The sequence below is a fragment of the Heterodontus francisci genome, chromosome 20 (genome assembly GCF_036365525.1).
Source record: "Heterodontus francisci isolate sHetFra1 chromosome 20, sHetFra1.hap1, whole genome shotgun sequence".
Classification (NCBI taxonomy): Eukaryota; Metazoa; Chordata; class Chondrichthyes; order Heterodontiformes; family Heterodontidae; genus Heterodontus; species Heterodontus francisci.
Genome location: NC_090390.1, coordinates 33,760,617 through 33,832,705, shown reverse-complemented (window position 1 = coordinate 33,832,705; position 72,089 = coordinate 33,760,617). Strand labels below are relative to the sequence as shown.

The 72,089-nt window shown below is 43.9% G+C and overlaps 1 protein-coding gene across 1 annotated transcript; it reads right to left on the bottom strand.

Annotated features, from left to right (window-relative positions):
* Window positions 1-38,062: 38,062 nt before the first annotated feature.
* On the bottom strand, window positions 38,063-65,298 carry LOC137380916 (5-hydroxytryptamine receptor 7). Its single transcript, XM_068053325.1, has 2 exons — window positions 64,751-65,298; window positions 38,063-38,816 (listed from the first exon to the last, which is right to left on the bottom strand). Exons 1-2 carry the CDS (start codon window positions 65,296-65,298, stop codon window positions 38,063-38,065), a joined length of 1,302 nt encoding a protein of 433 aa, XP_067909426.1.
* Window positions 65,299-72,089: the final 6,791 nt, after the last annotated feature.

Here is a 72,089-nt window from a genome sequence, read left to right as displayed (position 1 = left end):
AGAGGGATATGGGCCCCGGAAGTGCAGAAGGTGTTAGTTTAGGCAGGCATCAAGATCAGCGCAGGCTTGGAGGGCCGAATGGCCTGTTCCTGTGCTGCACTGTTCTTTGTTCTTTGTTCTTTGACATGGCTGCTAGACTGGGTCTGCGGCAAGTGGTGGGGTAACCAACACGAGGGAAGAACATACTCGACCTCGTCCTCACCAATCTGCCTGCCGCAGATGCATCTGTCCATGACAGTATTGGTAGGAGTGACCACCGCACAGTACTTGTGGAGACGAAGTCCTGCCTTCACATTGACGATACCATCCATCGTGTTGTGTGGTACTATCACCGTGCTGAATGGGATAGATTTCGAACAGATCCAGCAATGCAAAACTGGGCATCCATGAGGCGCTGTGGGCCATCAGCAGCAGCAGAATTGTACTCAACCACAATCTGTAACCTCATGGCCTGGCATATCCCCCACTCTACCATTACCATCAAGCCAGGAGACCAACTGTGGTTCAATGAAGAGTGCAGGAGGGCCTGCCAGGAACAGCACCAGGCATACCTCAAAATGAGGTGTCAACCTGGTGAAGCGACAACCCAGGACTACTTGCATGCCAAACTGCGTAAGCAGCATGCGATAGACAGAGCTAAGTGATCCCATAACCAACGGATCAGATCTAAGCTCTGCAGTCCTGCCACATCCAGCCGAGAATGGTGGTGGACAATTAAACAACTAACTGGAGGAGATGGCTCCACAAATATCCTCATCCTCAATGATGGGGGAGCCCAGCACATCAGTGCCAAAGATAAGGCTGAAGCATTTGAAACAATCTTCAGCCAGAAGTGCCGAGTTGATGATCCATCTCGGCCTCCTCCTGAAGTCCCCAGCATCACAGATACCAGACTTCAGCCAATTCGATTCACTCCACGTGATATCAAGAAACGACTGAAGGCACTGGATACAGCAAAAGCTATGGGCCCTGACAATATTCCGGCAATAGTACTGAAGACCTGTGCTCCAGAACTTGCCGCGCCCCTAGCCAAGCTGTTCCAGTACAGCTATAACACTGGCATCTACCCTGCAACGTGGAAAATTGCCCAGGTATGTCCTGTACACAAAAAGCAGGACAAATCCAACCCAGCCAACTATCGCCCCATTAGCCTACTCTCAATCATCAGTAAAGTGATGGAAGGTGTCATCAACAGTGCCATCAAGCGGCACTTGCTGAGCAACAACCTGCTCAGTGACGCTCAGTTTGGGTTCCGCCAGGGCCACTCAGCTCCTAACCTCATTACAGCCTTGGTTCAAACATGGACAAAACAGCTGAACTCAAGAGGTGAGGTGAGAGTGACTGCCCTTGACATCAAGGCAGCATTTGACCGAGTATGGCATCAAGGAGTCCTAGCAAAACTGAGGTTAATGGGAATAAGGGGGAAAACCCTCCGCTGGCTGGAGTCACACCTAGCACAAAGGAAGATGTTTGTGGTTGTTGGAGGCCAATCATCTGAGCTCCAGGACATCACTGCAGGAGTACCTCAGGGTAGTGTCCTAGGCCCAACCATCTTCAGCTGCTTCATCAATGACCTTCCTTCAATCATAAGGTCAGAAGTGGGGATGTTCGCTGATGATTGCACAATGTTCAGCACCATTCGTGACTCCTCAGATACTGAAGCAGTCCGTGTAGAAATGCAGCAAGACGTGGACAATATCCAGGCTTGGGCTGATAAGTGGCCAGTAACATTCGTGCCACACAAGTGCCAGGCAATGACTATCTCCAACAAGAGAGAATCTAACCATCTCCCCTTGACATTCAACAGCATTACCATCGCTGAATCCCCCACTATCAACATCCTGGGGCTACCATTGACCAGAAACTGAACTGGAGTAGCCATATAAATATCGTGGCTACAAGGGCAGGTCAGAGGCTAGGAATCCTGAGGCGAGTAACTCACCTCCTGACTCCCCAAAGCCTGTCCACCATCTACAAGGCACAAGTCAGAAGTGTTATGGAATACTCTCCACTTGCCTGGATGGGTGCAGCTCCAACAACACTCAAGAAACTCGACACCATCCAAGACAAAGCAGCCCGCTTGATTGGCACACTATCCACAAACATTCACTCCCTTCACCACCGACGCACAGTGGCAGCAGTGTGTACCATCTACAAGATGCACTGCAGCAATGCACCAAGGCTCCTTAGACAGCACCTTCCAAACCCGCGACCTCTACCAACTAGAAGAACAAGGGCAGCACATACATGGGAACACCACCACCTGCAAGTTCCCCTCCAAGTCATACACCATCCTGACTTGGAACTATATCGCTGTTCCTTCACTGTCGCTGGGTCAAAATCCTGGAACTCCCTTCCTAACAGCACTGTGGGTGTACCACATGGACTGCAGCGGTTCAAGAAGGCAGCTCACTACCACCTTCTCAAGGGCAATTAGGGATGGGCAATAAATGCTGGCCTGGCCAGCGACGCCCACATCCCATGAATGAATTTTTTAAAAAATGATGGTGCACTCTGCAGCCCAGTCTTTTAGGCCTGGAGCTGCTTGAGGTCATCCTCCAAGGCCATATGCAGTCTTCTCCACTACAAGTCAGCAGCTTTCCACCAGCCATACTGCAGCACTAGGGTAGCACTGTGTAGGGGCACGAGGACAGGCAACACAGAAGACACAGGGTGATTAGTTTAAACTTGTATGCTATATGGCATGATTTCATTTATAAAATTAATTTTGCATTGTGGACAGTAAGGGTTTCAGTTCACTTGCTCCTTACAATGATTCTTAGACCCTGGAATTACAAGAACAAAATACACGTGACAAAACAGGTTTTGGCTCAACCTAAATTTGTTAGTTTATTAGACCAACAAAACCATAGTCCTTTATGATTTGACTGAAACTTACAATCTCCCACATGGCTGTTTGTTACCGATGTTGATTGTAGGCCTGGATCTGGAGATGACCGGTCCCCATTCTTCTTCACCTGACTGCAGTGCCCACGTTCCGATGTTGTCCTTTCGTATAGTGTTCCAGTCACGCTGGCCCACACCTGGGCCTCAGGCTGTAGTATCAGTTACCAGCCTGCTGAGCTGCCTGGCTTTTCACACACCTTTATCTTGGTCTTTTCTGTCTCCTGGGCTATGTAGAATTGCAAGGTCAGAGACAACTCCTCATCTCCTCCCCTGCTGTCTACATAACATAAAGATTATGCGATTTCCATCACGGTGATGGGTGCTTAGTTCATGGCATTGTTCAGGTGTTAATGTGTCTTCAACACAGAAGTCCTCGAGATGGCCAACATCCCCAGCTTATACACACTACTGAGTCAGCGGCACTTGAGATGGCTTGGCCATGTGAGCCGCATGGAAGATGGCAGGATCCCCAAAGACACATTGTACAGTGAGCTCGCCACTGGTATCAGACCCACCGGCTGCCCATGTCTCCGCTTTAAAGACGTCTGTAAACGCGACATGAAGTCCTGTGACATTGATCACAAGTCGTGGGAGTCAGTTGCCAGCGTTCGCCAGAGCTGGCGGGCAGCCATAAAGGCGGGGCTAAAGTGTGGCGAGTCGAAGAGACTTAGCAGTTGGCAGGAAAAAAGACAGAAGCGCAAGGGGAGAGCCAACTGTGTAATAGCCCCGACAAACAAATTTTTCTGCAGCACCTGTGGAAGAGCCTGTCACTCTAGAATTGGCCTTTATAGCCACTCCAGGCGCTGCTCCACACACCACTGACCACCTCCAGGCGCTTACCCATTGTCTCTCGAGATAAGGAGGTCAAAGAAGAAGAAGAATGTGTCTTCCATTCTTGCCAGGAGTTGATAATTTCAGTTAAATTATTCCTCCTGTGCATCAAGGTTAACTGTTTCATGCCCTTCAGGACCAGCAGACACACTGATGATTAGTGACGGAGGGAAGGGAAGGTATGAGAATGTTGATGAATGGGGAAGTGGTGTTGCAGTTACTGGTATCGCACTCATATTAGGTCTTAACAGATGGCCTGGGCAAAAAGGGGCTGTCTCGGTTGTCTCCTTCTTTCCCCTTCCTCTTCTTCCTTCACCTTCCTCGTGTTTCTCCTCTTCAGCTGTTGGCCATATAGTTGATGGCAAGGGCTGTCCCTTCATGATGGTGAGGTTGTGCAGCATGTAGCAGACCACCATGAAACTTGACACCCACTCTGTCAAGTACTGCAGGGCTCCTCCAGAGCTGTCCACATATTGGAAGCATTGTTTCAGCATGCCAGTGGCCTGCTGTGTCACATTTCATGTTGCAGCATGGTTTTCATTGTAAGAATGCTGCCCTCATATGCGTGGGCTGCACACCGGAACATAGGAATATAGAAACAGGAGTAGGCCATTCAGCCCGTTGAGACTGCTCCGCCATTCAATTAGATCATGGTCGATCATCTACCTCAAAGCCACTTTCCCAATCTATCCCCATATACCACCAGAGTCAAAAGTCAGGTCGTCAGCCGAAACCCCTTGTCGCCTATTAGCCACTCTTTGATTTGCTGTGGTGGTTCAAATGTAGTTGGCACAGTGGATTGCCCCAAATGAAAGCATCACCACTACTGCCAGAATACCAGGCATTGACCTACATAATACACTGTATATGTTTACCAGCAGGATGTTGAGGGAATGAAATCACTTTTAGTTCTGGTATAGGGCAGAGTTAACATGCGGCACCCGCAAAATGATATGCGTGCAGTCAATGGCACCCTTCAAGGGAAAGTTTGCAATACTAGTGAAGCTATTTTCTCATTCTACCTGCTGCTGTCTGGTAAGAGAGAATGAAATGTAGTTAGTTCTCTTTGAATTAAGAGCCTCAGTGATCTCCCTTATGCAACAGTGGAATGCAAACTGTGGGATGTTGCAAATATCTCCAGCTCCAGCCTGGAAGAAGCCAGACGCATAATGGTCACCTTCACAGCCACTGACAATGCGGTTCTCGCCCTGCTCTGAGGTTGCAATTGTGGCTGCAACAGGTGGCAGATTTCAGTGAGGACGTCCCTACTGAAACGTTGATGTCTGGCACATTGTTCTTGCTGAGGTTCAGATAGGAACACACTGTGCGGATACGACCTCCTGCTGAGAGCCCTCCTCCCCGTCCTCCCCCCTCCTCCATCTCCATCTACTAACAGGTTGTCCTGCCCTTTGTGACCTGCTCTGATTCTCCCAGTCATGCTGTATTCCAAGGGGAATGCCTACTAGTCTGGGAACAAGTGGTTTGTAGGCAAGTGTAGAAGTCAACAGAAAGTCCCTCAGCACCTGCCACACCACTCCCTGTAGAATTTTGCAACTTGAAGCAACTATAGAAAGCATCAAATGCTTGTGTAATCCAAGCAACAGCCAAAAGAAAACAACCAGCAACTAACATTTTCAGTAATTGATGATCCCTTTAAATAGCTCTGGTGGGGGTCTTTGCTACTGCTGAACACACGTTCAGCTGTGTGAGGTTCAGAGACTGTGTCCACTGGAGCATTGAGCTCCAAAATGCATATCAGCATTGCATGCTGATTAACATCATGATTTGCCAGCTCTGCAGACTTCTGGCGAATGTTAGCTCTAAACATGCTAACATCCTCACCAAGGTGGCTCTCAATTCAGAGGACAAACTACATTTCATTCTCTCTTGCCAGAGACCAGCAGGCAGACTGAGCGCAATTCGTGGCAGGAATGTGCCTACACGCATCAGACACAATTTTGCTCCCAAAAAGGCCCAAACACCAGGCACAACCGAGTCTAATGTCTGCTTGCTGAGTCTTCAGGGGAGCAGTTATCAGAAAGCAAAAATATATTGTATTCTAGGTATATATATTTTGATAGAATATTTAATGAGTGGTCCTATAACTTCTAATAGAGTTAGTGCTCAGATATAAAGAAGGAAAACGTTGTTTAGGTCAGCTTTCAGGTACAGGAATGGCAATGAGTGATCACCCCATGCCCAGTCCCATTGAATCAGGCAGCAGGCAAACCTTGTGCTGCTTCCTCATCTAAATGATTTCAGTGTGCAGCCCAACATGGAAGGTGCAGCTGACTGGCTGCATGCTCAACAGGGGGCCCAGCAGTGTGTGTGGCTTACATGTATTTCAGCTAGCCTGCACCTCTTAAAGAGGAGCTGCAGTCATTGAACAGAAGTTGTTGCAGACTGCAGAAGACCTAGAGAGAAAGAAAAACACAGGAAATGGATCAACAGGCAAGAAAGAAGGTTCCCACATTTTTTGATATGGCGCTGGAGGCATTAGTCCACATGGTGGAAAGTAGGAGGGGCACAATGTTCTTGCAGGGGGCAGGAGACCCTCAAGGCAAACCCTGAGAAGGGAATAAGAGCAGATGGCCAGGGTGGTCAATTCCTGGAGTCTGGCCCCAAGAAGCTGGCTGCAGTGCTGCAAGAAGTTCAATGACCCTAACGCAGGTGGCCAAGGTCAGTGAATGCATCTTCACATGACATCTCCTACCCACCACACCTACCACCAACCTCTCACACTGTTCAATGCACTGCACCCCCATCAGCAGCACTCCCTAACAATCAGGACTCAGACTAACATTCAGGCACTCCACCTCACTTGCACACACCTTCCAATGCTGCCAGCCTCACACCCTCTTTTCACTGCATCCACTTATTTCTAACTATTCAGCAATGGCAGACACATCACGCAAACACATTGCAACGTATTCACTGACATCCTTGCCTCTCTCTTGTAGGACAGGGTGGCCAATAACAGGAGGGAGCAGATCAGAAACAGATGGGGTCAGGCCTGCATCACCTGAGTCCTCTCGAAGAAATGGTTCTGCACATCATGGGGCTGCCTGGAATGGAGGCAGTTGCATCTGGTGACGCTGAGAACATTCTGAATGGCAGTATGTTGCGGCCTTATGCCCCTTGTCAAATCCCACCTCACCTTCATTCTGCTATCTGGAATGAAGTGCAAGCTGCAGTTGTTGTCACCATGGACATCCTGCTTTCCATCCACCCCACTTCCCTCAATCCAATCCTCTCTTACTGATTTTCTGCTTTCAGACACCTAAGAACTACACCTGCCCAGCCACAGCAGCTGAAAAAGGAGGAGAGAGAGAAACACTACTGCACTAATGAAGAGGTCCTGTCACTTGACCTGACATCCGCAACCAGCAGTTCAGATACTGGCATTGCATGTACCTTGGAGGCTAGTATATTGTTGGGATCAGCATGTGGCAAGTCACAGGAGTGGGCTGCTGCCAGGCTGGGGGAAAGAATGATTCATTTACCAGCACACCAAATGGCGAGGTTACAGACCAGTCTTGCTGCAGTGGACACAGATGAGGACCTCAATGGGGCAGTATGCAGGAGAGCACTGATGGACATGCACACTGAGATGCTGGCCTGCCAGACAGACTCCTGTCGCTGTCAAGGAGCACGGAGGGGTCCGGTTCCAAGTAGGCAGAGGGTTTAATGCAGAGCTTGTCCTCTCTGCGGCTCCCTGTTGTGCTGCTGACCCAGAGGCACTGCAACTGTTGCCTCCATACCTGTTACTGCCAGTGTGTGGACAGGTCACCAATTTCTCTACCCTCCTTATGAAAAGAAAGACAGCAAATCTTGTATTTATATGGTGCCCTTCATGATCACAGAACATCCCAAAGCGCATTCCTGCCAATGAAATAGTTTTGAAGTAATCACTGTTGTAATGCAAGAAAAATGGCAGGTAATTTGTGTGCAGCAAGATCCCATATATAGCAATGTGATAATGACCAGATAATCTGTTTTTGTGTTGCTGATTGGGAGATAAATATTGGCCAGGACACTGGGAATAACTCCACTGCTCTTCTTCAAAAGGATCTTTTACATCCACCTGAGAGGGCAGATGGGGCCTCAGTTTAACATCTCATCCAAGTGATGGCACTAAGTGTCAGCCTTGATTTTTGTGCTCAAATCCTGGAATGAGGATGCAGCAACACTCCCTGCCAAATCCATGAACTCATCACATCACCTCCAACAACATTCCAGGGTACTTCCAGACACCTTGCAATATCAGAAGTACTTAAAAATCACCTTACCTGCAAGCTGGGTGTCTGGCCCAATAAGTAATGTTACTGTTGGGCCCCTGTTGCAGTTGAACTCTGATCCTCGTTGAGTGGCATGCAAATTCATACAATTGATCTGCATGGTCCAAATTTGGGCAACTGGTGTCACATCAGCCAGTAGGGTTGTGTGACATCGGGATAGCACCAGTTCATCTGTTTCCAATGCATGCTATGGACATCCACGTAGGCTCCCTTCTCAGGATGGTGCATTGTGTGGGCCATACCAGAAACAGCTGTTGGCACAGCACACACATGCACAGAGGAAACCACTCACTCACAAGAGGGGAATCTGCTCACTCACTGGAGTGGGTTCAGCCCACCCACTGGAGGGGGATCCGTGCACTCACTGGAGGGGAATCCGCTCACTCACAGGTGGGGAATCTGCCCGCTCACAGGAGAGGGATCTGCACACTCACTGGAAGGGGTTCTTCACACCTACTGGAGGGGGAGTCACACACTCGCTGGAGGGGGAGGGGGGGTCTGTGCATCCACTGGAGGGGAATCCGCTCACTCCCTGGAGAGGGTTCCACACGCCCACTGGAGTTACTTCCAGTGCCATTATGGAGGGGAAATTTGTGTCCCCGGAATTAGAATGTCCTCGCTAACATCTCTTCCTTCTCACTGTGTGTGTGTAGTCATCTTAGCGAGAAGTTAACTTTTTAAAAAAGTATTTCCTTTTACTCTTTTTGTTCCTCACTATCTGCCATGTATCTCTGCTAGAAGATAATCAGTGTGTTTAAGATTCTTTATCTCTCCCTCTGGAGAAACAGCTCAACTCTCAGACCATTTGGCCAAGAACTGGGACTTACCATGTGGAAATAAATTATGAACCCATGATTTACCTCTCCATGGTGACATATGTTGGTACTTCAACAGTGTACCTTCCCAGAAGTTGACCAACTATTTTTCATGATCCCTGGGAGAGTCCCTCACTGTGTAGTAGCCTGAAGCCAAATCAAAACTGATAATCCAGGACTCCATACAGAGAAAACATGAGAAGATAGGATGCAACTGTGATCTAAGGCAATATATGATATATTAATATTAATCCCAGTTGCACCAATTTGGTGAGAATAAATATGAATACTGCACCAGATGTAATTAAATAGTCTGCTTACTGCAGTGGGTGAAGGACATTGAATAGCTTCCAAATAATTGAGTCACAAGTGACTTGACAGATTTCTTTCACAAATGGAATCATTGTTATTTCCACCAATTTCCTGCACTGTATTTTATTTCTGCAACATATTTGCTCCAGTTTTATGTTATTTTGTTAAAAATGTAAAATAACCTGACCATTTAATTGTGGGGTTTTGTCCCGGTAATGTGGTGTCTGTTTCTTGCATGGCATGGAATACTACAAAGTAGTACCATGGTTACCATGGTGATAGGTGGGTTGCTCACAGATGCCGACAGCATGAGGGTGCTCGATTGCTATGTTGTGCTTACTTGGTAGCATAAGGGTGCTTTTTTGGGGTATTGATGTCACAGGAAGCCGTTATTCGGTGTGAGTTGCTATGGTTACAGATGGCACTCGCTGCCCCCGAATGCTGCATTACAGTTGTGTGAATGTTTTCCAAATGCCAGCAGTTCGTGGGAAGCTCCATTTGCATTATTATCTCCTGTACAGTATGTCCAATTCACTGCATATGCTACATATCTGTCAGATTATCGCTATTCATTAAACATTTTTGAATTGACATTATTAAATTACAATTGAAAAGATTTGCAATTGCAAGTGATAGGTTTTATTTATAGAAAAGATCTGAAAAGTTAACATTGAGATATGAATTTGGAGCACAGATAACAGAGATTGATTCTCAAATAAATCCCCAAAACGTACCCTGGCATTCTGTAGCAACAATTTAGCAGAAATAGAGACACCAGGGCGTAGCAGCAGAGAGGAGAGACATTGGGCACTAATTTCATCACCAAAGCCTCACTGGAGGCAGTACCATGGAGACTTAGCACTGTTTTCCTGTGGTGGGCTGTGCCGCCCGCTGCTTCTGGTATGTCCCATATGTCCTCTTGGGACGGGAGCCCGTGCAGGCATCCCCAGCATGAGTTGGTAGCTGTGATGGAGCACTATCCTGATGCCTAACTGGCTAATGCAATGCCAGGATACCAAATTTGGATCACGCAGGTCCAGGCAACGAATTAGCGTATTGCTTTGTAAACAACAAGTGCTAAACTTGCAAGATGGGCCCCACACTAGCATTATTTAGAGGGGCCAAGCTGCCTTATTGCAGGTAAGGTAAGTTTAAGGACTTCTGTTATTGCAAGGTGTCTGGAAGTACCCTGGAGTGTTTTTGGAGGTTGTTGTGGTGAGTTTCTGCATTTTCCAGAGAGTGTTGCTGCATCCTCACAGGAATAACAGAGGAGTAGGTGACCTGTCCATACAAAGGTTGCAACAGGTATGGCAGTGCCTCTGGGTCTGCAACAGACCAAGGAGTTGGAGCAGTGACTGTGGCGAGGGGAAGCTCTTTACCATGCCTTCTGCTAAGTTGGAGCCAGACTCTTCCATGCTCCTTGACAGTGACAGGAGGCTGTTTGGCAGGCCTCCAAATGAACTCAACTCCTCGGTGTGGATGCCCATCAGCATTTTCCTGTATTCCTTTGCACTGAGGTCCTCATCTGAGTTCTCTGCACCAGAACTCGTCTGTGACTGCATCCTCCAGGGAGCTGGCAAACAAGCCATCCTTTACCACTGGCCTGCTGCTGCCTACTCATGCCTGCATAACTCACCATGTGCTGATCCGAACTCTATTCCAGCCTCCATAGTATGTGCTTTGCCTGTATCTGAGTTGGTGGCTGCAAGTGTCAGTTCAAGTGACAGGACCTCTTCATTAGTGCTGTGCTATTGCTCTCTCTTTTCCTCCTGGGGCTGCTGTGCCTGGGCAGATGGCAGTTCTTGGGTGTCTGACAGTGGGAAATCAGAAGGTGAAGGTTGCTATGAGGGAAGAGGGTGGGTTGGAAAGCAAGAGGTCCATGGTCACATCATTTGCTCAATATGCCAGATAGCAGGATGAGGGTGAGCTGGGAGTTGAGAAGGGACATAAGGCAGGAACAAATCACCATCTGTAATGTACTCAGCGATGCTGGATGACGTGGGCTCTGTCATGATGCTGCGAACCATCTCATCTATAATGCTCAGGGAATGCAGGTGTCCTTGTCCCCCACCACTCTGCTCCCCTCTATTGTGTGTTACCCCATCCTGCTAGAGACAGGGCAGAATATCAGTGATTATGTAGCACTGAGTTTAGGTGATGTGCCTGCCATAGCTGAATAGCTGGAGGTATATGAAGACAGTGAAAGATGGATGTAAGGCTGGCAGCATTGGCGGGTGTGTGAGGGTGAGGTGGCGTATCTGGATGTGAGGGTGTGATGCGATCCTGAGTGCTAGAGAATCATGGGCTCTTGTGTACTGAGTGGCATGAGAGTTTGATGTTGGGGTGATTAGCAGATGTCATGTGAAGATGTATTCACTGGCCTTGAGCACCTACATGAGGTCATTAGACTTCTTGTGGCACTGCTGCTAGTCCTGGAGTCCAGATGTGAGGAATTGACCTCCCTGACCACCTGGTCCTCCTGAGGGTGGTCCTTGAGGACCTCCTGTCTCCCAACAGAACCACTGCATCTCTCCTCCTGCCCATCTCCACCACAAATGCCTCCCATGCTGCATTTGTCACCCTGGACCCCTCTCTCTGCTCTGGTGTTCCAGTTTCCATGTTTTAAATCCCAGCAGTATTACTCTGCAGTTTACCTTTAAGAGGGACAGACTGCCTTTAAGAAGAACAGGCTGGCTTCACCATGTGCTCTGAGCACAACACTTTTCCGTCCCTTGTTAAGCGCAGAGGCAGCCAGCAGCGAGGAACCCATTTAGTCCTACACTACAATCATGGTAAAGAGGTGGGAGCACCAAATTTATGTGCTGGCCACCTTGAATAGAACCAGTTTGGATAGGCAGTGAATCATGAGCCCCATGCCTCAAAATATAGAGTAGATGAATTTTTACCCCAAGGTGCTTTGAAAACTAGGAGGGACAAAGAGCCACAGAACAAAGAATATTGTTGAAAGAGCAGGCATTAAATTGAGGAAGACAAAGCTGACTAGCACAATATTGAAATATACATGTATTAATGTGAGGAGTGTTACAAATAAAGTTGACAAGTTACAGGCACATGCTGCCCCATGGGGTTACAATATAATGGCAATAACGGAGAGCTGGATTGAATATGGGCAGGAGTTGGGATGAAGCATTTATGGCTTCAATGCATTCAGGAGGGATTGAGAAGAATAAAAGATGTAGGGGTTGGCGGGTGGCATTATTGATCAAAGATGATATTAGAGTTCTGCAGTGGACCGATATACTGGCGGGTTCAACAACTGAATCTATTTAGTTAGAGTTAAGGAACAGAAAAGGAGGTGTTACACTGCTGCGTGTTTATTATAGAATCCTAAACTTGAGAAGGAGATACAAGAGCAAACTTGTAGGTTAATTTCAGAGGAATGTAAAAATAATAGATTAGTAATAGTAGGGTACTTCAATTACCCTAATACAGACTGTGGGGCAAACAGAGGAAACAGCAAGGAGGGTGAAATGGGTAGAGGAGAACTTCAAATCAGTGTGTTTCCAGCCCAACGAGGAAGGAAGCTGGATCTGACTCTGAGGAATGAAATAGGGCAAGTGGAGCATGTTGGAAAAACATCTGAGTAAGAGTCATCATAATATAATTAGGTTTAAAGCAGTTATAGAAAGGGACAAAAAAATCCAAAGTGAAAATAGTCAACTGGAGGAGACAACTTCAGTGATTTGAAAAAAGGATCTAGCACAGGTGGACTAGAAACATAGACTTGCCTGGAAAACAGTTAGTGAGCAATGGCCAGCCTTCAAGGTGGAGATGCTTCAGGAACAAATCAGTGGTGGGTAAACTACCAGAGACAATCAAGGATAAAATTAATTCTCACTTGGAGAAGCATGGTTTAATAAGGGACAGCCAGCATGGATTTGTTAAAGGCAAATTGTGTCTGACTACTCTGATTGAGTTCTTTGATGCAGTAATCGAGAGGATTGATGAAGGTAGTGCAGTATATATGGACTTTCAAAAGAAGCTTATTTGGTAAAATAGAAGCACATGACATTAAAAGGATGGCGCTAACTTGGGTAATAAAGTGATTACATGTTGGGAAGCAGAGAGTCATGGGGAACAAATGTTTTTCTGTCAGGAGAGAAGTATGCATTGGGGCCCCACAGGGTTCGGTATTAGGAACATTTCTTCTCTTGCTTATATCAATGACCTGGGCTGGGTATGGGAAATACAATTTGAAGTTTGTGGATGATACAAAACTTGGCAACACACTAAATAGCAAGCAGGATAGTAGCAGACTTCAGGAGGACATAGACGAACTGGTGAAATGGTTAGACACAGGGCAGATGCAATATAATGTGAATAAGTGGGGAAGTTATGTACTTTGGGGAAAACTTTGGAGAGGCAGTATAATTTAAATGGTATTATTTTGAGGCAGCTGCAAAAGCAGAGGGACCTTGGATGGGGGGTACATTTTCACAAATCTTTGAAGGTGGCAGGGCAAATTGATAAGGCAGTTAAGAAAGTGTGATACTTAGCTTTTTAAATAGGGTCATTGAACACAAAAATAAGGAAGTCATGCTAAATCTTTACAAATCACTGGTTAGGCCTAAGCTGGAGTATTACAAAGAACAGCAAAGAACAAACAACAGTACAGCACAGGAACAGGCCATTCGGCCCTCCAAGCCTGCACCGATCTTGATGCCTGCCTAAACTAAAACCTTCTGCACTTCCGGGGACTGTATCCCTCTATTCCCATCCTATCCATGTATTTGTCAAGATGCCTCTTAAACGTCGCTATCGTACCTACTTCCACCACCTCCCCTGGCAGCAAGTTCCAGGCACTCACCACCCTCTGTGTAAAGAACTTGCCTCGCACATCCCCTCTAAACTTTGCCCCTCTCACCTTAAAGCTATATCCCCTAGTAACTGACTCTTCCACCCTGGGAAAAAGCTTCTGACTATCCATTCTGTCCATGCCGCTCATAACTTTGTAAACCTCTATCATGTCGCCCCTCCACCTCCGTCGTTCCAGTGAAAACAATCCGAGTTTATCCAATCTCTCCTCATAGCTAATGCCCTCCAGACCAGGCAACATCCTGGTAAACCTCTTCTGTACCCTCTCCAAAGCCTTCTGGTAGTGTGGCGACTTTTGGCGACAATTTGAGGTCTGCACTTAGGAGGAATGCCAAGGCCCTGGAATGGGTACAGACGAGGTTTACCAGGATGATTCCAGGGATGAAGGAGTTCAGTTATGTAGAGAAATTGGAGAATCTGGGATTGTTAAGCGGAGACCTATTAGAAGTATTCAAAATGATCAGGGGCTTTGATAGAGCGAGTAGGAAGAATTTGTTTCCTCTGGCAAGTGGGTCAGTAACCAGAGATCATAAATTTAAAATAAATGGCAAAAGAACATGACAGAAATGAGGAGAAATTTCTTCCCACAGAGGGTTGTTAAGATCTGGAATGCATTGCCTGAAAGTACAGTGGAATCAAATTCCATAGAAACTTTGAAGAGGCAATTTGATATGTACTTGGAGAGGGCTAATTTGCAGCAATGAAACTGAGAAGGTAGGGTGTAGAATTTAATTGGACGGCTGTTTTAAAGAACCGGCACAGACACGATGGGTCAAATGGCCTCCTTCTGTGCGGTAAGATTCTATAATTCAATGATTCTATAAGTAAGGTGCCTTAACTTAAGCCCCATTAAGGCACAAATCCAACTTTTGGGCCCAGGGCACCCACGAGTGTAGGAATAATTAACTGGACATTACAAATCCCACTAATGTGGGCTAGCAGGCGGGGGGCCCATGGAATTGCGATGGGAGGCAGGGGTGGGGGCAGACGGACCATTGCCTACCCATCACACCGCAATTTAGTTGGAGGCAGGATAGGCCGAAGACAGCCCTCCTGTCCAGATGCCAATTGAGGCCCTTAAGAGGCCTATTATCAACGACTTAAAGGCCTCTTTCCCGCCGCTGGCATTAAGCTTGCACCGGGTGGGGGGGGGAGGGTGGTCTCCGCCACATGGGGAAGTTGGCCAGCAAAACGAGGCGACCTCCCTATAGGCTTGGTGGTGGGGGGGTGGGGGAGGGGGGGGCCTCCACCATGGGCAATCTGTGGCCCACGGCCCCCGCCAGCAAACAACCCATCTCCCTGGACCCCCTCCACCTGTACTCAACGCATGCCCTCCCTCCCACGCCCATCAACGGGGCCAGCCGGACAGGCTCCGGTGCCCCCGCCTCCCTTACCAGTGCTGGGTCTGGATCCAAGGCCTGGTGCAGTACCGGCAGTAGCCACCTCTCCCAGTGGAGCTGCCAGTACTACTGAGCTGCCAGCCCAGTGATTGGCATTAAAGGAGCAGGGATCTCGGTGCCGGGCTGTTAATTGGCTATTTCGCCGGGAGCCCCACTGGCTCCACTAAATTCAGCCCAACATTGCTGAATTTACCTTTGCATGTCTAGGGTTTGGAATATGATACTGTATTGTCCTAAATCAAACCACTTCAAATAACATGAATTAAAAAGATAGGCGAGTCATAGAGTCATTTACGGCACAGAGGGAGACCATTCGGCCCATTGAATCCATGCCAGCTCTCCATGAAGCTATGCAGTCAGTCCCACTCCCCGGCTCAATCCCCACAGCCCTACAAGTCCATTTCTCTCAAGTGGCCATCCAACTTCCTCTTGAAGTCATTGATCATCTCTGCTTCCACCACCCTTGTGGACAGCATTACCACCTGCTGCATAAAAAAGTGCTTCCTCATATTCCCGCTGCATCTTTTGCCCAAAACATTCAATCTGTCTCCCCTAGTCCTTGTACCATTTGTTAATGGGAACAGTTTTTCCTTGCCTAATTTATCTAGCCTGTCTTAACCTTGTATACTTCTATTAAATCTCCAACAATCTCATTTGATCTAAGGAGAGCAAACCCAGCTTTTCCAACCTAACTAAACTAAAGTTCTAAAAACTAAACTAAGTCTAAACTAAAGTAACTAAAATTCTCCATCCTTGGAACCATTCTGGTAAATCTTCTCTGCACCCTCTCAAGGACTTTCACATCCTTCCTAAAGTGTGGTGATCAGAACTGGACGCAATACTCCAGTTGGGGCCTAACCAGATCTTTGTAAAGGTTCAGTATGAGCTCCTTGCTTTTGTATTCAATGCCACTATTTATGAAGCCCAAGATCCCATATGCTTTCTGAAGGGGGAGGCGGTGGTGTAATGGTAATTTCACTAGACTAGTAACCCAGAGCCCCAAGCTAATGCTCTGGGGACATGGGTTTGAATCCCACCATGGCAGGTGGTGGAATTTGAATTCAATTAATAAATCTGGAATTAAAAAGCAGGCCTAATGATGATCATGAAACCACTGTCGATTGTTGTAAAAACCCATCTGGTTCACTATGTCCTTTAAGGAAGGAAATCTACTGTCCTTACCTGGTCTGGCCTACATGTGGCTCCAGACCCACAGCAATGTGGTAGACTCTTAAATGGCTGAGCAAGCCACTCAGTTGTATCAAACCACTACAAAGTCTAAGAGAAGGAATGAAACAACACGAACCACATGGCATCGACCTAGGTACCGGAAATGGCAAACCCAGCCCTGTCAAACCTGCAAGGTCCTCCTTACTAACAACTGGGGGCTTGTGCCAAAATTGGGAGAGCTGTCCCACACACTAGTTAAGCAGTAGCCTGACATAGTCATACTCACGGAATCATACCTTGCAGATAATGTCCCAGACACCACCACCACCATCGTTGGGTATGTCCTGTCCCACCGGTAGGACAGACCCACCAGCGGTAGCGGCACAGTGGTATACAATCAGGAGGGAGTTGTCCTGGGACTCCTCAACATTGACTCTGGATCCCATGAAGTCTCACGGCATTAGGTCAAACAAACGTCCTGCTAATTACCACCTACTGCCACCACCCCCACCCCTCAGCGAATGAATCAGTGCTTCTCCATGTTGAACACCATTTGGAAGAAGCACTGAGGGTAGCAAGGACACAGAATGTACTCTGGGTGGGGGACTTCAACGTCCACCACCAAGAGTGGTTCAGTAGCACAACTACTGACCAAGCTGACTGAGTCCTAAAGGACACTGCTGCTAGACTGGGTCTATGGCACGTGGTGAAGGAACCAACAAGAGGGAAAGACCTATTTGACCTCATCCTCACCAATCCACCTGTCGCAGATGCATCTGTCCATGACAGTATTTGTCAGAGTGACCACCGAACAGTCCTTGTGGAGATGACGTCCCGTCTTCACACTGAGGGTATCCACCATTGTGTTGTGTACCACTGTGCTAAATGGGATAAATTTCAAACAGATCTAGCAATACAAAACGAGGCATCCATGAGGCACTGTGGGCCATCAGCAGCAGAATAATTGTGTTCAACCACAATCTGTAACCTCAGGGCCCGGCATAGGCTGTCATGGGCGGCACAGTGGCGCAGTGGTTAGCACCGCAGCCTCACAGCTCCAGTGACCCGGGTTCAATTCTGGGTACTGCCTGTGTGAAGTTTGCAAGTTCTCCCTGTGTCTGCATGGGTTTCCTCCGGGTGCTCCGGTTTCCTCCCACAGCCAAAAAGACTTGCAGGTTGATAGGTAAATTGGCCATTATAAATTGCCCCTAGTATAGGTAGGTGGTAGGGGAATATAGGGACAGGTGAGGATGTGGTAGGAATATGGGATTAGTGTAGGATTAGTAAAAATGGGTGGTTAAAGGTCGGCACAGACTCGGTGGGCCGAAGGGCCTGTTTCAGTGCTGTATCTCTAAATCTAAATCTAAAAATCTAAATATCCCCCACTCAACCGTTACCATCAAGCAGGAGGACCAACCTTGGTTCAATGAAGAATGCAGGAGGGCATGCCAGGAGCAGCATCAGGCATACCTCAAAATGAGGTGTCAACCTGGTGAAGCTACAACACAGGACGAATTGCATGCCAAGCAGCATAAACAGTATGCGATAGACAGAGCTAAGTGATCCCACAACCAACGAATCAGATCCAAGTTCTGCAGTCCTGCCACATCTAGTCGTGAATGGTGGTGGACAATTAAACAACTGACAGGAGAAGGAGGCTCGACAAACATCCCCATCCTCTATGATGGGAGAGTCCAGCACAATCAGTGCAAAAGACAAGGCTGAAGCACTTGCATCCCATCTTCAGCCAGAAGTGCCGATAGGATGATCCATCTCAGCCTCCTCCTGATGTACTCAGCATCACAGATGCCAGTCTTCAGCCAGATTCACTCCATGTGATATCAAGAAATGGCTGAAGGCACTGGATACTGCAAAGGCTATGGGCCCTGACAACATTCCGGCAATAGTACTGAAGACTTGTGCTCCAGAACTAGCCGCGTCCCGAGTAAAGCTGTTCCAGTACAGCTATAACACTGGCATCTACCCAGCAATGTGGAAAATTGCCTAAGTATGTCCTGTACACAAAAAGCAGGTCAAATCCAATCTGGCCAATTACCACCCTATCAGTCTACTCTCGATCATCTGCAAAGTGATGGAAAGGGTTGTCAACAGTGCTATCAAGTGGCACTTGCTCAGCAATAACCTGCTCACTGATGCACAGTTTTCAGTCCGCCAGAGTCACTAAGCTCCTGACCTCATTACAGCCTTTGTCCAAATATGGACAAAATAGCTGAACCCCAAAGGTGAGGTGAGAGTGACTGCCCTTGACATCAAAGCAGCATTTGACTGAGTATGGTGTCAAGGAGCCTTAGTAAAACTGGAGTCAATGGGAATCAGGGGGAAAACTCTCCACTGGTTGGAGTCATACCTGGCACAAAGGAAGATGGTTGTGGTTGTTGGAGGTCAATCATCTCAGTCCCAGGACATCACTGTGGCGCAGTGGTTAGCACCGCAGCCTCACAGCTCCAGCGACCCGGGTTCAATTCTGGGTACTGCCTGTGTGGAGTTTGCAAGTTCTCCCTGTGTCTGCGTGGGTTTTCTCCGGGTGCTCCGGTTTCCTCCCACAAGCCAAAAGACTTGCAGGTTGATAGGTTAATTGGCCATTATAAATTGCCCCTAGTGTAGGTAGGTGGTAGGGAAATATAGGGACAGGTGGGGATGTAGTAGGAATATGGAATTAGTGTGGGATTAGAATAAATGGGTGGTTGATGGTCGGCACAGACTCGGTGGGCCGAAGGGCCTGTTTCAGTGCTGTATCTCTAAACTAAACTAAACAAAACTAAACTGCAGGAGTTTCTCAGGGCAGTATCCAAGGTCCTACAATCTTCAGCTGCTTCATCAATGACCTTCCCTCCATCATAAGGTCAGAAGTGGGGATGTTCGCTGATGATTGCACAATGTTCAGCACCATTCGTGACCCCTCAGATGCTGAACCAGCCCATGTTCATATGCAGCAAGACCTGGACAACATCCAGTCTTGGGCTGATATGTGGGCAAGTAACCTTCGCGCCACACAAGTGCCAGGCAATGACGATCTCAAACAAGAGAGAATCTAACCATCTCCCCTTGATGTTCAATGGCATTACCATCGCTGAATTCCCCACTATCAACATTCTGGGGTCACCATTGGCCAGAAACTGAACTGGATCAGCCACATAAATGCTGAGGCTACAAGAGCAGATCAAAGGCTGGGAATTCTGTGGCGAGTAACTCACCTCCTGACTCCCCAATGCCTATCCATCATCTACAAGGCACAAGTCAGAAATGTGATGAACTACTCTCCACTTGCCTGGATGGGTGCACCCCCAACAACACTCAAGAAGCTCGACACCATCCAGGACGAAGCAGCTCACCTGATCGTCTCCCCATGCACAACGTTCAACATTCACCCCTCCACCATAGATGCACAGTTGCAGCAGTGTGTACTATCTACAAGATGCACTGCAGCAACTCACCAACGCTCCTTCGACAGCACCTTCCAAACCTAAAACCACCTAGAAGGACAAGGGCAGCAGATGCGTCGGAACACCACCATCTGCAGGTTCCTCTCCAAGCCACACACCATCCTGGCTCGGAACTCTATCGATGTTCCTTTATTATCGCTGGGTCAAGATCCTGGAACTCCCTTCCTAACAGCACTGTAGGTGTACCTACACCCCAAGGACTGCAGCAGTTCAAGATAGCAGTGCACCACCACCTTCCCAACGGCAATTAGGGATGGGTAATAAATGTTGGCCTAGCCAGCGATGCCCAAATCCCATGAACGAATAAAAAAAACTATTCTCTCAATATGTCCTGCTACCTTCAAAGATCAATGCACATGCATCCCTAGGTCCCTCTGTTCCTGCACAATCTTTAGAACTATGCCATTATGTATATATTGCCTCTCCCTATTCCTCTGCCAAAATGCATCACCTCACTCTTGTTAGTATTAAATTCCATCTGTCACCTCTCTGCCCATTTTGCTCGTCTATGTCCTGTTGCAGGTGGTCATATCATCCTCACTGTCAACAAACTTAGTACAGAGCAAGTTTGGTTGAAAACCATTTAACTCTTAGCTAACCAGAAATCAAGAAATGAGTAGCAACATAACAAATCTTTAACATTCCTTTATTTTCCTTACTCTGAGTGTGCAATGATAACACTGTTTCTGGAATGATAATCAGAACAAGCATAGTGACTTGGCTTCAGAGACATGACTGCACAGCTGTAGCTGGTTTCTATATAATATGGCACAATCACAGCCTTAGCATTACAATATCACAGCCTTAGCTGTGTTCAGTTTAATATGGGCTTTCTCAGTTCAGCTTCATACATTCCAGGACTACACTATGGAGGGTATTTTATGCTGGTGGCAGGGGTCTCAACATTGGAGGAAACAGGTGCCGAGAACCCCACACCGCTTCTTTTCTGGTAGGTCCACCAAATTTAGTGACAATCAGGCACTTAAGTGGACAGCAGTGGGCCTTCCATAGGATTTAGGGCCCTGTCGCCAGAAGTCCCAGCCTTGGAGAGCTGCTGGCCAATCAGAGGCCGTCAGCTGCAGCGCCACTGTGGAGGCGGTGGCTGCTGTTGTAGTTGCACCTACCGGAGGCCTAGGAGCGTACCTGGAACCGGGTCTCAGGTAAGTCAGGGCAGGAAGGGTCTACCGGGGTGGGGACTGGCAGCAAGGGCACGGGGTGGCATTGAGCGGGCCTCAGTCCCTCCACCCCCCTTCTTGATGCCGGGTCCCTCGTTCAGGCACTAAGTGCCGTTTTTTTGTATTGTGTTTCCCGTGTGGTGACAGGGCTGCCCGCCGCACGGGTAATTGCGGCTGTGGTAGGAAGAGGCCCTTAATTGGGGGTTCATTACCCAGTTAAGAACCTCAATTGGTGGCGGGTGGGAAGTCCGTTCACAGGCCTTCCTCCCCTGGACTAAATCTCAGGGGAGGTGGGATGGTGACAGAGTCCCCGCCACCACCATCCCACCCGATTTTATGCTCTCCCTGCCTCCAAACCTGCCACAGGGGAGAGCATAAAATTCCATCCTATGTGTAGCCTCCTCCAGTGTGTTTACCTGCATAACCAATAGCAAGTGCATGTTCTCCATTTAAATATATGGCTTACAACCTCCTTGCTCTGTAAATGGATTGACTATCAGGCCAAAGTGGAATTTTCTGCTTCTGGCTCTGCAGGTTGGGGCACCTAGGTTATCCTTCAAGTTGTGTGGAGCAGACATTTCCTTTATCTCTTTTAACTGATACTAAATTAACTGTCTTTAAATTAAATCTCTCTCTGAACTGAACGGAGCACCTTTTGAAGTCTTCCCCTGAACAAATATCTTTTGGTAAATTTCTGAAATAGTCAATTTCCTTTACTGGCTCATTTCCAGTATTTCTGGTCTCTTTCTGAGTCTGCTTACGTCTGTATATGACTTTAGACTGCTAAATATGCTGTAAATCTTAACTTACAAAAGGTCTTTAGGCCTTCAGTTATATTATTAATGAGTATTTTGGTAATTGAAGTTTGGAGAGATGCAGACCTATTCTAATGATAGTTGAAAAATCCCATTAATCTTGGGGCTTTGGAGCCTATTGTCTGGACTTTTCTACCTTTACTGTCTGACTTTTCGAGGGGCATTTTGGAGGGAAGTGCCAGAAAATGGGGCAGAAATCTGTTTTCTGACTCTCCACCCATTCTTTCTGCCTGCCCATGTGTTCCGACTTAATTTCCAGGCAATGGCAGAAGTTCCTGCCCTATTTTAAATGAGGCAATAAAGACAGGGTCATCTCGTCCCTTCCATTTTTCATCTCGAGCACTGAGAATAGATCAGACCCATAGTAAAGCAAACACCCAGCATTGCAAGGTGGTAAGGTCAAGTGGATTTAAAGAGCCTGGTGGTTGTTGTGAAAGGATTTATTGAAAGCTTATTTACCATCTGATTTTGATTTTATAAAAAAGATTTTCATGGCTCACAGCAGCTTTACCATCTATCTTTGTGCCTTTTGCTGTAAAGCTTCTATTTCTTCTCGGACTTCCATTCTAAAGAAGCCATAATCAGTTTTCCCCTTGGGAATGCCCTTGTATTGTGCTTCTTTGGAGGACAAGGAGGAGTAACTCAGAGATAGTAGGCTAGTCAGCAGGTATACAGCACCCACCTCTTGGTGCCCCCACTCCAAAATATAGACTGAGGTAATCCACCAGCAATGCTTATAAAGGCTGTAATTCACAAGGTGTGTCATCATTGAGTTATACCATGTGCTACAACTCAACTTACAGCCTAACTACAACATAGATACAGTACCACCAGTGATTGTAAAGGTCACAGCTGCCTTGAGGCTTTACAGAGTGGGGTCAGTCAAGTTGGCACTAGGGTATCAGTAACATTAGCCATTTAGCTGTACACTGATGCATAAAGCAAGTGCTAGATCTATTGTTTTCTATAGCAAGCTAGTTCATTCATTTCTCCCATGGATAATCAGTGGCAGCATGTCCAGGGACTGCCATTTTCTTGAGTGTCTGGAATCATAGGTTGCACCCAGGTGACCATATGTGGATCCTTGATCAAACTCTTCATCAATATCATTGGGAAAAATTGTAAACCTTCAATGTCCTGCTCCTTTGTACCAGGAGCAACAAAATACCTTAATGCTTCCTTTTACAGGCAATCAACTATGCCAATACTCTTTGACCCAGAGAAGCAAATGTTTGGACCATCCCAGGAAATCGACTGGCCTTGCCAGCCATGGCTGATGACACCTGTGTATTTTGCCAGACCCCCAGCTGACACAGTTATAATGAGGCCTATTCCGCCACCAGAGTCATCATACAGCAGACAATTGGATCAGTCTGCAACCTAGTCCAAATAGGTTCCCAAGGAACATGGTGGTGTGCTGCTTGCTGCACAACCTTTCCTTTTGAAGAGGTCTCCTCAGAGAGTCCCTATAGGATGAAGGCACCCAAGGACAGCATGGGCATCAGCCAGAAGGCAACAGCAGCCTGAAGAGGATGTAGAGGACACTTTTCTGGTAACTGCAAGGAGATAATATGATATGGGTGATCTGCTCACTGCATGAATTATCTTGTCTACATCCGCCACCCCGCCCCACCACAAAAGATGCTGTCGCCAATAGACATTTTTCTGTGGGCATCTACTGACATGTTTCCTATTCAAAGCCACTTCCAACCTTGCAACGACTGCATGCACAACTTAAATGCAACCACAATTTTAACGAAAGTCCACAGAGTGACTAATAATGCTTTTCATAATGTTTACTCTTGGCTCAAGCGTGTAATGTATTGTCTCTTAACCCTAATCTACTGCTTTTCCTAGAAGTTGCCCGTGTGACAGCAGAGCATGAGGCGGCTGGCTACAGTGGTGCATTTGGAGCCTCTTGGGACTGAGGTGACCCTCACCTCAAGGCAAATAAATCCTGAGGTAGATGTGCTGCAGGCTCCACCTGTGCTGCTGCCTGAACAGTCTAACCCCCTGCCTCCTTTCTGCCACGTTTGCCAGCATCTAAGGAGGGAGCTGGAGGTTTGCCTGCACGTGCTGCTATCCTGAGAGACAGCAACATCATGCAATCGCTTTGCTGCCTTGCTCTGACTCAGACTAGTGACTGATTGGCAGAAAAGCAGACATAAGTAATTTTAAGGGGAAGCTAGGAATTTTCAGTGCTGGGAATTTGCTCTAAGTAATCAAATAAAACTGACCCTGGAAACTTCAAGGATTGTGGGGGGTGGGTGGGTGTGGGTAGGGTGGTGATGGCAATCATGCTGAGGTGGTATATCTGGGCTGCACAGGTCTGTCTCTTGTTGGACCATGCTTTTATCAGTTGTCCAAAACTTTCCTCAGGTTCAACTTTTGCACGTGGATAGTTAAGTGTTGCAAAACAGGGCTGTGTATTGGACCCTTTTTACAGTCCCGCCTGCTCAGGCTTTAACCATCTTATTTTTCAGATCTCTGTTTTAAATACCAAAAATGTGCTGTCATTTTTAAGGATCTCAAACTTCAAATATGATAGAGTTTATTCTCATAACATTTCTATGAATTTAAGCATTAGTCTCTATTTTCAGTCCTCACTCTGCCTTTAGTAATTGATAAAACAGCAGGGGAATGGTATATTTTCTGTACCTCCCTCTTCCCAGTACAGTACGTTCACTGATATAAAATGCTGTATAAAGTTCCTTTATTAATGCAAATGCAATGTGCAGGACCTCAGGGCCAGGGCGATTACACCAGCATTGCATTTATCTGATGTGACCAGCTATCATACAACTGTTTTATTCAAATTTTGAAAAAAGAGGGAAACAAATATAATAGGACACGAACAATGAAACATGCAAGCAAATTCAAGCATGTACAAATACCATTGAAAATGCTCCAAAAATATAAAAAGATGCAAAAACAGTACACAACCAGTTATTGACACACATCAATAAAATATGAGTCATCTGAAGGATCAAAGTAATGTGAAACTTAAAAACAAATGATGCTATTATCATATAAATAGGATAATGCACAAGCATGAAATCACATTTAAAATCTATGGTCCTGGTGGGAGATAATACACTCTCATCTTTGTCACTTAACATGTTATGTGGACAGGTTAGCTTGTTCTTTAGGTTTATTCTTATATAGGAATCCCCTTAGTATCCTTTATCATAGAGTCATAGGGTCATACAGCACAGAAACAGGCCCTTCTGCCCATCGTGTCTGTGCCGGCCATCAAGCACCGAACTATTCTAATCCCATTTTCCAGCACTTGGCCCGTAGCCTTGTATGCTATGGCATTTCAAGTGCTCATCTAAATGCTTCCTAAATGTTGAGAGGGTTCCTGCCTCTACCACCCCTTCAGGCAGTGCGTTCCAGATTCCAACCATCCTCTGGGTGAAAAATGTTTTCCTCAAATCCCTCCAAACATCCTGCCCCTTACCTTAAATCTATGCCCCTGGTTATTGACCCCTCCGCTAAGGGAAAAAGTTTCTTTCTATCTAACCTATCAATGCCCATCATAATCTTGTACACCTCAATCAGGTCCACCCTCAGCCTTCTCTGTTCTAAGGAAAACAACCCTAGCCTTTTCAGTCTCTCTTCATAGCTGCAATGCTCCAGCCCAGGCAACATCCTGGTGAATCTCCTCTGCACCCTCTCCAGTGCAATCACATCCTTCATATAGTTGGTGCCCAGAATTGTACACAGTACTCCAGCTGTGGCCTAACAAGCGTTTTATACAGCTCCATCATAACCTCCCTGCTCTTATATTCTATGCCTCAGCTAATAAAGGCAAGTATCCCACATTCCTTCCTAACCAGCTTATCTACCTGTGCTGCTGCCTTCAGTGATCTATGGACAAGTACACTCAGGTGCCTCTGATCCTCTGTACTTCCTAGGGTCCTACCATCCATTGTATATTCCCTTGCCTTGTTAGTCCTCCCAAAATGCATCACCTCACACTTCTCAGGATTAAATTCCATTTGCCACTGCTCTGCCCATCTTACCAGCCCATCTATATCATCCTGTAATCTAAGGCTTTCCTTCTTACTATTTACGACACCACCAATTTTCATGTCATCTGTGAACTTACTGATCATACCTCCTATATTCACATCTAAATCACTAATGTACACTACAAACAGCAAGGGTCCCAGCACCGATCCCTGTGGTACACCACTGGTCATAGGCTTCCACTCGTAAAAACAACCCTTGACCATCACCCTCTGCCTCCTGCCACTAAGCCAATTTTGGATCCAATTTGCCAAATTGGCCTGGATCCCATGGGCTCTTACCTTCTTAACCAATCTCCCATTAACCTTATCAAAAGCCTTACTGAAGTCCATGTAGACTACATCAACTGCTTTACCCTCATCTACACATCTAGTCACCTCCTCGAAAAATTCAATCAAATTAGTTAGACACGATCTCCCCGACAAAGCCATGCTGACTATCCCTGATTAATCCCTGCCTCTCCAAGTGTAGATTAATCCTGTCCCTCAGAATTTTTTCCAATAGTTTCCCAACCACTGATGTTAGACTTACCGGCCTGTAATTACCTGGTTTATCCCTGCTACCCTTCTTGAATAATGGCATCACATTTGCAGTCCTCCAGTCCTCTGGTACCACTCCTGTGGCCAGGGAGGATTTGAAAATTTGTGTCAGAGCCCTTGCTATCCCTTGCCTCACATAACAGCCTGGGATACATCTTATCTGGGCCTGGGGATTTATCCACTTTTAAGCCCACTAAAATAGCTAATACTTCCTCCCTTTCAATACTAATATGTTCAAGTATATCACAATTCCCCTCCCTGAACTCTACATCTACATCGTCCTTCTCCATAGAAAAGTAATCATTTAAAACCTCATCTATATCCTCCGGCTTCACACACAGATTGCCACATCTGTGGCACAGATTGCCACAGATTATCAATTCTATAATGTGCCTTTTGCTTTTACATATTTTTAGATGATTACCCAAAGACAATGGGTGGAATTTTAATCCCCCAAAATGGGTGGGTTTGGATCAGGTCGAATGTTAAAATATTAAATATCTGAATCCCGGCCCCAACCCGTTCACTTCCAGTTTTAACTAAAATGGAATGGGAGGCAGGCAGCCAACCTGCTCACAGAAGGTGGCAATTTAAATACTATAATGAGGCCTCAGGAAACCAGGCAGCTAAAGGGAGGCGATGTCTGCTCGATCCAGCAGCTAAGTGCCTTTCCACTTTCCTGCTGGATCAGGTACACCCACTTCACCAACCCCCATGGCCAGATAACCTCACCCAATCCTTCCGATCTCCTCCATGTGGCCTCCCATTTCTCCCCTTGTCCTTCCGATCTCCCCTGATCCCAGCATCTGATCTGCCTAATGTTCCCCGGCTCCATACCTTGATCACTTCCAGCTTGGTTTCCTGATCTTCCCTAGCTCCAGACTATGATCTTCCTCCCCCTGCCATCCCTGGCCTCCCAGACCCCTCCTTCCCCTTTGCTCCCAGGCTGTGACCTAGTGGCAAAAACCTACCCACCCAACAGCCTCTCAATGTGGCTGGCTGCGGCAAGGAAATAGAGGCAAAAAGGTGCTAATCAGGTCCTGCCGCTGAATTCAGTGGGACCTTTGGGAACCTTCTCCTCTGGGTTTCCTGCCTTCAAACCAGCACCCCTGCTCCCTCATCACCTCTGATTTAATATTCTGTTCAATAACAAGGAACACTTAAAATAAACCATATTATTCAAGACACAAAATTTGCGAACATATCTAGTTGCTCTAATCTGCACAGTTTCTTCAATTTTACAATGTTTTAGCTCTATTATTAATACTCACAGACTCTTACTGGAGTGCATCTTTTGACAGCAATCAATATAATCAAATCATGTATAATTTGGATTAAACCGGAATTTTTCTATCTCTTTGTAAATACACAGAATATTTAAAATCCTGGATTGAAAAGAAATAATATCACAAGACCGGCAACCAGAACTGGGCATTAACACATTCAGCTCATTCCCTCCTGCAGACCCTGCTTTTGGATCCAGTCTGGGGATTAGCTGGCACTGACCGGGCTGGTTACATAGACACAGAGATTGTCTTATGATTCGGCACCAGGCATCATATTCAATCACCTGGATATCCTAAGGAGCAGGCATTTTTGTTCAATTCTGAAGGCAAGTGGCTAGCATAAGCTTCAGTGCAGAATGGTACCTGGATTAATCATTGTCAGTTTAATGAGAAGAAACTTTTCTTGCAATAGTGAGTTTAATGGATTATTACTAGGGAAAGATACTTCACATAAACTGCAATTTTAAGCAACAACTACTCATGTGTAAATACAATTAATAGCAAATACAGTCATGAACAACAAGTAATTAGGTTTTCTGCAATAAAGCCTAATCTGAAGAAACTGTCAGAAAATATGGAAACATATTTGTTTGAAGTCTGCTGTCGCATGAAGCAAGAATCCCTCTAAATTTTCTTTGTTGTGCACGGCCTGTTTATTTCAACGCATGGTACCTAAAGCCTGGCTACCCAACCTGAACCCAACTAGACCCGACTACATGTGTAGTCTATATTCCAAGTCCAGCATTCGGGCTCGGGACGGGCTGGACAGTGCCGCCTCTGGGAACTCATGGGATCAGGCTCACCCATGATTCCCCACAACTCCATCTGCAGGAATAGCTTGCTGCCGGAATGGATTAACAGGATCACAAGTATTACCATTTGGACAAGGTAGAGCACAATAACATGTTTGATATCGTTTATGTTTATGTTTAGAGATACAGCACTGAAACAGGCCCTTCGGCCCACCGAGTCTGTGCCGACCATCAACCACCCATTTATACTAATCCTACACTAATCCCATATTCCTACCACATCCCCACCTGTCCCTATATTTCCCTACCACCTACCTATACTAGGGGCAATTTATAATGGTCAATTTACCTACCATCCTGCAAGTCTTTTGGCTTGTGGGAGGAAACCGGAGCACCCGGAGGAAACCCACGCAGACACAGGGAGAACTTGCAAACTCCACACAGGCAGTACCCAGAATTGAACCCGGGTCGCTGGAGCTGTGAGGCTGCAGTGCTAACCACTGCGCCACTGTGCCGCCCCAATTTAATATCATTAAATTTATTGCTATATTCGTGTCGGGTCGGGTAAGGTGCGAAAAAAAATTAAAAGACTCGGGTCTGGGTTGGGTTCGAGTTGGCTGTGGTCAGATTGGGCCCGGGTCGGGTTTCAATTTTATACCCGAGCAGGCTTTTAATGGTACCTTTAAATGTTTTGCGCAGCTGCATTATCTTAAAGGAGGCAGCTTGTGAACAGCTGTGCAATGCTTTCACAATTGCTGTGTGGCCATGCACACACTCAGCTTAGAGGGAATGTTGGCATGAGCAATACTTTTAATGTGGCTATCTATCACTTCCACAAACCATATCCAAGGTAGGGAGTTTTTTTTGTGTTCATTCAGTTCCATTCAATACAATTTGCTATTGGTGGTTATACAATCTTGCAATCTAGAAGAATTTCTCCATCTATAAATTGCATTGTAGTCTATGATATATATTAAACATTGATCAGCGAAGACAAAATCCTACATATACACATATTCTGCAATCATTTGGTGCTTACATTTCATACAGCTTACATCACAGGAAGGACAGCACAAAGCTAGATACAAAACAATTTAACTCAGTATATGAAATAGTCATCTACTTTTATGAGATAAATTTGCTGTCTTGTGGGGTTTCCATTCTTTGAATGATAGGCATCCATCACAATCTGTCGTAGTTACCCAAATTTGATTGTTTCTGAGCAATGAAGATACTTAAAGAAAACCCGTAAAATTTGTATCACAATGCTATTGCGACTTTGTGATCATGTGATCTCCTACATCTTCAAGTAAAGCCCAAGCAACTGCACGATAGCACCAGTTTGTTTCGACATGACATTAATATTTACTGTTAATAACAATTCCAACGAAGCCAAATCAAGCTCATTAGGGACTGGAGGGGTGGGATCATTGTTCAGAAAGGATGGCTGTCATTTGATCAAGGAATATAATCTATCATCATCCCAGAAACCAGCACACAGCAAAGGAGTCAAAGTAGTAGAAGGGAACAGGGAAGCCTGAGCTGGAAAACTCCAAACCCTGTTGTCAAAACAAATTTATCAAAATCAACGTCTGTGCATTAGCTAGACTTAATCATGATGTTTGGTATATGTGTGAATAGTATTCCATGTAGCAGCTTTACAGACACCAGTTGAATCCTGATTAAGCAATGCCCAAGAATAGATCACAAAATGGGTGGAATAATCTTTACCTGAACTCCTGGGCTGTTTCTCAGTTAGATGGTAGCAGTGGATGATGTGCCTAACCAGCCACCTACTATCTAAGTATCAAATTGTTTAGGGTTCTCTCACTATAGCATATGCCTAACTCATTTTACATTCACTGAACAATCAGGCGTTCAGGGCAAGAAGCTCTGTGAGCATCTGCACATCGAAACCTAAGGCCTCTATATTGTTGATGAATAAAATGAGGAACAATTCTTATGACTTAATCGAAATATGGGAAACAATCTTGTGGAGAAATCTAGGTGAGTTCTAGAAACTATTCTATCCTCATGCTAAATCAAGTAACATTGCCACCTGAAACTAATAATAGTAGCTCTTTTGGATATGGAGCTAGGGTGATGAGATGAAGGGTCTTCCTCTATGCTAAAAAATTTCTATGGTACTAACAAGTCAGAAACTTTAAATTGCATGTTCGAAGAGGCTTGAATGATATGTCCATTAGTTTAGAAGGGGCTATGTCAAGATCCCAATTGAAAACTAAAGAAGACCTATTTAAATGCATTCTGACAACCCACATGAAGTGTGACACCAAAGGATGTCCTTTAACAGCCTAAAAAGCAAAGGCCATAATAGTAACAAAGTGCAATTGAAAAGAATTGTACTTTAACCCCAGTTCAAATTGGCATTGTATGTACTGTAATATAATGTAACCCACATCCAGTAAGATTAGTTGACTGGGAAACATATAATTCTATAAAGTTTTGTCATTTAATAGTCGAAGCTGTATTAGTAGAACTATCATGGAATAAATCAACCTGTTAAGTACATTCAATTAAGAATTTGGTCCTAGCAGTTATCAGCATTCAGTTACTATGTCCCATTTTTTGCTTAGAAACCGGTTGAAATGAGAACAAATTTCTATTCCAATGGATTCCCTACTTTTGGTTCTTTAACTAAATAGGAAGCTAGAAAACTGACATCTGATCCTCTCCCAGCTCTTCGTGCTAGTGGATTGGCAATTAAAGTTTCCCATTAAACTACCCTTCTTGTTGGGGTTCCTCGAAACCATCTCCTGAAATTCTCAAATTAATAGACCATTAGATTAGAGATACAGCACTGAAACAGGCCCTTCGGCCCACCGAGTCTGTGCCGAACATCAACCACCCATTTATACTAATCCTACACTAACCCCATATTCCTACCAAACATCCCCACCTGTCCCTATATTTCCCTACCACCTACCTATACTAGTGACAATTTATAATAGCCAATTTACCTATCAACCTGCAAGTCTTTTGGCTTGTGGGAGGAAACCGGAGCACCCGGAGAAAACCCACGCAGACACAGGGAGAACTTGCAAACTCCACACAGGCAGTACCCGGAATCGAACCCGGGTCCCTGGAGCTGTGAGGCTGCGGTGCTAACCACTGCGCCACTGTGCCGCCCATGATGACAGAAGAAGGCTAGATGGTCCACAGGAAAGTCTAAATCACTTCCATTCTCATTTTCTGAAGTGGTTGTGTGAAGCACCATTACACAATTAGTTTGAATGCACATCCCCCAGTTCTTGGGCGTTCAGTGAGTTTAATCCTCAGAGAGTTAAATTCAGTTTAATTGAATGGGAATGTTTAAAAACATTATTCCAAGGTTCTTCTGGGGAAACATGATCAGAAATCCCCAAGTTGTGACAGCAAGGATGGAATTAAAGAGAAGGACAAGAATTTTAGATTTGAGATGTTGGGGGACCAGGAATCAATGTTATTATCTAAAATAAGAAAACATATGAATTTGGAAGCTATTGACCATCATCACTCCAAGGAACAAATAGGATTGTTTTATTCACAATGCTGTCTTGTACCCAAGAATTTGGGATGATTCTGTCCAATAGTAGACTAATCTTTTCCATTAGTCATTAGAAGTTCGGGATAGTCACCTTTCCTCATATCATCCTGAAGATTGCTCATCAGTTATAGATCTAAACATACATACTCTCATGTAACTATTTCAGCCTGCCATCACAAGGTTCTCAGGTTGTATTTCCAAGGTGAGTTATCAGATGCTCTATTTTAGTGTTTCATAGACTCCTAGGGGTAGATCTTGATTTTGTGTGATAGTGAATTGGCAACTCACCTCGAATTTTTATTTTCATTGAAGCCTTATATGCAGGTACTAGCCGAAAGATAGCAGCCATTTTAAAAGTCCAAGCATGCAATTGTTAAAAAGAACCTTTCAGTTAAGCAAAGCTCTCGAGTCATGCTATCAAATTACTAAATATGAGGCAGTAAAGGTAAACTCCTGATCATAGGAGGCATGGGAGCCACTTACAGGTGTGACTGGTGACACTGAACCTAAGAGAATAGTGCAAACACAAAACTTGTATCACATGGCCTTACATCTTGCTTTCTCTGGTACTCCACCTGCCCTACAACCTCCCACCCCCCAACCCCCTCCATTCTGAACTCTCTCCTTTTGCCCTACCATTGGCCTCAGCAGCCTATTCTCTGGAATTCTCTCCCTAAACTTCCATCTTACCATTATCCCCATCTGCTTTGTGACCCTACTTATGACCCACATCTTTGATAAAGCTTTTGGTCACACCTCTTAATCCTTTTCCTTTGGCTTAGCATTTACTTAAGCTCTTGTGCAGCACCTAATGATGTTTTTCTACATTAAAGGTGCTGCATAAAGTGGCACTTGATGATGAAGCAACTTTCACAGGAGAATTCTGCAAATGATTGCAGCACACCATTTCTGGAAATAATGGGAGTCTATTTCATGACAGTTTGTGGAACCTTACTGTGCACAAATTGGCTGCAAAGTTTTTTACATTACACCAATGACAACTCTTTTTCTAAAAAGTACTTCACTGGCTGTAAAGCACTTTGGGATGTCCTGATTACATGAAAGCAAGTCCTTTCTTTCCTCCATTATACCTGAGACTGGTGAAAGCTTTCTACTGAGATTACCTGAGGAGCTTCTGCTGAAGGCCTTGCCTGACTCAGAGTGTGGGGAGCTTGGCAATGGAATCAGCAACAGCCTAATAGAATTAATTCCCTAACCCAGACTGCTGCCAAGCATTGATGTCACTATCTGCAGAACATGCCAGTACCCACCCCCTCCCCTGGGTTGGAAAATTAATCTTCAGTCTCACTCAGCACCTACAGAGAGTGGACTGGTGGAGAATGAGGGAAAGTGTAGAATGAAACACAGAATATTGCAGTACTGAAAGAGGCCATTTTTTCAACTTGAGTAGATTTCAACTTGGTGTGAGTTGGGTGGTAGCGGCGTTAAAACAACCGAGTGTGAGCTGCTGCTCAATTTACACAAGCAGTCCTTATGTTCCCACAAAAATAATCTGGGCTTTGCTGCCCCAGACTCCTCCTTGCAATCTAAAGCACCCCCACCCCCTCCCGGGACCCTCCTAATATTTCATCAGCCTAATATTAGCATATTACATCGGGGCATGTATGTTTGACATTCGCAGCCTGCCAGATCTACTTAAATTTGTTTGCTCTTGGCACAGGTGGCAAGCTGGCAGACTCCATCAGTCGATCACCTAAAAGTTAAATCTTTCCCATTGTGGTTTTGCTGGCCTTTTGCCACAGCAATCCAAACTAATCACATTGTCCCCTTCTCCCCTCATAACCCAGTGTCTTCCTCTGCTTCAGTTGTTTCAATGTTTACCTACTCTTCTCTTTAAAGATTCAATGATCTCCTCCTCATTCCATCAACTCCAATAATTTTCTGTAGAAAGAAGCTTCTCCTAACATCTCTCCTCACTCTCAAACAACTCGTTCCCCAACCAAAGGAAAAATCCTTCCCTATCACTCTATTAAATACAGTCATAATTACACAAACCTCAATTAAATCTCCTTTTGGCCTTCTCTACTCAAGTGGAAATAGCTGCAGTATTTCAAGTTTCTCCTCATAACCATTGCATTCTTGGTATTATCCTGGTGAATGTACACTGTATGTTCTGTGTGGCTTTAATGCCCTTTCGATAGTGAAGTATTTAAAATTCTATTGTGTTCTAACTGTGTCCTAACCATTGTATCTCTTTGCTCTTATACTTGGTGTACTATTCGTAAGACCTAGAATGTTATTGGTGTTTTTGTGACATTACCTGCTGTTACAGTTTAAGAAAATGATGTTCTTCACCCCTACGTCTCTCTATTGCTCCACACTCTTCAGCCTCTTTTCCATGCAGGGAAGGTGTTCAAACATACAGCTGAATTTTGTTTTAGAGCCAAAAAAATGACAACCCGCATGTATGGCCCGTGTGCCGCCATACTGCCGCTCATTATAATATGCAGGGTAGCCGCACGCCCCCAATCATGTGGCGGGGTGGCCTCAGCGATGCCGTCAATGGATTCGCCTGTTTCTGCGCACGCACTGGTGCCATTTTTAAAGGGCTGCCAGGCCTGCATTGACATCAAAGTTGACCCCGTACCCCACCCTGCAAATGCAACAAAAAATAAGGTTTGACCACCGCGCCACCACCGCCCCCCCCCACCCCACAACTACACCAGAAAAGCCCATATTACCCCTTTTCCATCCCAATTGCACTAAGTGCAGAGTTGGCCCCTTTCCCCCCACCCCCCCACAACTGACCTAAGTGCAGAGTTCAAGTCTGCCCCCCACCCCCACTATACTGACAATGCAGAGTTGACCCCTCACCCCCACACCCCCCCTTCACTACAAACTACCTTGGTGGCGCCAGTTTTCCCTGGACAGGAAAGTGAAGGTGCAGGAGTGCCGCACGTTGCTAGGAAGATCTGGAACTGCTGGTAAGACCGCTCTAGCTTCTATCTAAATGTATTGAAATAGATGATTTGAATATTCATGTTCTGCTGCAGAGCGGTGGATGTGCCACCACGGAGCTTCCTCACCGCCGGGAAGATTGGGCCCAACATTCTCCGTTAGGCTCAGTGGTGGGCCGCTGTTGGTACGATCTTCCAGCTCCCCCCCTGCCATGGAGCCCGACATTGGGAGCTCAACAAAATCCAGCCCATAATGTGTACTATTTAATATTTTCCACAAGAAGGAGTCTACCGAATCTTTCAATGAGGGCCCTTAAATAAATGGAACTGATAGACACCACTTTAGCTGAAATCATTCTAGGGTATGTGTAATAAAAAATCCAGATTGTAAAAACTAGGATGACGAAAGATGTCTGCACTCATTGAAAAAGCTATTCCTCCAATTCTAGTTACAATTTTCACCCACATACTAATCTTTGGTCAACTGGTGTGCAGGTTGTGCAGATCAGAAGGTCTCATAAGCATTTCTGCTCTCGGCAGATCCAACTTGAAAGTTACGGGTGTAACGTTGGGAATAATTTTAGTTTAGATGGGTTGTATGGAATTTTATTAGTGGTATACTCCCAGGAGTGTTTTTGAAGAATTTTCAGTGATGCTCAGCACGCTGGTAACACCTCCATGAGCCTAACAAAAATTGGCACCTCCCTGTGGATAGAGGTTTACCTCAATAGGTATAGACGGGATGCTTGTTGATAATAGGCCTAAGTCAGCTATCTTATCCCACTTCCTGACATTGGCCAAAGGGACAGTGCGTTAGAATAACAATGACTTGTAAACATTCTGTTCCTCCCCTTGAGCAGTGACCAGCTGCTTCCTGGTAAGAAGAATTCTACAGTGAATGATTGTTTATTTTAGACTGTTTCTTAGAGACAGTAGGGGAAATTTTGACTTTGGGGTGATGCTGTAAGACAGGTGATATTGATTCAGTCACATGTTATATTTCTCTTGTGACTTTCCTTTCCAGTGACATTGAAACCCTAGGACCAATTTTGCAAATAATAGATAATGTGTTGGAGAAATACAATTTGAGCAACTCACCCACTCCTGTGGAGTGGAGCACAGGCTGCTGCATTATTTTACAACATTAAAGCCTCATAACACAGGAAGGAGTAAATTATTTCCTCTCCTTTGCTGTATCTCTCACAATCAGAGGTCTGAATATTGTCTCAATTTGCTCAGCATGGAGTTACCAGAAGTCAGTCTTAGTCATTAGTTTAACTCCTTTTTTCTACAACCAACTGTAACCAGAGAGTGGCTAGGTGTTTGATTTGCTTCTCTCCATCTATCTTTATCACTGTGTTCTCAGGTCTGGATTAGCACTGGAGACCATTGGAGTGCATATTAACCTTGTAGTATTTTCTTTGTCAGAGTCTAAGGGACTGAACTAAAGTACGAAGATATTCCTACGCACAGGGAGGTGTTTTTGTTTCTAATTTTGTACTCTGTGAAGTGTAATCTTTCCTTTAAGTAAGGATCAATGGGTCTCCAAAAGCTAATAGCAAATTAATTTCGACCATATTTTGTCCTGAGTTTCCACTTAAGGATGCAGGTGCTAAAAGGAAACATAATGAAAATGATTGAAACAGGTAAAAGGCATTAATGCCATACCTGTCAGATGTAGCTTAGTGGTTGCACTCTCACCTGAGTCAGAAAGTTTGGGGTTCAAGTCCCATTCCAGATATTCAAGCACAAAATCTCTGCTGACTCTTTGGCTGAGGGGGTGCTGCACTGTCAGTAGGTGCCATCTTTCAGAAGACATGTTAAATTATGGCCCTGTCTACCCTCTCAGGTGAACATAAAAGATCCCATGGCACAATTTTGAAGAAGAGCAGGGGAGTTCTCCGTGGTGTCCTGGTCAATGTTTATCCTTCAACCAACACCTATAAACAAATTACTTGGTCATTATCACTTTGCTGTTTGTGGGAGCTTGCTGTGTGCTAACTGGCTGTTGCATTTCCATCAATTTAAAAGTAGGTACACTTTCAAAAAGTGCTTCATTTGCTGTAAAGCACTTTGGGACGTCCTGAGGTTGTGACAGGCACTATATAAATGCAAGTTCTTACTTTGTTCTTTACCTCTTCTAAAATACAATAAAAGAATGGCTCCAAAAGTTGGGAAACTGCAATGTTGGATACAGACCATTTTCCAAAAAGGGGGAGAAAGAGCTGCTGCAATTGTGGGGATCCTGGAACATTACATGATATGGGAATGGGAGATCTTTTCAAGTACAGCTCTGAAAACGTGCTACCACATGGTGACATCGATTCTGAAGTGACCACCTTCTTTAGGTGGAAGTGGTCAGAGGTCCAAACCATTCTGTTGGTATTTGAAGCAGCTTGCTTATTGGGGATGACAGGATATATGGCAGCTGCTCTGTGGACTCCACCTGGTTAAAAGGGATGGTGGGGTTGGGGGGCATTGGAAATCATAAGGGAGAGTTGCAGAGGGTCACCCATTATGGAGGAGTGGGTTTGTGGGCCCAAGAGGAGCATTAATGCAGCAAACCACTGGCTAGGCTGCTCCATAAAGTACTATTTAAGCAGAGTGTGCCCCACCCATTGGTACTTCAAAATTATATCACAGTCCGATTAACATCTACAGGTTACATGGGCTAATGAAGCTCCCGCCTGTGGGAACCTGAGTGACCCATTTCATGACACCCACCAAAAAGACAGTGACCTGAACATCAGTGGGAATGTGCTGGTAAGTGGTGCTACCATCTTACTCCCACCTGACATTATCTATAGAACTAGCCAGCTCAGGCAATCTGATGTGTGAAGGGTGCCTGATGCATAAAATGATTTCAAAATTTTTCTGTTTAAGGATCCAAGATACAGCAACAATTTACAGACTTAGAGAATTCTTCTCTCCCTGAGGTATTTCTGTTTGAAAGAACCTGCCCCTCTTAAAGTACCAGTTCTGGCCTCTCTGCCATCTTTAGAGCTTCGTGCATTCCTGCAGCAGACAGTTTACGGTTGATATTCCTGTACCTGCACCTTAACAGATTGTGATAGGTTGTCCGCAGATCTCTATTGAATAATGCGTAAATGACTGGGTTTAGCAGGGAATTTGTGTAACCAAACCACATGATTGTTCTTTCTAACCAAAGGGGTATACAGCTGCACTCGGTGCCACAGATAAAAGGTCTTGCTGTAGAAAGTATGAAAAATGGCAACCAGCATACAGTGAATGCCCCAACTACAATGCCAAGGGTGGTTGCAGCTTTCTGCTCCCTTTTGAAGATTGACATGTTCTTCCTGTCATTTTTTAAAAGTCGGGCAAAGTGGGCACATTCCTCCGACTCTTTGCGTGGCTTTGCTCCTATCTTAACGGTCTCACTCATGCGCTTGTCACCTGGCCGAGGAAATCCTGCAAACGTATGTTTGGCAGCGCTCTTCTTGGCAGTCTTGAAAATCTGATGGTACATGAGAAGCATGACTGACATCGGGATATAGAATGCGACTGCAGTAGAATAAATGGTGTAACCAAAGTCTTGGCTGATCAGGCAGACCTTGCCATCGTTGATATTCTTGGCCCAGCCAAACAGTGGTGGTAGTGTAATTGATGCAGCCAGAAGCCACACACAAAGGATCATTTTGGCCATGCCTTTCCCATTCTGTCTGACTGGATATGTCAATGGTCTTGTTATTCCTAAATACCTGCAAAAGAAAAGAAGTGGTAATTGGCAATGTCAATGGTCAATGCATACACTTTTTATTCCATTACGTGCTAAAAGAAAGTCTAATATAACTGGCGCCATATAAGATAGAAATCTCTACAGTGGACATTTATTTCTGTGTATGCAGCTGGGTCCAGTACAACAACAACAACTTGCTTTTATATAGCACCTTAAGTATTATAAAATGCTCCAGTGCTTCACAAGAGCGATTATCAAATAAAGCTTGACACTGAGCCATGTAAGGTCCAAGAGGTAGGCTTTAAAGAGAGTCTTAAAAGGAGCAAAGAGAAGCAGAAAGCCAGACAGCTTTAGGAAGGAAATTCCAGAGCTTAGGGCCAAGGCAGACGAGGATGGCCACCAATTGGTGGAGCAATTAAAATTAGGAATGCTCAAGAAGCCAGAATTGGAGGAGCACAGAAATCTCAGAGAGTTGCAGCATTGGAGGAGATTACGGAGACAGGGTGGGGTGATGCCATAGAGGGATTTGAAAACAAGGAAGAGAGTTTTAAAAGCAAGGCATTGTCATACTGAGAGCCAGTGTAGGTCAGCGTGCACCGGGATTATGGATGAATGGTACTTGGTACAAGTCAGAATACGGGCAGAAGAGTATTGGATGAGCTCAAGTTTACGTAGGGTGGAAGATGGGAGGCTGGCCAGGAGAGTCTAGCGGGAACAAAGGCACGGAAGAAGGTTTCAGAAGAAGATGAGCTGAGGTAGGGGCGGAGTTGGCCGATGTTGCGAAGATGAAAGTAGGCAATCCTGGTGATGGAGGGGATATGTGGTTGGAAGCTCATCACGGGGTCACATACGACACCAAGATTGTGAACTGTTTGGTTCGGCCTCAAAGAGCTCCCAGGGAGAGGGATGATGTCGGTAGCTAGGGAATGGAGTTTTTGGTGGGGATTGAAGATCTTCCCAATATTTAGCTGGAGGAAATTTCTGCTCATCCAGGACTGGATGTAGGGCAAGCAGTTTGGCAAGGCAGACACAGAGAAGGGTCAAAAGAGGAAGCAATGAGTTCGAGCTGGTAAAGGCCTGCTTAGGTCGGGAAAAGAACCCAACCGATCCACAGCAGACCCGAGCCCGACCCGGCCCAAGTCCCTCCAATTTTGCCCCGAGCCCGACGCGACCCGACCCAACCCGAGCCTGACCCGACCATCCCTTTACTTACCTTCGGACTCGCGACCTCCAGGAAGCTGCAGCGCATGCGTGCTGATGTCATAGTGACGTCACTCGCTCACTGCGCAGACTCAGTTTCGTCCCGGACTCCCAGCTCAGGTAAGTTTTTTAATTTCAATACTTACCAGCAGAGCAGTTACCGTGTGTGTCCGGCCCGACCTGAACCCGAGCCCGATCCGGACTCAGCCCGACACATGCGGTCGGGTTCAGGTTGGGTAGCAGGCCTTTAAGAGCTGGGTGTCATAAGCGTACGTGTGGAAACTTGTTATGAGTTTTTGGGTGATGTCTGTAGATCAGAAATAGGAGGGAGCCAAGGGCTCGAGAGTTAATGGCGCAGGAATGGGAAGAGAAGCCATTGTAAGAGATTTTCTGGCTATGACTGATTAGATAAGAATGGAATCAGAGGAGGACAGAACTGTGCCAGAGGTTGCAGATAGACCGAGAAGTTCAGGGAGGCACAGTTCACCATGGTCACAGTCACAAAGGATGTAATTAGTGACATTGATAAAGGTAGTATGACAGGGTAGAGGCCTGCTACCTGACCCGAACCCGACAGGATCCGACGACATGTGTCGGGTTCAGGTCGGGTGGGGCCCATCTTCAGGGTATGGCTTTCGGGCTTGGGTTGGGTCGAGCTAAGTCCAGGTCGAGTTGGGTCGGGTCGGGCCGGACACACACAGTACGTGATCTGCTGGTAAGTATTGAAATTTAAAAAACTTACCTGAGCTGGGAGTCCGGGACGAAACTGAGTCTGCACAGTGAGCAAGTGACATCACTATGATGTCATCGCGCATGCGCTGCAGCTTCGTGGACTTACCAGTCGGAAAGTAAGTAAAGGGATAGTCAGGTCAGGCTCGGGTTGGGTCGAGTCAGGGCGGGTTCGTGTTGGGTCGGGCTTGGGGCAATATTGGAGAGACTCGGGCCAGGTCGGGCTCAGGTCCACTGTGGTTTGGTCGGGTTCGGGTCAGGTTCTTTTTTCCCAACCTGAGCAGGTCTCTATGACAGGGGTCAAAAACTGATTGCAGGGATTCAAATATGGATTTGTGGGAAAGATGTGCCCAGATTTGGGAGGCGTTCAGGGACTTTAGAGAGGAAAGGGAGGTTGGAGATGGGGCAGTAGTTTGCAAGGACAGAGGGGTTAATGGTGGATTTTTGAGGACAGGGGTGATGATAGTGGATTTGAAGGGAAGAGAACTTTCACCCAGAGGGTGGTTGGAATCTGCCTGAAGGGGTGGTAGAGGCAGGTAGCCGCACAACATCTAAGAAGTATTTAGATGATCACTTGAAACGCCATAGCATACAAGGCTACGGGCCAAATGCTGGAAAATGGGATTAGAATAGTTAGGTGCTTGATGGCCGGCACAGACACGATGGGCCGAAGGGCCTGTTTCTGTGCTGTATGACTATGACTCTATGGGAGGGAACCATAAATAGTACCGTTGAAATGTTAGCTCTGTTGCTCTCTCCACAGCCACTTCCAGATTTGCTATATCCAGTATTTTGTGTTTTTATAACCATTAACGATATTAGCTAATGTGAGGACCAGGAGGGGAAGTTGGGTGATCAGCAGCTTAGTGGGAACAGGGTCGAGGGAGCAGGAGGGGGTCTCACGGACAAGGTGAGCTCAGGGAGCATATGATGGGAGATAGGAGAGGAGAGAAACTAGAGAAAGATGCAAGTTCAGGGCTAGGGCAGGGGAGAACTTTACAGGATGTTTACCCATTGGGCTAGGAGAAGGGAGGGAAGCGGCAGAGGCAGCTGAACAGACAGTCTCGATCTTAGCGACAAAGAAGTTGATGAGTTTTTTGCACTTGTTGTTGGAGATGAGGGTGGAGAAGGCAGGGAAGAGAGATTTAAGAAGTCAGTTTGTCCCGAAGAGAAGCCAGGGGATATCTTTGTATTCCAGGATGATCATGAAATAGTGAACTGTTTTGGCAGAGGACAGCACCCCCCAATTGTGCTTTATATGGTCTAATCAGATCTGGTGATGAATGGCTAAACCAGCTGTTTACTATAAAAATTCCAGTCTGTGTCCCTTGGACTTAAGGGATCAAAGATGAGGGCTGTACCATGGGGAACAGCCCGGGTGAGAAAAAGTAATGGTTTTAATAGGGACAAGGTCATCAAAGGTGCAGGTGAGGTTGTATTTGAGCAGATTTGTAGCGACAGCATGTCATGATAAATAAAGAGTCAAAGGCTAGACAGTTGCAATTTTAAAAGTACAGTTGGGGGACTGTTTTATCCAGGGGTGAACACAAATAGTTAGGAGGGGAAAGGGGGATGCGGATGGAGGGGGTACAAGGAAATGATCAGAGTTGGCCTTATCTGTGATTGACATAATGGGAGTAGCGAAGCCACGAGAGATAGCAAGGTCAAGGGGGTGGCTATGAATGTGAGAGGAGTTTATATGGAGGAAGCAATTAAAAGGGGATGGTGAACTCAGAGGAGAGAGAGAGAGCAGGATGAGTTGAGATGGAGGGTAAGAGCCAGTCTTTATCCCTTATAATTACACAATAAATAAATCAGACTTAGCGAATATAGATTGGTTGTATTTGAAAATGAATTTTAAATTTACAGTGCTGTAGGTTAAACATTGAATCGTGAACCAGTATAAAGCATGGATTGGAAAGGTAATGGGTGAATGTAATCAAATGGGTTTAAAAGCAACCAATCTGTCAAATGTTACAGACATAAATGTTATTAATGTAAGTACCAAGTGACTTTTACAAGTTTAATTTATTAAAGAAGGAATGATTGGATTCAACATTAGAGGCCATCTAGCAGATTAAGTGGTATTTATTAGACGCCATCTCCACATTTTTTTCATTGGCTTTTAAACAAACTCTGCATTTCTAGCCACCTTATTCCATTTTCAGACAAAATAAAATCAAGAACTTTCATGTGAAGCAGATAAAGAGATCTATTCAACAAGTCTTCATTACAATTTCACATTCCTTTCAATTAAATGTTGATCTAAATTGAGTCAACATTTGTTTTTGCATATATAATTCGTTGCTATGACAAATCTGGTTTGTTGCTAGTGACAGATAAAGTTAAGAACCGGAAAATGCTCTGTGATAAATAATCATTTGAAAGACAAGTTGCATATTGCTCTCAAGATTACAGAAGCCATTATAATTGCTTCATTACCCTATGTGTAACAAATAACAATGGGCAACTTGAGATTCCAGCTGGCACTCTTCAGTTATACCAGCAAACTGGAAATCTGCTGGATGGAATTTTGTTTTCTGAAGGATAATGCATGCATAAAAAACACCTTGTTCTAACAGTCTTGTATGTTATACGAGCAGAAAATAAGAATCGGTTTATCACTCACTGGTGAGAAGACTGTAATTATGTCCTGTGATTGTTTTATATTGAAGAGGATGCTGCCTTGATTACACCTTTGAAAATACCAGAGGAACTTGCTACATGCAGTAGTTCAGAACTGACAGAAGGTGAGTTTAACCTAGATCTACACAAAACAAAATGTCAGCAACAGTTCTGACTAAAACCTTGATTCTATTTCAGAGTTTATTATGGAGGAATTTGGATATGGACTGTTTTCAGCAGCAAATTTTTTTGAAGTGTTTGTCCCCTCATAATGCATTATAACAATAGAAAGATTCCCTCCTCCAACTGGAGCAGGTGTGTAAATCATTGTTATTTTTGTTCTAGGGATGTGAGCAACACCAGCATGGCCATATTTATCATCCATCCTTATTTTCGCCTTGTTGAACCTCTGTGGTCCTTGTGGTGATGGTACTGCCACGGTGCTGTTAGGTAGGAAGTTTCAGAATATTGATACAGCAATGATGAAGGAATGGCAGACAATATATGTCTAGGTCAGGATGGTGTGTGACTTGAAGGGGAACTGGGAAATGATGCTGTTCCTAAGGCAATGCTGCTTCTGTCCTTCTCAGTGATAGGGGTCATGGGGAGGCAGATGCAATCAAAGTAACTTTACCTGTGAACATACGAATTAGGAGCAGGAGTAGGCCACTTGGCCCCTCGAGCCTGCTCCACCATTCCATAAGATCATGGTTGATCTGATTGTAACCTCAACTCCACATTCCTGCCTACCCCCAATAACCTTTCACCCCCTTGCTTACTTAAAAATATTCAAAGATTCTGCTTTCATCACCTTTTGGCTCACGACCCTCCGAGAGAAAAATTTCTCCTCATCTCTGTCTTAAATGAGTGACCCCTTATTTTTAAACAGTGACCCCTAGTTGTAGATTCTCCCACAAGGGGAAACATCCTTTCCACATCCACCCTGTCAAGACTCCTCAGGATCTTATATGTTTCAATCAAGTCGCCTTTTACTCTTCTAATCTCCAGTGGATACAAGCCTAGCCTGTCCAATCTTTCCTCATAAGACAACACGCTCAATCCAGGTATCAGTCCGGTAAACCATCTCTGAAATGCTTTCAATACATTTACATCCTTCCATAAATAAGGAGACTAATACTGTACACCGTACTCCAGATGTGGTCTCACCAATGCCCTTAATAACTGAAGCATAACTTCCCTACTTTTGTATTCAATTCCCCTCACAATAAATGATAACATTCTATTAGCTTTCCTCATTACTTGCTGTACCTGCATACGAACCTTTTGCGATTCATGCAGTAGCATTCCCAGGGGCCTCTGCATCTCTGAGCTCTGCAATCTCTCACCATTTAGATAATATGCTTTTTTTTTATTCTTCCTGCCAAAATGGACAATTTTACATTTTCCCACATTATACTCCATTTGCCAGATATTTGTCCACTTTCTAAACCTATCTATATCCCTTTGTAGCCTCCTTATGTCCTCTTCACAACTTACTTTCCTACCTATCTTTGTGTCATCAACAAATTTAGCAACCATACCTTCGGTCCCTTCATCCAAGTCATTTATATAAATTGTAAAAAGTTGAGTCCGCAGCACAGATCCCTGTGGCACATAACTCGTTACATCTTGCTAACCAGAAAATGACTCATTTACGCCTACTCTCTGTTTCCTGTTAGCTAGCCAATCTTCTATCCATGCCAAAATGTTACCTCCTACACCATGAGCTTTTATTTTCCATAATAACCTTTGATGTGGCACCTTATCAAATGCCTTCTGGAAATCTAAGTACTGTACATCCACCAGTTCCCCTTTATCCATAGCACATGCCATTTCTTCAAAAAACTCCAATAAATTGGTCAAACATAATTTCCCTTTCACAAAACCATGTTAACTCTGCCTGATTACCTAGAATTTTTCTAAGTGCCCTGCTATAACATCTTTAATAATAGCTTCTAACATTTTCCCTATGACAGATGTTAAGCTAACTGGCCTGTAGTTTCCTGTTTTCTGTCTCTCCCTTTTTGAATAAAGGAGTTACATTGGCTTTTTTCCAATCTAATGGAACTTCCCCGAATCGTGGGAATTTTGGAAAAAACGCATCAACTATCTCACTAGCCACTTCTTTTAACACCCTAGGATGAAGTCCATCAGGACTCGGGAACCTGTCAGTCCGCAGCTACAACAATTTGCTTAGTACCACTTCCCTGGTGCTTATAATTTTCTTGAGTTCCTCCCTGCCTTCCATTTACTGATTTACAGCTATTTCTGGGATGTTACTTCTATCCTCTATGGTGAAGACCGATGTAAAATACCTGTTCAATTCATCTGCCATCTCTCTATTTTCCCTTATTAATTCCCCAGAATCACTTTCAATAGGACCAATGCTCACTTTGTTAACTCTTTTCTTTTTTAAATATCTATAGAAACTCTTACTATCTGTTTTTATATTTCTAACCAGTTTTCTCTCATACACTAATTTTTCCCTCCTTATTAATCTTTTAGTCGTTCTTTGCTGCTTTTTATATTCTGCCCAATCTTCTGACCTACTACCCATCTTTGCGCAATTAAATGCTTTTTTTTAAAGTTTGATACTATCTTTAACTTTTTTAGTTAACCATGGATGGTGGGTCCTTTCTTTAGAATTTTTCTTTCTGGTTGGAATCTATCAATTCTATGTATTCTGAAATAGCCCCTTAAATGTCTGCCACTGCATCTCTATTGACCTATCCCTTAACCTATTTTGCCAGTTCACTTTTGCTAGCTCTACTTTCATGCCCTCATAATTGCCATTATTTAAGTTTAAAATACTAGTCTTAGACCCACTCTTCTCTTCCTCAAACTGAATGTAAAATTCAATCATATTATGATCGCTGTTGCCTCGGGATGTCTTCACTGTGAGGTCATTAATTAATCCTATCTCGTTGCACAATACCAGGTCTAGTACAGCCTGCTCTCTGGTTGGCTCCAGAATGTAAATTCTAAGAAACTATCCCAAAAACATTCTATGAACTCATCATCTAGGCTCCCTTTGCCCAAATGATTTTTCTAGTCTATCTGTAGATTCAAATCTCCCATGATTATCGCCATACCTTTCTGACAAGCACCATTATTTCTTCCTTTATATCCCATCCTACTGTGTGGTTACTGTTAGGGGGCTTGTACACCACTCCCAGATGTGACTTCTTGCCTTTATCATTTCTCATCTTGACCCAAACTGCTTCTACATCCTGGTTTCCTGAACTTAGGTCATCCCTCTCTATTGTGCTAAAACCATCATTAATTAACAGTGCTACCCCTCCACCTCTTCCTAGCGTCCCGTCCTTCCAAAATGTCATGTACCCTTCAATATTCAGGTCCCAATCTATGTCATCCTGCAGCCATGTCTCTGTAATAGCTATCAGATCGTACATATTTATTTCTATTTGCACTATCAGTTCATCTGTTTTGTTTCGAATGCTATGTGCATTCAGATACAGAGCCTTGAGTTTTATCCTTTTCTCATTTTTGTAACCTTTAGCCTTGTCTGCTGATATACTCTTAGATTTGTAATCACTTTCTCTTCCTGTCAAGGTCTGTTTATCTTTTCCCATATTAATACTTTTCTACTGCCATGTCTCTACTCTTTGATTTACCAAAGCTTCCCAAATTTGATCCTGTGCCCCCACTATTTAGTTTTAAACCCTCTCTACTTCCCTAGTTATGTGGCTTGCTAGAACACTGGTCCCAGCATGGTTCAGGCGTAGACTGTCCCAACAGTACAGCCCCCACTTTCTCAATACTGGTTCCAGTGCCTCACGAACCAGAATCCACTTCTACCAAACCAGTGTTTGAGCCACACATTCATTTCTCCAATCTTATTTGCCCTACTCCAATTTGCACGTGGCTCAGGTAATAATACAGAGATTATTACCTTTGAGGTTCTGCTTCTTAATTTGGTGCCTAACTTCTCATATTGACTATGCAGAACCTCTTTCCTTGTTCTGCCTTTGTTAAGTTGCTACAGGGCATCCTGTAGCTAGTACATACTACGGCCATGCTGCACAGGAGATGGAGTGGGTGGTGAGCAATGGTCCCTCTAAGATGTGCAGGTGCGCTGCAATATTAAAAGGACCTTGTCATGCAGCAAACAGGCTGATAAGAGCAAAGAAAAATTAGAGGGAACATTGGTGGTGAGTCCAGGAGCAGGAGTACTGCTCAGGCAAACTGCTCCATCACATATAGTATAGCCACTTGCAGACTTGAGACAAGGACCTGCCTCTGGCATCATTTATCACCAGGTTATAGTGTAGTAGCTTGATCCCACTACCCTTTGATCCCTGCACGGTACATGTCTGGCTCAATTGAAAGGTTTGCAGCAACGCGAGAACTGAAGACTGGAGACCAACACATATGCCTTATTTATTATTGTTTGGATCCACAGTCTAGATAAATCCAAAAATGTACCATCTAAATTAAGAGCTGTTTCATGGGATGAGAGGTACAGAAACTGCCAAAGGAAACTGTCAGGTGCCAGTATGTTGGAGAAATCTAAACTTAGAATAAAAGAAAAGTACTGTGCATAGGTAAATCCAATACACATGTGTCATTCACACACTGCGCTTGCACGTGGATGGTACCAGTTTCCATTGATTAATTTTCCATTTCATTATGAAGAATTCTCCTGCAGTTCCTGCACAGTAGTTGGCCTATGTGTCAGAAGGTGAATTACACAGAGGAGTACACAATACAATAGAGGCTGAGAGAGGAAGCAACAGAAGTTTGGAAGTTGGTACTCAGAGAATGGGCAGAAATTAACAGATTGGGAGAGGAGAGACAGGATTGAGGGCAGTTGTAGGCAGATTAGGATACAGGATGCAGGACTTAGGCAGTAGCAGAAGGAGAGATGGAAATAGAATACATAGAATTTACAGCACAGAAACAGGCCATTGGGCCCATTTGGTCTTTGGCTCCACATGAGCCCCCTCCCACCCTGCTTCATTTAACACTCTCCACCATATCCTTCTATTCCTTTCTCCCTCATGTGTTTATTTAAATGTGCTTCCCCTTAAATGCATTTATGCTCTTCACCTCAATTACTCCATTTAGTAACAAGTTCTGCATTCTAAATCTCCTAATCCACAATCTGTACTGACAGTCGGCCATGTCAGCTGTCGGTATATGTTTTGCTGCATCAATGCATCAGATCATCTATCTGCTGCACCATAAGGTTCTACAATAGCGAGTGATGGCTTTGTGCTAAGGGACATTTTTAAATGAAAATATTGTCATCACCACTGAGAACTACTATGGGAACAATTCAGTGCAGTTTGCATTGATAGAATCACAGAATTTTACAGCACAGAAGGAGGCCATTTATCCTATTACATCTGTGCTGGCTCTCTGACAAAGCTATTTTCTTAGGCCTATTCCCCTGACCCTTGTCTGTACCCTTCAAAAATGTTCTTTTTCAAATATTTATCCACTTCCCTTTCAAAGGCTATTACGGATTCTGCTTCCACTCACTGAGGGTAATTTTTTACCTTCATCACTTGGATTTCTGGCCCATTACAGAACCTGCCTGATTTTCTATTCCATGGAAATGAAAATCAGGCCGATCCCATAATGGGCTGACGATACACTTCATTAGATTACTGTCTAAACAATGAAAGTGAAAATGACTGCCCCTGTTTCTGCTAGAACATTCTATGCCCTAACAATGGGATACAGAGTGGAGGTACAGTAGGGGGTAATGCACAGTCAAATATAAAAGAGAAACTGAGTTGGCTGGAAGGCAGAGCAAATATAGACCTGTTAAGACACAAGTGAAAAATGCAAGGCTGGATTACATTTATTTTAATGCAAGGGGTCTTACCAGTCAGGCAGATGAATTGAGGGCGATGTTTAGCACATGGGATTATGATATTATTGCTATCACAGAGACATGGTTGAGGGAGGGACAGGACTGGTAGCTCAATATTCCCAGGTATAGAATCTACAGGCGAGACAGGGGAGGGAATAAAAGAGGAGGTGACAGTGCACTGGTGATCAAAGAGTCAATTACTGCAGTAAGGAGGGTTGACATCTTAAAAGATTCCTCAAATGAGGCCATATGGGTAGAAATTAAAAACAAAAAGGGGGCAATCACTTGGCTGGGAGTGTACTACAGACCTCCAAACAGTCAGGGAGAGATGGAGGAGCAGATATATAGGCAAATCTCAGAGAGGTGTAAATAGGGTAATAATAGTAGGGGATTTCAACTTCCCCAATATCAACTGGGATAGTCTTAGTGCAAAAGGCTTAAAGGGGGTGGAATTCTTAAAATGTATACAGGAGAGTTTTTTGAGCCAGTACATAGAAAGTCCTCCAAGAGAAGGGGCAGTACTGGATCTAATCCTAGGGAATGAAGCTGGACAAGTGGTAGAAGTGTCAGTGGGGGAGCATTTCGGGCATAGTGACCATAACTCTGTCAGATCTAAGGTAGTTATGGAAAAGGACAAAGATGGACCAGAAATAAAGGTACTGAATTGGGGTAAGGCCGATTTCAGTATGATAAAACAGGATCTGGCCAAAGTGAACTGGGAGCAGCTACTTGTAGGGAAGTCTACATCAGACCAGTGGGAGTCATTCAAAGAGGAAATAGTGAGAGTTCAGAGCCAACATATACCCGTTAAGGTGAAGTGTAGGACCAACAAGTCCAGGGAACCCTGGATGTCAAGGGATATAGAGGATTGGATCAGGAAAAAAAAGGAGGCTTATGGCAGATTCAAAGCTCTGAAAACAGCAGAGGCACTAGAGGAATATAGAAAGTGTAGGGAGATACTTAAAAAAGTAATTAGGAGAGTGAAGAGGGGACATGAAAAAATACTGGAGAGCAAGAGAAAGGAAAATCCTAAGGCGTTTTATAAATATATTAAGGGCAAGAGGGTAAGCAGGGATAGATTAGGGCCCATTAGGGACCAAAGTGGCAATCTGTGTGTGGAGCCGGAGGACATAGGTGAGGTTTTAAATGATTACTTTTCATCTGTTTTCAGGGAGGGTGATTGTGATATACTTGAACATTAGCATTGAAAGGGAAGAAGTATTAGCTGTATCAGTGGGCTTAAAAGTGGATAAATCCCCAGGCCCAGATGAGGTGTATCCCAAGGCTGCTATGTGAGGCAATGGAGGAGATAGCAGGGGTTCTGACATAAATTTTCAAATCCTCTCTGGCTACAGGAGAGGTACCAGCGAATGTGGTACCTTTATTCAAGAAGAGTAGCAGGGATAAACCAGGTAATTACAGACCGGTGAGTCTAACATCAGTGGTTGGGAAACTATTGGAAAAAATTCTGAGGGTCAGGATTAATCTCCACTTGGAGAGGCAGGGATTAATCAGGGATAGTCAGCATGGCTTTGTAAGGGGAAGATCGTGTCTAACAAATTTGATTGAATTTTTCGAGGAGGAGACTAGATGTGTAGATGAGGGTAAAGCAGTTGATGTAGTCTACATGGACGTCAGTAAGGCTTTTGATAAGGTCCCGCATGGGAGATTGGTTAAGAAGGTGAGAGCCCATGGGATCCAAGGCAATTTGGCAAATTGGATCCAAAATTGGCTTAGTGACAGGAGGCGAGGGCGATGGTCGAGGGTTGTTTTTGCGAGTGGAAGCCTGTGACCAGTGGTGTACCACAGGGATTGGTGCTGGGATCCTTGCTGTTTGTCGTGCACATTAACGATTTAGACATGAATATAGGAAGGTATGATCAGTAAGTTCGCAGATGACACGAAATTGGTGGTATTGTAAATAGTGAGGAGGAAAGCCTTAGATTACAGGACGATATAGATGGACTGGTAAGATGGGCAGAGCAGTGGCAAATGGACTTTAATCCTGAGAAGTGTGAGGTAATGAATTTTGGGAGGACTAACAAGGCAAGGGAATATACAATGGATGGTAGGACTCTAGGAAGTACAGAGGGTCAGAGGGACGTTGGTGTACCTGTTCATAGATCACTGAAGGCAGCAGCACATGTAGATAAGATGGTTAGGAAGGCATATGGAATTTATTAGCCGAGTCATAGAATATAAGAGCAGGGAGATTATGATGGAGCTGTATAAAACGCTAGTTAGGCCACAGCTGGAGTACTGTGTACAGTTCTGGGCACCACACTATAGGAAGGATGTGATTGCCCTGGAGAGGGTGCAGAGGAGATTCACCAGGATGTTGCCTGGGCTGAGCATTTCACTATGAAGAGAGACTGAAAAGGCTAGGGTTATTTTACTTAGAGCAGAGAAGGCTGAGGGGGGACATGACTGAGGTGTACAAAATTATGAGGGGCATTGATAGGTTAGATAGGAAGAAACTTTTTGGATGGTGATCTTAAATTTACCTCTACAGTTACAGACTCAGCGGCCAATGGATTTACTTTTTGAATATCTCTATTAAATCTCCTCTTAACCTTCTTTATTCTATTCAAAGGGGCCCCAGTTTTTCTAGTCTGTCATAACTAAAGTCTCTCACCCCGGGATCATCTTCGTGATACCAAGGCCTTGATATCGTTCCTGAAGAAAGGCATGCAAAACTTGGCACAATATTCTAACTGCAGCCTTACTAATGATTTGCATAGGTTCAGTATTACCTGTTTGCTTTTCTGCACTATATCCAAATTTATAAAATCTAGGAGCCCAAATGCTTTAATTTAAATAGCTTTATCAAGTTAAAAGCAAAATACTGCAGTTGCTGGAAACCTGAAATAAAAGCAGAAAGTGCTGGAAATACTCAGCAGGTCAGGCAGCATCTGTGAAGAGAGATGCAGAGTTATCATCTCTGGTCTATGACCTTTCATCATAACTAGCAAGGTAAGAAAAGTATTAGGTTTTAAGCAGGTGAGACGGGGGGGGGGGGGAGGGGGGGGGGGGATGCGGTGGGGGGTGGGGTGGGGGGGTGCAGGGGAGGGGTGGTGGTGGTGGGGAAGAGAACAAAAGGAAAGGTGTGTGATAGGGCAGAGAGCAGGAGAGATTAAATAACAAAGATGTCATGGGGCAAAGGCGAAGAGCGTGTTAATGGTTGTGGTGACTCTTCTGACGCCGTATGTCATTTTGACAATTTCCAGTCTCCTGGCCCTAACCACCTCCTCGTCACTATGGATGTCCAATCTCTCTACACCTCATCCCCCACCAGGTTGGTTTGAGGGCTCTCCGCTTCTTCCTTGAACAGAGGCCCAACCAGTCCCCATCCACCACCACCCTCCTCCGCCTGGCTGAACTTGTTCTTACATTGAACAACTTCTCCTTCAACTCCCCTCACTTCCTTCAAATAAAAGGTGTTGCTTTGGGTACCAACATGGGTCCTAGTTATGCCTGTCTTTTTGTGGGATATGTCGAACATTCCTTGTTCCAGTCCTGTTCAGGCCCCCTCCTTTACCTCTTTTTCCACTACATTGATGATTGTATCAGTGCCGTTTCCTGCTCTCACCCGGAACTGGAAAACGTCATCAACTTTACTTCCAATTTCCACCCTTCTCTCACCTTGGTCTATCTCCAACACTTCCCTTTCCTTTCTTGACTCCTCTGTCTCCGTCTCTGGGGATAGGCTGTCCACTAATATTCATTATAAGCCCACCGACTCCCACAGCTACCTTGACTACACTTCCTCCACCCTGTTTCCTGTAAGGACTCCATTCCATTCTTCCAGTTTCTTTGTCTTTGATAATGCAACCTTCCACAATAGCGCTTCTGACATGTCTTACTTTTTCCTCAACCGAGAATTCCCCCATTGTGGTTGACAGGGCCCTCAACTGTGTCCGATCCGTTTCCCACAGGTCTGCCCTCGCCCCTTCCCCTCCCTCCCAGAACTGCGACAGAGTTCCCCTTGTCCTCACTTTCCACCCCACCAGCCTCCACATCCAAAGGATCATCCTTCACCATTTCCACAACCTCCAGCATGATGCCACCACCAAAGACATCTTCCCTTCCCCTCCCCTGTCAGCATTCCGAAGGGATTGTTCCCTCCGCGACACCCTGATCCAGTCCTCCATCACCCCTGACACCTCATCCCCTTTCCACAGCACCTTCCTATGCAATCGCAGGAGGTGTAATCCCTGCTCTTTTACCTCCTCTCTCCTCATCATCCAAGGCCCCAAACACTCCTTCCAGGTGAAGCAGTGATTTACTTGTACTTGCTTCAATTTAGTATACTGTATTCACTGCTCACAGTGTGGTCGTCTCTACATTGGGGAGACCAAACGTAGATTGGGTGACCGCTTTGCGGGACACCTCCAATCAGTCTGCAAGCATGACCCTGAACTTCTAGTTGCTTGCCATTTCAACACACCACCCTGCTCTCATGCCCACATTTCTGTCCTTGGCCTGTCGCAGTGTTCCAGCGAACATCAATGCAAGCTTGAGGAGCAGCACCTCATCTTTCGATCAGGCACTCTACAGCCTTGTGGACTCAACATTGAGTTCAACAATTTCAGAGCATGACTGGCCTTTTTTATTTTTTATTTCTTTTTTTAAAATTATTTTATTTATTTTTTAACCAAGTGCCTGTTTTTCATGTTGTGCGTTTGGACAGAGCTGCTCATTATACTGCCATTAACACTCTCTCTGGACTAATGCTTTGTCTTTCACCACAACCATTAACAAGCTTTTTGCCTTTGTCCAACACCACCACCCCCCCCCCCCACCCCTTTACTTGCTTAACACCTATACATTTCTAACCTTTGCCAGTTCTGATGAAAGGTCACCAACCTGAAACATTAACTCTGCTTCTCTTTCCACAGATGCTGCCAGACCTGCTGAGTATTTCCAGCACTTTCTGTTTTTGTTTCAGATTTCCAGCATCCGCAATATTTCGCTTTTATTTTAGCGGTGGTGAGCGTTCACTTAGTGGCAGCTCCAGCTGAACATTAAGCATTCTGCAGTCTATAACAACTTGCATTTCTGAAAGTTGCCTAGCCCTAAATGAGGTGTTTGATGGGCTTGGTTTCATTATTTTTTGTGCGCTAGCCCAAACCAGTAAAATTTCTATTGAGGCCTCTTGAAAAGGAAAATCCCTGTTCCTTTACATTGTAATGCTATGGTGTCACTGTGCTGTGAAATTTTCCAATTAGTGGCAGCAAAGTCTTCCAACGCATGCAAGAGACAAAATAAAATAGATTTGCTTTTGATAATAATCTCTTTACTACTATCTGACAATATACAACCTATTAAAAAATGCAGCCTAATAGATCTAAATACTTGAACTAAATTGCCTTCTGATAGTGAAATCATCCACAACTTCCTTAGCACTTGCCCCACGCTTGCTGTTCAACTGTCAGGGACAGTAAGGGCCAGAAATTGCCTGGCCTAGTACTACGCCTTGTGCCACCTTACCGATGCACCCCTCCCAGGGCAAGGGAACATGCAGGTGTGTCCCCTATGTGCGATGAAAGGCTCCGATTTAGCACCAGTCTGACGTCACACAGCCCAAGATAAATGTGATGCCAGGATCACAAATTCAGACAAAGAATGTCCAGGCAGCATCTGCATTATTTACTGAAGAAAAATCAAGTTTGAACCTGCAACATGTGCCCTGCCGTAGCGTTATTTAAAGGGCCAAGCACCCTGATTGCAGGTCAATTAAGTTTTGGGAACTTTTTCTGTTGGAAAGTGTCTGAAAGTACCCTGGAGTGTTTTTGGAGGTGGGGGTGGGGCAGGGGGGGCCGGAGGAGTTGGTGACCTGTCCACACAAAGGCTGCAACAGGTCGGAGTCAGCAGTGGCAATGCCTCCGGGTCTGCAGCACAACAAGGAGATGCAGCAGAATTTCTGTGTGATGCCCTCTGCCAAATTGGAGCTGGATTCCTCTGTGCTCTTTGACAGTGACAGGAGTCTGTCAGGCAGGCCAGCCAGTGCACTCAACATCTCAGTGTGCATGCCCATTCAGGGCTCTCCTGTATGCTCTTATCTGAGTCCTCTGCAGCAGTACCCATCTGCCACCTCGTCATCCAATGCACTGGCAAAAGAACCATCCCTTACCCCGACCTGGCTGCAGCCCAATTGTGCTCGAGTGATTCACCACGTGCTGATCCCAACTCTATACTAGACTCCAAGGTATGTGCAATGCCAGTGTCTGAGCTGTAAGCTGCAAGTGTCAGTTCAAGTGACTGGGTCTCTATCAATGCTGTACTGTTGCTCTCTTTTCTACTTCTCAGACTGCTATGGCTGGGCAGATGGCAATTCTTGGGTATCTGAAAGCAGGAACTCAGATGGGGAGGGTTGGGGGGAGGGTTGGGGGCTGGGGTCGGAAGCATGAAGTCCATGGTCACACAGCTCGCTCATCATGCCAGATAGCAGGATGAAGGTGTGCTGAGAGTTGAGAAGGGGCTTAAGGCAGGAACATAACATCATCTTCAATATTCCTAGTCATGTCAGATGCCATGGTCTTGGTCACTGCCAGCCACATAATGCAGAGAACCATCTCTTCTGTAGGGCTTGAGATGCAGGCGTCCTTATCCCCCACAGTTCTGCACTGCTCCTTTCTGTTGTATGCTACCTTGTCCTGTAAGAGAGAGGGCAGAATGTCAATGGTTGTGTAGCACTGTGTTTGGGTGATAGACCTGACATAGCTGTATAGCTGGAGGCATGTGGAGACAGCAAGAGGTGGGTATGAGGCTGGCAGCATCAGTAGGTTTGTCAGGGTGAGGTAGATTATCTGGATTTTGCGCATGAATCCTAAGAGCCAGCGAGTGCTGCTGGATGAGTAATGAGGTGTGATGCATTGAACAGCATGAGAGGTTGGTGCTGGTGGAGGAGATATCATGTGAAGATGCATTCACCTGCGTGAGTTCATTATAGATTTCTTGTGGCACTGCTGCCTGGTGCTTGAGTCCAGACTCTGGGAGTTGACCTTCCTGGCTGCCTGCTACCACTCCCTTCTGTGGGTAGTCCTTGAGGGTCTCCTGGCACCCCCATGGACCCATGGCATCTCTCCTCCTTCCCACTTCCCAATCCGTCACTCTGGATTCCTCTGTCTGCCCTGGTGTTCACTTTGCAATGAATTATACTGCAGCAATATTTTTGTGCAACTTCCCTTTCAGATACAGCCTGCCTTTAAGAACAGCAGGCTGGTTGTAACATGTGGTCTACAAACAATGCTGCTGGCCCCACCTGCTGTGCACAGGGGTCACCAGCAGCATTCAGGAGTAGACAGCATATGCGATAAACACACACGCAGAAAGAGACAAAAAAGGTAAAAGGAATAAAGGGGAAAAGTTTGAGGCAATATCTGGTAGTTACAGTCCTTTAAGTTCAATGTGGAGTCTTTGGTTGCTGGTAAGTCTTGCCATTCGTTGGGGCCCAGTTCACACTTCAACTTGTTCCAATGTAGGAGCCTTTTCTCTCTTGTGGTTTACCTGTCATCCCTGGGTCCAGTGGCTTGGGGGAGAGCGAGAGAGTGAGACAGAGTGAGTTAAGTGCACCAAGGAATAGTCCTTTGTCTCTGTAAGCACTGATTGTTAGTACGCAAATATTTTTCCAGCCAAGTGTCTGGTGATTTTTTTAACAAGTAATTTCTTCACTCCAAGTTTAAAATCAATATTCACATGACAAAATTAATATGCCTCATTCTTGGCAGGTGGGGGGTCTGCATGACGATATGTTTAAAAAATGTGAAATGTGGAAATAATTCTGCATTTAAAGAAAATCTGCAGCCTTCTGATTTTAACTTTGAGTTCAATAACTTTAGATCTTGATCACCACTCCCATTTTCTCTTGGACAGCAAGTAAGGTCGGCGCAACATCGAGGGCCGAAGGGCCTGTACTGCGCTGTAATGTTCTAATTCTAATTGTAATGTAGTGTGGCTGCACCAGGGCCACTGGGCGTGGAGGAGCTGTGAGCTGGTGCTTGGGATGGGGATCCCCTACCAATACATGCGCGGCAGTGTGCTCTGGACCCCTGGGTTCTACCCACCTTTCTTTTGCCACTTACCCAGGAATTGGGAAGCCTTCTCCACTTTGCCAGATTTTTTCCATGCTTCCCTCCCCTACCCTTCTGCTATTCTGCTGGAGCCATTTACATCTCCTCTGGCACATCTTTTGTTTCTATACTTATTCCATTATCAACCCCTTTTGCCTTGCAGCATCAACCCTTCTGTCATTTCATCACTGCTGCCCTCCACACTCTTACAGACCTCTTCCTTTTTTTCTCTCCCTGCCCCCTTTTCCTTGGCTCTGAAGTTGCTCAAAAACTGTTCATCTCTAACATTTTTCAGTTCTTATGAAAGATCATCAATCTAAAATATTAATTTTATTTCTCTTGCAACAGATGCTGCCTGACCTGGAGCCTTTCCATTATTTTCACATTTTATTTCAGATTTACAACATCTGGAGTATTTTGCTAATGACTGATAATTATTCTTTCTGCAATTATAGCGTGATCCTTTGTGCAACTGCTGGTTTTGTGTATTTTGGGTTTGTGACCTACAAACTGCTTTACGAGTGTAAGGAAGTTTGAAATACTAGCATTGTTTATATAAAAGATTAAAATAGCTCTTTCCTAGATGTAGATGCCAGAATTTGAAACAGGCTAAATGATCTTTTCAATCTGGCACCTGATTGACTGAGAAGCTTCGTTTCCGATATTTTAATTTTCCGCCCCAGACCCACTCTGACCTCTGTGTCCTCAGCCTCTTATATTGTTCCAATGATGCTCAATGTAAGCTTGAGGAACAGCATCTCATCTTTTGATTAACCATTTTACAGCCTTCCAATTTCAACATTGAGTTCAACAATTTCAGTACATAATCACTGCCTTTTGTATTGTTTTTCTTCTTTTTGTTTTTGGCTGGCAACTGTTAGTGATGATGCTGCTTTTCCAATTTACACCTCCTCTACACCCATCTTTTGCTTCTTTACTTATCCCATTACCATCTTTTGTCATTTATCAACCTTACCCTCCACCAAATCCCAGACCGTCCCTTTGTTCTTAGCCCGTCCCCCCTCTCACCTGCCTCTGTACTTGCCTCAAACCTGTTACAACTCTAACTTTTTCCAGTTCTGATGAAAGGTCATTGACCTGAAATGTTAGCTCCTTTTCTCTCTCCACAGATACTGCTAGACCTCTTGAGTATTTCCAGCATTTTCTGTTTTTATTTCAGATTTCCAGCATCCACAGTATTTTGCTTCAGTTTTGGCTTCATTTCAATCCCTGACTGAGAATTACGAAACATGATATTCTGATACGAAAGATTTCATGAGAAGACAAAGCAAACTGAAATTACTGTGTCAGGAAGCAAAATTTTATCAAATCTACAGAGACTCTGTTATCAATTGCATGAATTATTTTCACAAAAGATAGTTAGTGCATTATAAATGTTTTCATTGTATACATATATTTGCTGTTCATAATATTTGCTGATTTTGGTGCTTCATTTTACCATTTAATTGTAAATTAATTTACTTGATGTTTTAGTCTATAAACATTTGATCTTGTAGTCCATAGTATTGTTGCAATATTCATCACTTGATAAAGAGTTTGCCAGCACACAACAGCACAAAACTCTGCAAATCACCGAAATCGATTGTTACAAGTGACATGATTGTTAATCATTAGAAGTAAGAAAAATTGCTGTTTCTGGATCATAAGGGATAAGGTTTGCTCACAGGAATTGTGGTTAGATTATTTAAAGGGAAGACAATTCTACAAAATCCCCAAATTATGTAAAAGCTCAAATATTACTCAACCACCCAAAATGAATGAAGGCTCAGCTTAGGAATATATACACCTATTAGCCTGTACACACATGTACTTGGGCCATATGACTACAGTGAAACAGATAGGATGTCAGAAGTTAGAAATATATATGTTTATCAATATTTGCTTTTGTGGATGTACCTCAGTTTGGATCTTCTGTTAAGTTCTGAGTGATTCTAGGTTAATGAGTGAAGAGGCAGAGTCAAACTCAATTTGTACAGTTTTTAAAAGCATATGTGAAAACTTGACTTGGCTCTTGGATATTAGTGCAGGGTTCCAGTTCGTTTGGGCTTGAACTTTGGAATGGAGACCTCTAAAGATGCACCTATACTCTTTTCTAACAAAGGACTGGATGTCTTATGTACTTTGCTTCATGGAACTACTTTCATTAGCAATGTTCTTGAGGCTATTAAAAATTGACAGCATTCCTAGAGAAATGTTTTTCAATCTGAAGTTATCACAGGAGGTATTTTTCTCTATCACTAAATGCTGAGTATAATGTTTGTCTAGACATTATATTAAGATACACAATATATCAGTTAGAAAATATCACAGCATTGAAATGAAACAAATGTTCACAAATATTCCCATCGTTTCTGAAGTTGAGTAGTTTAGTATTGTTAATTAAATAATTTTTGTTATACCCTTTAAAATATTTAAACCATTTTGCTATATTCTATGGATCTTCAAAAAAAAATCACCATGAAAAATTAACCAAATCAATAGCAACTAGGAAATAAATAAATAGACGTAAACATTTAGTATTATCTCAAATTTAGATACTGGCACTTAAGCAAAGTAAGAAACTTGAGATTGACCTGATGTTGACATGTCAGATTGAACTGCTGTGATAAATATAAATGCAGTCAGCAATAACAAGGAAATTAAATGTATTTGAACAAGTGATTCAAGATTGCCATGTTAATGTACATATTCATTATAGAGATGCTTATGAGACACAGTATATTCATTACAGAATGGTATTTATAAATAATTAAATGCATAACATGGAACCGTCCACATTCTCCAATAACTTACTTTACTTTTTTAGAGTTATGTCAGCTTCCAAAAATATGGATTAATGTTAAAGTGACAATTCTAAATGTTTAATTTGTTACTTTTTCTGATTATTTTGCTGAAGTACAGTAGTCACACTGTTGTAATGAAATGATATTCTAAATTATTCTCAAACTTTCTCCTTTATCTTTAAGATTGTGTGCAGTTATATATATATATATAGATAAAGGACACTTAACTGCATCAATATTTTTTAAATGCCAATGTGTATTCCACAGCAATCAAGGTAAAGACAATAAAAGAATTTCCCCAAGTTTTTTTGAAAGTCTCTAACGGTGAACTGTGTGAAGGAAACTAAATGAAAGTGTCACTTGCTTGAATCCTAAGGAGCACATCACATTTTAGCAGGAAACCTTTCTTTCATTTTTTTTTTAAGTTTCTGTCCACTTTTTCTCCTTTCCTACCCTCTTCTACTGAACCCATTACTAGTTTTCTATGGTTACAAGGATATCCAGTGACTACATGATACCTTATTCCAAGGATGCTGGTGATCCTCTGATACCTTGCCTTATATCCTGCTGGAGCATAGTTCCAAAAATTGTAGATGGCATTCCAATATCTCACTTGGTATCTTCTTAGAGTTATAGTTTCAAGAATGCTCGTGGTCCTCTGATACTTTCGCCTGGTAACTTGCTAGTATATGGTTCCAAGGATGCTGATGGTCCTCTGTTAACTTACTAAGTGCCTGTTAATTGTGTGAACTGCGACAACTTTTATTATCCTGTAGCCCAGACATTTTACACCCTTTTAATCAGGCCATAAACTGCAAAAGTATAACCCTGCTATTTAATATTGTTTATGTGTATACTTATTCATGTGTATACTACCGTTTTATCAGAATGGTCTGCTTTTATGATAAATGGAATTTTGTAACACCAAAAACCTGTTGGTGAAGCCTTCATTAGGCTTGTAATATTGAATACTTAATTAGGGCTGAGGAGAAATCATTGAGTGTATTAACTCTTTAACTGTGTTTATGTATGCCTCTTATATTTGTAGGTATCATTGTCATCATATAAAAACTTTCAAGTATTCCACTCACCAAAATATTTGTTCTGTTGAATTTTTGCAATTGTTTTCTCCTAATCATTCTCGGCAAAGATTATTTAAATTCCACAATATTCTGCTGTAGTACTCAGGGACTGATCATTTTATTTAAATTACAAATAAACAGCATGCCAGAGGGTAAGGGTAGTGTGGGGTGGGACAATATTAAGCAAGACCTGAACAACAACTAGGCTTGGGTTGATAAGTGGCAAGTAATATTCACACCACACACGTACCAGGCAATGACCATCTCAAACAAGAGAGAATCTAACCACCTCCCCTTGACATTCAAGGGTGTTACCTTCTCTGAATCCCCCACCATCAATATCCTGGGGGGTTACCATTGACCAGAAACCTAACTAGACCAACCACATAAATACTGTGGCTATTAAAGCAAACTGGGAATGCTGTGATGAATAACTCATCTCCTGACTCCTTAAATCCTGTCCACCATCTACAAGGCACAAGTCAGGAGTGTGATGGAATACTCTCCACTTGCCTGAATGAGTGCAGCTCCAACAAGACTCAAGAAGCTCAACCCAGGACAAAGCAGCCTACTTGATTGGCACCCCATCCACAACCTTAAACATTCATTCTCTCCACCATCAGCGCACTGTGGCTGCAGTGTGTACCATCTACAAGATGCACTGCAGCAAATCGCCAAGGTTTCTTTGACAGCATCTTCCAAACCCACGACCTCTACCACCCAGAAGGTCAATGGCAGCAGACACCTGGGAACACCATCATTTGCAAGTTCTCCTCCAAGCAACACACCATCCTAACTTGGAAACATATCATCATTCCTTCACTGTTGCTGGGTCAAAATCCTGGAACTCCCTCCCAAACAGCATTGTGTGTGTACCTTCACCACATGGATTGCAGCGATTCAAGAAGGTGGCTCACCACTACCTTCTCAAGGGCAATTAGGGATGGGCAATAAATGCTGGCGTTGCCAGTGACGCTCAGATCCCAAGAACGAATTAAAACGTATAAACTGAGAAGAGGAGACAGCACCTCTAGTGGTGTGGTATAACTTGTCAAATGACACATTCTCCATTTCTACTTACCCTATAATAAAACAATTGCTTTCCCAACCTGAACCCTGGAATATATGGAACTGTTGAGTTATATGACAGGGAAACAGATATGATACAGTAAAACTAAGCCAAGAGATGGTTTATCTAAAACTGCCCTCCTCTGATTTTGTAAATTGCACATGGCAAAATGAACAAAACTACTCATGCAATGAAAAAAAAAGTCAGACTTGTTTTAGCTTAAAGGAAATATCATGGACATTCCTTACAAACGGGTTGCTTGTGGTCCAATTAAAACAGTGAAGTTGCAATTTCTAATTAAGTTCAATGGTGCTTGATTCCAAACCTGATGGTCTGTTGTTCAGTATTGATGGGTTATGTAGGCGTTAAAAAAAACTGCAATAGGATTTTTGTAAATTATAGGTAAACTTTTGAATTCAAACTCTTTGAATAACTATGCGTAAAGATTACGTAAAGGGAACTGCTATATTCCATGTGTTCATCAGTGTGCTCGAGGGGCTGAAAAATGTTGCTCTAATCGCAGGAGGTGTAATACCTGCCCATTTACCTCCTCTCTCCTCACTATCCCAGGCCCCAAACACTCCTTTCAGGTGAAGCAGCGATTTACTTGTACTTCTTTCAATGTAGTATACTGTATTCGCTGCTCACAGTGTGGTCTCCTCTACATTGGGGAGACCAAGCGCAGACTGGGTGACCGCTTTGCGGAACATCTCCGCTCAGTCCGCAAGCAGGACCCTGAGCTTCCGGTTGCTTGCCATTTCAACACTCCCCCCTGCTCTCATGCTCACATCTCTGTCCTGGGATTGCTGCAGTGTTCCAGTGAACATCAACGCAAGCTCGAGGAACAGCATCTCATCTACCGATTAGGCACACTACAGCCTGCCGGACTGAACATTGAGTTCAATAATTTCAGAGCATGACAGCCCCCCACTTTACTTTCATTTTTAGTCATTTTTAGTTATTTTTTCTTCCTTTTTTTTGCATTCCTTTTTACATTTTTTGCATTTATTTCATTTCATCTTAGTTTGTTCAGTTTGCTTACCCACTGTTTTTTTCAGGTTGTTTTTCTTCAGGTTTGCACTTGCTGATGTTCTATATTCAGTATATTCACACCTAATCTGTACTAATGCTTTGTCTTTCAAAACACCATTAACATATTGTTTGCCTTTGCTCCGTGACCTTTTGGTCAGCTATGTGGCCTGGTCCAATCTGCACCTTCTCCTTTGTTATCTCTTGCCCAACCCCCACCTCACTTGTTTATAATCTGTGACTTTTCTAATATTTGTCAGTTCCGAAGAAGGGTCACTGACCCGAAACGTTAACTCTGCTTCTCTTTCCACAGATGCTGCCAGACCTGCTGAGTGAATCCAGCATTTCTTGTTTTTGTTTCAGATTTCCAGCATCCGCAGTATTTTGCTTTTATTGCTCTAATTCTTGATTGAAGGGATTAGTTTCTCACGACATGTTTGTAACAATAAACATGGATTTTCTACATAATCTATGGTTCAGGGCGGTCGTCTGTGTGGAGGCGCTGTTGTAATCTCACCATAATGTCGCATCGGATCGAATGGGAGATTTTCATTATATGATGTTGCTCTGTCATGCATACCGGTTCCGCTGAAAGGCCATCGACCTGAAACATTAACTGTTTCTCTCTCTCCACAGATACTGCCTGACCTGCTGAGCATTTTCTTTGTGTGTGTGTGTAACTAGATTACCAGTGAAATCTCTACGTCAGGGGACTGCTGCTAACAACAGGAATTCCTGCTTAACAAGGACATCGATTCCTCTGTATCAATTAGCGACACACTCTGCTTTCTGCAATTACAGGTGGTGGAAAAATGACCGTGGGTTTCTAACAACTTCGTTCAACAGGGAAATTTAAATAAATGCACTAACGAGGGCACTGTACACCCACACATACAACTACAAATGAAATCGGCAGCAGTGTAGCCATTGTGACTGTGAAGATGTATAAAAGACTCTAGTCCAGCTGTGTCAGTACGGACAGATGAATCAACCGAGGATAGCTTCGGTTATCTCTACCTTCAACAGCCATTGAAATGAGAATATGAAGTGGGATGTTTAGTTGAGCTGAATACTAAATTCCAGAATCATACTATCCACACGCCTTATATTCATTCGTGTTGACCGCATTATTAATGCTTTGTGCATCTTTTGTCGAGATTTCACCTTTACTCTACAGTTACTTCCTGCAGAGGATTCATCTTAAACTATCTGAACACAATGAAATAGTTCGGAAGTATTTCACTATTATTTTAAAAATGGATAAATTCACACTACTCGTCTCTTTTAATTCATATTTTAATTAATTCTTGATAACTGAAGCAAATAATGTTTAGATTATTCATTTAACAGCAATCGATCTGCAACCTGGTTCAACAGTTCTTTATGTAACTGGACATCTCATCCAGTTTTTGCACTCCCATTCATTCTTTGGCAGGTACATCATTAAATGTAAGATCTGAATAAGGACCACAGTTACTCTGGAACAAGGATTTGGAGAGCTCACCTGTCTATACTTATGACACACAGAGTCATGATTGAAGCGGTGCAGCACATCACATCCATCGCGATGAAGACATTGCAAAAGACTTGTCCAAATATCCACTGGCCGCCTATCAGGTCGGTAACGATGACAAAGGGCATCACGGCCACGGCCACCGACAGGTCGGCCAGGGCGAGGGACACGATCAGGTAGTTGGAGGGCTGGCGTAGCTTTTTCACGAAACACACCGAGATCATAACCAGGCAGTTGCCGGAGATGGTGAGCAAGGTGATCATGGACAGGATGGCCCCGATGATGATCTTCTCCGTATCGCCGTAGGGCAGAATCTGCTCCCCGCAGTTGGTGCCATTGTGCTGCAAAGAGGTGACAGGAGTTGGCCGAGCGCTTGGGGTGGGATAGTGGACAATCTGCAGGAGCAGGGGATCCAAAGAGCCAGGTCTCATCATAGGGGTGTGGAGTTCTTGCAGGGTTCCCTCTATGGTGTGCCAGCGGATATTACTAATATAGCTGCCGTTAACGTCCATAATCAGGTCTGAGACTGCCCAGAGCATTTGGTCTGTAGAGAACCTCTGAAGTTCAAGATGTTCTACAAATTCACACAGCGTGCACACTGAATCCAGCCTGGCCGTGCTTCAGTTCAGACTAGCTTTGCAGTTATTTGTGCAGTAAATTATCCTAGTTGAGAAGTCCTAACAAGCGGATGGGATCTCCCTACCTGGGGCTCTCCAAGCAGAAATTTCACCCAGTGCCGATCGGTCCCTGGGACTCTGCAAATTCTCTCCAAAAGTGAGCGGTCGGTGGCCGCTTGTCGCAAAACGAAGCCTCCAGCCTCAGAGCCGATGTGACGTGCAGTCCGAGATGGTTCAACATATTCTCAATGCTGAGGAACAGATAGATACAAAACGGGATGTTCTTCCGTGCACAACAAGGCAGTTAGATTTTATTTAGTTTAACTCTTCCAGCTAAATATCATTGGGGATTCCCTTTGTTGTGTCACGTTCCACATGGTCCATCTTCAAATTCGATCATCTCCATTATACTGAGCTCAGCTCCCACTTTTCCTGAACTCCTTCACCCGTTTTCCTTACACCGGTGCTGCAGACTGAATTTCCCACTTCATTTCTATAATGATTCCGTCGCATTTCTTTTTCTAACGGGGTAAAAGTTTTTATTGTTGCATCCAGTTTTTGATAGTAGCTCTCAGCTCGTTCACACACTGAGGGATTTTAGACACAAGTGTGAAATATATACCACCAGCCTGACGTGGCAGGAAACAAGGGTGAGCAATTATATATATGTCGTTCGGTTATGTCTCTGGTTAATCTGCATATTGATTCAGCTGGGGAATGAAACTAAAGCTCAGATTGTATTTGTGACGCCGTTTCATGCCATATTTGGGCTCAGAACTGCTCCCATAAACAAATTGACAACACACAGATCAAAATAGATTTTTCAAAATTATTTAGTGTATTACTTTTGAAGGGTAATTCCACTTGTATTGATTTATTTGATGTGGCCATTTGCCCTTTCATTCTGAGAGTATCTGTTTTGTCTGTAGGAGTGCAGAAAACTTTTTTTCGCTTACACGGTGTTTGATATGAAGGCGGGAAAACATAGAAAGAAACAATTTACATTTATATGATGCCTTTCATGACCTCAGGATATCCAAAGAACCAGTGACGTACTTCTGAAGAGAAGTCACTGCTGTAATGGAGGAAACACAGCAGCCAATCTGCACACAGCAAGATCCCAACATCAACAATGAGATTAGTGACCTTCCATCTGTCTGAGATCGCAGCCCGGCCTGGTGTAATGTTTCATCCAAAAGATGGCACCTCCAACAGTGTAGCACCCTGCCAGTACTGCACTGGAGTGTCAGCCTAAATTTAACCTTCTGACACTGAGGCAAGCGTGCTACTCATGAGCTATGACTGACATAGTTGACACACTATATGACCAGTGGATGACCACCAGTAACACGTCTTTTAAAACAAGAAAAAGTCTGGTGTTTGTTAAGTGACTTTTAGCAAAAAAAAACTTTCCAGCTCTTTCTTGAATTTCCCATCACCGTCCAACACCACAATTTCCTCAGGCCAACCTGTACAATACATTCACCACCCTGTGCATGGTGCAGGTCAACCTAAACTGTCAGTTTATTATCTCTCTTCTGAGTTTAGGCTGTGCCCCCTGTTTGCAGTTTGTAGGTCATGGACTGAAACTCCACTTGAGGACTTAAGCATAGAGTCTTGACCGACATTTCATCGTGCTGCGATGGAATTGCCATCTTTTGGATGAGATGTTAAACTGAAGTCCCAGCTGCTTATTCAGGCAAATATAACAGATCCTATGACACTATTTGAAGAAGAGAAGAGGAATTCTCCTGGCAGCATGACCAACAGTTATCCCTCGATCAACACCGCTCAAGCATAGATTAACTCATCGTTATCTCATTTCTATTTGTAAGACCACAATGCGCTCAATTTGGCTGCTGCATTTGCCAACATAACAGTAACTACACTTCAAAAATAATTAATTGATTGTGAAATGCTTTGGCAAATCATGAGGACATGAAAGACACTAGATAAATGAAACCTCTTTCTGTGTACTCACGTCAACACTTCTCTCGGTATTTAGCTTCCCAATTAGAATCTTAAATCCTCCAATAGGTTTCCCCAGCGCTGCCTTCTCCCAATATAAACATTCCCAGCCTCCTTGGTGTCTCCTCATACCTAATCCCCAATATCGCTTTAATTGTCTTTCTCTGTACCCTCTCTGGGACCCAATGTAATGATCAGAACTTTGCACAGTACTCCTGACGGGGTTGGAGTACAAGCTCGATTGTACACCCAGTACTTACCCTTTACCCTTCTAGCTATGAAACCTAAGATTTTATTTATCATCTTAAGTGCTGTCTCACATTTTATTGATGGTTTCAATATGTTGATGGTCTCAATTAGCTTTCTCACCATCAAGATATAGAGGATTTCACAAGTGCAGAATATCCTGAAGAATTTCACAGTCAATGTAGTAATGTTGTAATGTAGGGAAACTATCCCATAAATCCTTCTACTCTCTTGTGCCTTTTCGTCTCCTACAACACTGCTTATTCTCCTTCTCCACTTTCATCAGCTTCTACAGTCTACATTAAGAGACATATAAATTTGCCAGAAAAAACAACAGACCTGAGGATTGGGAGCAGTTTAGAATTCAGCAAAGGAGGACCAAGGGATTGATTAAGAAGGGGAAAATAGAGTACGAGAGCACGCTTGCAGGGAACATAAAAACTGACTGTAAAAGTTTCTATAGCTATGTGAAGAGAAAAAGATTGGTGAAGACAAATGTAGGTCCCTTACAGTCAGAAACAGGGGAATTTATTATGGGGAATAAAGAAATGGCTGACCAACAAAATGCACACTTTGGTTCTGTTTTCACAAAGGAGGACACAAATATCATACCAGAAATGTTGGGGAACACAGGGCTTAGTGAGAGAGAGGAACTGAAAGAAATCAGTATTAGTAGAGAAATGGTGTTGGGGAAATTGATGGGATTGAAGGTCGATAAATCCCCAGGGCCTGATGGTATGCATCCGAGAGTACTTAAGGAAGTGGCCCTAGAAATAGTGGATGCATTGGTGGTCATCTTCCAAGATTCTATAGACTCTGGAACAATTCCTACAGATTGGAGGGTAGCTAATGTAACCCCACTATTTAAAAAGGGAGGTAGAGAGAAAGTAGGGAATTATAGACCAGTCAGCCTAACGTCAGTAGTGGGGAATATTCTAGAGTCCATTATCAAAGATTTTATAGCAGAGCACTTGGAGAACAGTGGTAGAATTGGACAGAGTCAGCATGGATTTATGAAAGGGAAATCATGCTTGACAAATCTACTAGAATTCTTCGAGGATGTAATTAGTAGAGTTGACGAGGGGGAGCCAGTGGATGTGGTTTATTTGGACTTTCAGAAGGCTTTCGACAAAGTCCCACATAAGAGATTAGCATTAAAATTAAAGTGCATGGAATTGGGGGTAGTGTATTGCGATGGATAGAAAATTGGTTGGCAGACAGGAAACAAAGAGTAGGGATAAATGGGTCTTTTTGCGAATGGCAGGCAATGACTAGTCGGGTACTGCAGGGATCGTTGCTAGGACCCCAGCTATTCACAATATACATTAATGATTTAGATGAGGAAACTAAATGTAATATCTCCAAATTTGCAGATGACACAAAACTGGATGGGAGGGTGAGTTGTGAGGGGGATGCACAGAGGCTTCAGGGTGATTTGGACAAGTTGAGTGAGTGGGCAAATTCATGGCAGATGCAGTATAATGTGGATAAATGTGAGGTTATCCATTTTTGTAGCAAAAACAGGAAGGCAGATTATTATCTGAATGGCTATAAACTGAGAGAGTGGAATATGCAGTGAGACCTGGGTGTTCTCGTACACCAGTTGCTGAAGGTAAGCATGCAGGTGCAACAGGTGGTAAAAAAGGCAAATGGTATGTTGGCCTTCATAGCGAGAGGATTCGAGTACAGGAGCAGGGATGTCTTGCTGCAATTATACAGGGCCTTGGTGAGGCCACACCTGGAATATTGTGTGCAGTTTTGGTCTCTTTATCTGAGGAAGGATATTCTTGCTATAGAGGGAGTGCAGCGAAAATTTACCAGACTGATTCCTGGGATGGTGGGACTGACTTATGACGAGCGATTGAGTCGGTTAGGATTATATTCACTGGAGTTCAGAAGAGTGAGGGGGGATCTCATAGGAACCTATAAAATTCGAACAGGACTTGACAGGATAGATGCAGGAAGGATGTTCACGACAGTGGGGGAGTCCAGAACCAGGGGTCATACTCTAAAGGTACGGGGTAAACCTTTCAGGACTGAGATGAGGAGAAATTTCTTCACCCAGAGAGTGATGAGCCTGTGGAATTTGCTATCACAGAAAGCAGTTGAGGCCACAACATTATACGTTTTCAAGAAGGTGTTAGATATAGCTCTTGGGTCTAAAGGGATCAAAGGGTATGGGGCAAAAGCGGGAACAGGTTCTCTGGACTTAGCTATTTGGGTTGTGCCCCTATGGGAAGAAATGGTACACTCCAGGTCAAGCAAACGGGAACTCCACTTATTGAAATTCTCTTTAGTTTGGAATATTTTAAGCATGGTGTTGGTCCATTTCAGATGCACTTAACACCAAAACAAATATTTTGATTAACAAATTCCTTCAAAGCAGTAAGTTGTGAAGTCAGCTTTCATGGCTGAATTGATGGCACTGAGAAACTATATTGAATTTTTCTATGTCTAAATGAAGCCTATAGCCTGATTTGAGAAAGTCGTATTTATAATAACATACTTCCTGTTTGTTATGAGCCATTGAAGTGAATGATTCGGGTTCATCTGTGCAACAACCAATGGCAAGCTCATATCATCTTAATTAACCTGTTTCTCACAACTTCCTATTACCATCTAGACTAATGGAATTCACTTTATTCCCATGGAAATTAGAGGATAATTATGATCCTCGATTCTATATGTAAAGGATATTAAATAGTGCCCTCACTAACTTGTCCAGATAATGCAAGAAAAAGCACTAACATTGAGAAGTTAGATATTGCATATAAATACTAAATTATGGTGTGTAAATAAGACTAAAGGTAGAAGTACAATATTCAACTAATTACAAGAAGTTCCACTGAAATCCTGTCACCTGCTAATGTTCTCTGAGGGAACTTCTGCCCTATAGAAGAGGACCTTAAAGAAGAGAAGCTGGAATTAAAGAGTTCTGAGGAATATTGTTTTGAATATTGAAATAAATGCTATTTGCAGCATTTATTGAAATTTATATTTTGTGTTACTCCTGTAAGTTTAGGTGAGGATTTCTAAATAGCTGTTTTGATATTCAACATTTATGCACTAGACTCAGGTGTGCAGCCCAATATAATTTTCAACTCAGTCCCTGGAAATGTTTTCATCAATACTCTGGAAATAAATGATCACAGCGACACTTTAAATTTCAAACTCTGGGAATCATTTGCTGTGCCAATATATGTTCATTAACTGACAGCTTGGGAAGTCAAACTCATGCTATATTATTTATATTGTGATGTCTAAAGTGGCAAAAATCATATTGCTGGAATTTTAATGCAATTCTATGATAAATTATTTAAAATAAATGGTTGTTAGAGGTGCCACCAGTAATGGCTTTTAATATTAAGATGGTGGACAACATTTTCCACATAGAAGCAAAAGCCACTTGATATAAAGGTATAAAAGAGCTGAAACAAAATTGATATTCAAAAATATTATTTAGTTATTACTCTACCATACTTTATACAATGCTAATGGCAACTTATGCAACATGAAACCGCATTGCAATGACATAATTTCAATGAATTATCAAATATCACTAACAAAATATTGCACCATGCAATCAGATTTCATTTTGTAAAAGTCACTGTTCTAGTAAGACTCAAATATTTGGATTTACCTCAAAAATTGAAAAAAAAGCAGAGACACAAAACACAATAATACTATTATAGAAACAGTATACATGAATCAACAGTGCAAAAATATATAGAAAATTGGAAAATGATTCTAAATGCATGACACTTTGAACCCTACTACCAATAAGTCCCAGTATAATATATCATTCAAATTATTGTTTAACATCTTACTTCACAGTACTAAAAATCTACCAAAGCTCACTCCAGGAGTCTACTAGTACATCACATTACAGGACGAGGTAAAGAGAACTGTTTGCTTGCAACCAGTTCACCTTGTTCAATTCTGGCATCTCTCTTTGAATCAACACATTGGTAAAAGTTAAGCAGCTTGTAATTATACAGCTTTCTGCAGAAACAGTTTCTGATTTTGTTCAAATTCAGTTAGTAAACTATTGCAAACAAATGCAAATGATTACATAACACTCAAGTAACAGTTACAAATGCATTGAGCACATTTAAGTTCATGAGACAGCTAACGGCGCACTGATACTTGTACCTTTATGTTACTGTGAAATGCTTTGAACTTTGCATCAATGGGAAAATGGCATGGAAATGCTGAGAGCAATGAGACCCCCAAATGCATGAAAACCAAATGGTGTGGGATCCACTCTGGGAGGCCATCACAAACTTTGAGTTCGCACCAAGTGCAGTCAGTTGGACTTGCTGGCAATTTTTAAAACCTTGATGGAATCTATTTCATGTGGTAAGAGAACATATATTCCTGAATTCCCTCACCTACTATTAAAAACTAGCTTCTCATGCCAGGTGTGCTATGTATGCATCCAAAGGTGCTGAGTTCCTTTGTGGCCAAACTTGTTGAAATTTGTAAGGTGCAGTTGGTAA

Bases quoted from the DNA above. Each gene is read 5' to 3' on its own strand.
- LOC137380916 (XM_068053325.1), bottom strand. From the start codon at position 65,298: ATGCTCTGGGCAGTCTCAGACCTGATTATGGACGTTAACGGCAGCTAT. The intron at 38,817-64,750 runs GTGAGCTCTCCA...TTTCTTTTGCAG, and splicing joins TGTGTCATAAGTATAGACAG to GTATTTAGGAATAACAAGAC.